Source organism: Saccoglossus kowalevskii, chromosome 18 (assembly GCF_978046115.1).
Source record: "Saccoglossus kowalevskii chromosome 18, keSacKowa6.1, whole genome shotgun sequence".
NCBI lineage: Eukaryota > Metazoa > Hemichordata > Enteropneusta > Harrimaniidae > Saccoglossus > Saccoglossus kowalevskii.
The window spans coordinates 8,124,268-8,188,847 of NC_140658.1; the positions used below are offsets into that span (position 1 = coordinate 8,124,268).

The following is a 64,580-nucleotide window of genomic DNA, read 5'->3' on the forward strand; positions in this document are numbered from 1 at the left end:
GATACCGTACAGCGTAACCTGAAAACTAGGATAATTAGAATGGCGGCTATTTTGATGACGTCATTTGATGATGTTGCCATGAAGGGACTTTTGGTATTTTTTGTTTTTAAGGTATCCTGTACCCATACTTTGTTGTGAAACCAAATTGACACGCATATCGTTTCTTGTTCATGTTACCGGGTGCGAATTATTCACAAAACCTCGCAACAAAAATTGTTTTCAGAATGCAATTATTATAACAAGCGTTTTACCTTCAACCGCGCCTCTACCTTAACGTGGTATGGACGAAGTCAATAGTTATTAAATTATAGATGAAACAATTAAACGTAAAAAAAGCTGTAATTAGTTTCAATGACTGAATAGCACTTAAACACATTTTCTCAATTTGATACGTTCATTAGAATGTGTTTTTAGTCTTAATCAAAATCTGACAGGAAGGATGTATTTTCCAGAATAACATTGATAAAGATTCATTATGTAAATTACTAATACATGTATTAGCAAAATATTCCAATGAGATTATGCAGTATATGTGCTGCGCTTACGAATTAATCGTATCTATAAGAGTCTACACCATACGTTCATAATCAGAATAGTTTTTGACTGCAACTGTTCGAATATGATACTTACAGTGTTAAATAGTTTCTATAATAATAACCGGCAAGTATTCGCATTTATTGTACCGCATAGGATTAGTCACCATATAACTATGGAGAGCTGTTCAGTATTTTGTTAAAAATAGTCTGATGTGTGTCTTCGTTGTAGAGTTTGTACTGGTTTCCTAACTAGTAGCTTTTTCAATTTAATTACTTCATATGTCAATGTGCTATAAATAAAGCATCATTACGTATCCCGCCTCATTTTCAATGTGTATAGTCAGAGTGGTATCCAGTAAATTAAATTAACCATTTTCAGCACATATTGGTTGTCATATGTTTACTTCCAAAGCAGTTACCTAAATTCCCATTATCGGTAAATATATTGATGCGATTATACAGGTATATGTGACGAGTTTACAAATGATTTGTATTCATAACTAGCCATAATATACATTTATAATCAGAATATGGTTTGACTGAAAGAACTCAGGTCTGATGCAGTATGATATTTTTTTATTATTATTATTGTTTTAATCTAATTATATTGACTATGTTTTATTAAATGTAATTTACTGTTCATCTTACTGTTGTTATTGTGGTTTCAATAGCCACAACTGTCTATCGTTCTCACATATTGTACCGCAAAAGATTAGTTATAATACAACTGGATAGAGCTGTTTTGGTGCAAAATAGCCTAAGGTGTGTCTTGGTTAGTGAGGTTGTGATATGTGCAGTCGGATTTAATACGCTTTATATGCATCAAGCATCACGATGAGGTTGATCACTTTAGTTGTGTTTTTGTGCCATCTTGATACGAACACATTTTCATTACAACCTCCTATTTATAAAAAAATTCTGAATTGCTAAGACAGTTGTTCAGTGTTTGTAGTCAGAACAGTTTTTAGTTATGTAAATGTAGAAATGGAAGTTTACGTCCAAGAACATGACTATTAACGAAAATTAACAAAACAATCTTAAAGAAGAAAACAACTATCAAGTATTCAACACCATATAGTAAGATATATGATCTACATGATACATGTGAATTGATGTTAGATATTTTGAAACAATTAAGCACATCCTGCTCAGATGTGTCACCTGGCCATAATCGAATGGTTTATGTTGGAAACCTGAAAACAGACAAAATGACATTCCCAACACATATTGTATATTTCATTCCAAAATAGTTACTACATTTTCTAAATTCCCTTTATCGGTAAACAATATATTTATCCGGTAATGCAGGTATATGTGCTGAGTTTGCAAATGTTGCCATACCATACGTTTTTAAATTAAAATTTGACTGGCGGGGTTTGACTGAAGGTTCTAATGCAGTATATTATTGTGTTGTTATTTTTTTGTTGTTGTTTTGTAATATAATTGTCTTGGCTAGTTTATTAAACATAATTTTGTGTTCATTTTAGAATAGTAATTCAATAGTCATATCTGCCAATCATTCACACATATTGTACCGTGAAGGATTAGTCATAATATAACTGTGGAGTTCTATATGGTGAAAAATAGCCTAAGGTGTGTCTTGGTCGATGTGAATAACTAAGTATGCTTCGTAGCTAATACAATTCGATGACACCTGACCTTTACTATGTTTATCCAAGCATTTGTTTCTTTAAATGTAACTAAATAACGATGCCAAATTCTTATTGATATATTATTTTAGAAACAAATGCATGGGCAAAGTTCACCCAGTGAAAGTTGTTACCTTATACCATACCATAAGCATTGAGATTCGTTTGAAAAAAAATGAATTTCAATAAATGGCGCACTCATATTTACAAATATGTTCATAGCATACTATCGGGGGCGGACATCGAGGCATTCTAACCATCTCGCAACCATCACAGTGAGATTAAAAACTGTATTTTAGGCTAGCTGTTGATAATTCCCTAAACAGTTTAACTATGTTACATGTGCAAAATATTTAAATTTGGTTGCTTAGAATTACTTGAGTTTGTGCTGTTTTCTCGGCTTTAGCTGTTTCCAACGGCTTGTCGACCGGCGTTTTACATCATTTTGCGACACAGTGACACTAATACACACACAACAATGTACTATTTAATTTTTTTTAAATCTTTATCGCAATGTTATACTAAAAACATAGAGGACATTATGCACTGATGCATAAAACAGTACAGTGCCATCTGTATTATTAATTTACCGAGTGTGAACAGTTTTCTGCATGTAATTAATAGTCTAGATCAATCTGTGGCTGGTTGTAGCAGTGTATTACACTGGTGTATCACGCGTGTAAACATACAAAACTACTCTGTACATCTGACATTGACAAGCATGTGCGTTGTTTGGCCGATACTTTGACGATATTTTGACTAGTGTGTTCAATGTTTGCACAGGTGTATTGTTTATTTCCTTATGAAATTAATTTAAAGCGCCCTCTAGTATTATACATACATATTGCATTTCAGTGTGAACACACCGGTACATAAACTAGCGCCATCAGGTGTCAAACATTAAGTCCAAGGAAGCTATTCCCGACGATGCGCTTTTTCAACATGGCCACTCTCAGAATCCTTTCAATGATAACATACCGCACGGTTTCATTGACATCTCGATTCAAATACTCTGACGAACAGGAGTTGCTTATATATCCACATCAATATCTGATCATTCAATGAACAATTCTAAACACGATCATAAATTGAACTTACGTATGGGTACAATCATGCTTATATCCAACTTTTACTGAACAAAAACACATTGGTCGTGGAGGATTTCATAACCATTTAACAAATCACTGCGGCAGCTTCATTGGTATTTATTGGTATGAATTAGTGTACGTATGTATTTCGATTTTAGAACAAAAAGACCCTCAAATAAATTGACCACTCAATTGGTCATTTCGATTCAATTATGGAACAAATTATGATGACATATTTCTTCGCACTGCTTGTTTTTCTGTAGCTTATTTTCAAAATGATGTACTATTGAAGTACATAATAACATAATAAATATAATGTTTTTTTTTAAATATTTTTGTTTCATTTCTTTAAAAAATATGTATAAATATTTAGTTGCCACATATGTTATATGTATGTGTTGTATAAACAAAAGCATACACATGTAACATTGCAAAAGTATACAGATTTGTTAATATGACAAACTATATTGATATTTCAGGTGAAAATTAATTCATATTTCCGCAGATTAAAAGGCTTTTAAGTCACTATTAGAGAGAAGTCAGTTCCAATCAATAAATTGTTGACAGCCATATTGTTTGTTTTTATTAAATGTTTGTATGTTTAAGTGTCCAGTACCGATGATTACAATGTGCTTCAAAGCTGGGACAATACATAAAAGTAGATTGTCCGCAGTTTTTCTTACTGAATCTTAATTGATCACAGATTTGTTTATTCAAAGCTCATTTCCCGAGGTAACATCTTAGGGTTTGACAGCTTGGTCTTTAATTGACTAGGTGATATATATATACACAACTCTCTGTCTACAAAACTGAAAGAAACATGTGTCTGATATTATTTACAACTGAAATAAAACGAAATAAAATATATGTTTAAGTACAATAAGTATATTCAATAATCATTTACGTGACAACGAAAAACAAATGTTTTTTGTTTTTTTTGTATGAATAATGAGACATACTGAGACTAATATAAAACTTATTATTGAACGTATATAAATAATAATAAATCGATTTCTCGTTTGGTTTGAATTCACGATGGGAGATGTGAATTCGGAGTTCATTGATAACCAAGAGGTCATTTTGGTTACACATAAGGGAAAGCTTCCGTTTAGATGTGTTGTCCATAAGTTGGAGAAGGTTGAGTAGGAATTTAGCCACGAGGAAACAAACTAAAACAAACAAACAAAATGGAAACATTGTTGAATTTTGGTAAATTCAAAATGGTACAAAAAGCCCCGAGGTACATACAAATGCATGTGGGTCATTGTGGGTCACATGCGACGTGGGTAAAATACAATGTTTCTTTACATGAAATTAAAAACGTATGCTGCACGAAACCTGTCATCGCGACCAGAGTAACTAATAAAAACGCCAGACACAAAATCAACATCCCAGTGTATATAAGTGTCAGCAAACAATTGAGTCCGGCATTGACGTCACCAAATCTGGCAAAGGGTATATTAGAGCAGAATTCAGATTAGACAGAATTAGACAGCTGAATAAAAACTTTATCGCGTCTTTGATTTGCGCCATCTACCGTTTGCTACCAATCTAACCACTGAGGGCGCAAGTTAAGCGTCTTCAGTTGGGAGATTTTTAGTCCCCGTTTCAGGCACAGCCTGAAAGGCGGACTGTTAATTCTTATTTCAATTTTCCGTCTGTGAGGTCTCTAACATTTTCTCAGAAATTTTGCAGCAGATATCGATGAAACTTGGCAGGTTGATGAACATCAGATCCTATGTGGGTCTTTTTCAAGAATTTCATCCAAATTTACCTCTCCCTACTGCACTGACAGAGCTACTGAGCATGCTCAGAATAAATAATTAGCTTAGATTGTAATGCTAGGGTTTTTAGTGATGCCATGACCTGGTCATGACCTTGATCTGAATCAATGACAGTTGGGTCGTACAATTACCAATCTCAGGGAAAAATGTGGCGGATTACATTTGGATGGGAATAGTAGTGATAATGAAACAAACATCGGTCCTGGTGATATACAATAAATTAACAAAGCTGTCAAGTTGTTACTCAGATGTATGAATGCAGTTTCTTGAGCATGTATGAGACATAGTTTGTTTGGACTTGTGTGCTCTTAGATTTTGAAACCAGTGCAATGAAACTTTTCAGTTATCAGATTAAGGGAAATCACTTTATGATGAGTTGTACCCACAGATGTATGATTGTATGATTTTAAAATGAGTATTTTATAATTAAATAAAGGGGACTGTGACATTCATGTCTTGTTCTAGCATCTGTCAGTGAAATAAATTAGGGCATTTTCGTCAATTTTCTTAAAAACCTGATCGGGCTGCCCGCTTATAAGCAGATAAATGATTACAAGTCTCTGACATATGTACATTCTAAAAATGATTTATACAAATTATGATAAAATTAGCCTCAGTTCACGTCCTGTGTCAGGATCAATATGATATTATTGAAATATACACTAACACGCCGCCAAGACTCATAAAAGACGTATTTACAATATCGCTGATACATAGAGAATTAATTGAAAGGAGGAAAAAAAAACATTTTACAGAAATAAACGAATATAAAATCTATGTAAGTATTGCATTCAAATTATTGCTATTATGCTTGTGTAACATATGTTTGTAAAAATGACAAATTCAACATATAATGAATACTAAAGTTTGTTTGTTTCTTCAGATGAAAAAAAAAATCAGTGGTTACATACACAAATAAATACGTTGAAATATTCGGAACTGTTCTTTCCATTGATGAAATTCATTTTTATATTTGTACAATGGCTCCAGATTGGGATGTGTCAAATAAACGGGTACATTTATCAAGTTGTGTAATCGACACTGAGTTATCATAAACAATGAGATGATATAGTAAATTGTGGAGAGTGTTACACTGTTTAGTAGCACAGGCACCCTAAGCGGTTACACGCTAGAATCACCGGGCTAGAAAAAACAACCGTAAGTTAGTACCCGATTCGGTAACAATGAAAGTGCCGCAAAAAATCTTATCCTTTATAATGTAATGTGGGAGAAAACATAATGTTGTTCGCACTATATAATGTACACCTAATCGGATTATGATTTAACTGAAAATGTTGCGTTTTCAAGACACACAATATTATTCGATCATACATGAAGGATCAACACCACTAATACGCATGTACAGGGATTGTTATTGGTACGTACAAAAACAACCATTGCACATGCGTATTAGAAAATGTCATTGTTTTATACAAATACTCCAATATCTGCGATAAGAACAGGGTTTTCAGGTTATGCTAAATCATAGCCATCAACATACAGTGTCCAACAACAACACATACATGTTCTCGTCCATATTGACCTTTAAATATATAAAATAAGCTTATGGACCTCGGTTATCTCCTGGATAAATACCCCACCCACCCACACACACACACACACACAGTGAGTCCGTCTTTCAGTGTCGGACGTCCCTGGAAGAAGTGTCTTTCAAATAGTTTGATGGAGGCAAAGTAAGGCAGTAGATATGATATGGACGCCTTGACCAGTAGGAATATGTTAACAATAGCGCAAAACACGTCACTCGGTGGTACAATGAATATATATAGAAATATAACAAAAACAATTTCCATAAGCCAATGTATACAGTGATTCAGGCATTAATGTACTAAATACGACCAGTCTGGGAGCATTCACGGAAATTAACGTACGAAAGAATGACGATATGTCGACTCAAAGGGCAAAACCAATAAGTGATAGCACTTTTTTACTCCGTAAATGAAACTTGATCAATGAATACATTCTGGCGATAGAAAAAAAACTGCATGTGTTTCGGAATGATCTAAATATCGGATATAAAATGGGCTGTGAAGTAAATGACAAACGTGTCGTTATTTTGCCTACAAGGAACGTTGGTTATTGACGTCACTAATGAGCGTGTTGTTTCTGCCATATCGCTATTGTATACACGTACTATTCTATATTTATGTGCACACAAACTGACCTGCACAGCACGGAGTACTTAATTCACCTCAACTTATCCGAGTGGGTGAAGATGGTATTATTTCGGTGGGTATCTTCACAGTGATTCACCAACTTTGACAATGAAGTAGCATGTCATCCTTCAACTACCAAATGACTTTACGGGGAATATCTCAATACAGCCTAGTTTTTCCAATCAATCGATGTTGGTCTATTATCCTATTTGTCCGACGGACATGAGGAGGGTGAAGGACAACTTTTGGAACACATTCATCTTATTGAGAATCTTGATGGAGATAGTGTTTATGTCTAACATATAATGTGATACTTAAGTCACATATACTCTTGTGTTGAAACAACCAGAATTCTAATGTTCAACCAAATACACCAACCAGTACAAACTGTATATATAACTCAATTTACTGCACGGCGAATGTGATAAAACGTAGTACATTCACCTGACTTCATCCTTGTGATTTAATAAGTTTAGAAAACCACATAATCCAACCCGTGAATGGGAGTTTATTTGTGAATTCGCCGGCAATGTGAATTATATAGCAAATAAGACTTCATCCAAGTACACCTCGTGTTGTAGTAAGCATAATTACGATTTAAAAATAAATATACCAACCAGTTCAAACTGTATATACAACTCAATTTACTGCACAGTGAATGTGACAAAACTTAGTACATTCACCTGACTTCATCCTTGTGGTTTAATAAGTTTAGAAAACCACATAATCCAACCCGTGAATGAGAGTTTATTTGTTAATTCGCCGGCAATGTGAATTATATAGCAATTAAGACTTCACCCAAATACACCTCGTGTCGTAGTAAGCATAATTACGATTTAAAAATAAATATACCAACCAGTTCAAACTGTATATATAACTCAATTTAATGCACGGAGAATGTGACAAAACTTAGTACATTCACCTGACTTCATCCTTGTGGTTTAATAAGTTTATAAAACCACATAATCCAACCCGTGAATGGGAGTTTATTTGTGAATTCGCCGGCAATGTGAGTTGTGTAGCAATTAAGACTTCATCCAAATCTCAGACTAGTTAATAGTCTGAAAATAAAACTTATAAATCTCCATTGTGGCCATCCTGTTCACTTGTAAATGTGCTAATTACGCTGACCACCCTACAAAGGAGCGAGTAGACCATGTTCAAATCTATAAAGTATATTTTTCAGTCCACAAATGTTACTACACTCGCACCGCCACATTAGAATGAAAACCATGACTCTTCAGCAGTATAATTTGCAAAGAGGGAATTTTCCTGCCAGTGGTCGGATGTGGTTTCAGACCCCTGTCCTTCTTCAGACAGCCAAAATGCTAAGTAGATTTTCAGACATTATTCGTTTTCGACATCATGAATTACACAAGCCCGTTTTCATTACGAATTAATAATAGTTATAGTTTGAACGCTTTATAATGTCAGTAATAAAATAGTTATTCGTAAACCCTTACCGCCCACTTTTTCTCATAAAAAATAAAGTGACCAATGGAAAAAAAATTACGTATACATCAGAATTTGGTTGACGGTATCTACTACGTGAGCAAAATGTCAGTATTTTGCATCGGTATTCGGCTAAAATGCTAAATTTTAGAAAGTGGCGTAATGAAAATTCTACCCTGAACAAAAATGCAGAACACTGCTTCTCCATTTCGTTCTCAGTTACATTATTTTTTTATTATAGCTCAACAAATTAATGTGAATAGTCGATTGGGCCAATTTAACCAAATTTGTAATTTTTATATGTCAAGTGCAAATGGATAAATACGATTATTCCTTATTATTATACATCTGTCACCGTAACGCCATAAGTTGTAGCGTGCAGTACTTTTGCGGTATTTTACGAGGTATTTTCATCATATCATATATATAAATATATGAAATATAAATTCCAAACATGGAATGATTATGCGCATAAGTGTCCTCTAATAATAAAAACAAACATGGCTGCCAAAAGAGTTTGACCGGACTCAAGATAAAAAAGTTGCTGATTTTGTTCTATTTTGAATTTTGGCATTCCCATGGAAGGAAAAGTTGTATAATAATAAGGTTAATACGAGAAAACTCCAAAGTATGCACTCAGACAGTACACTGCGCATTGGCCGATACTCCAGTTGTACTGTCTTCGTTCATACTTTGAGGTATTCCAGAGGCGGATACAGGATTTGTGTCATTTTAAATTACGTCGTGTATTGAAGGTCATATCATGGTGACATTGCAATTACACATATAAGGCATACGAATAAACCTTTGTGGACTAGATACAAGTTTTACTACCCTCGGCCGTGCGGCTTGCACATCCTTGCAAACTCGGGCGCATCTGCTGCACGACTTCGGTAGCAAAAGATGCATCCAGTCTATAAATATTATAAACGTACAGCATGGAGATAGATTCTGGCTTACAAAATGTTAAACTGTTCTGATAAGCAGCTTGACAAAAGTTTATTTAAGCTTTTTATACGAACAATAGATTGAATAACAGATTTTGTAATCAGTAATCATATTGTTCGATCAGTTTATTTTTAAAAACAAGGGGCCATCACGAAACAGAATTAACAATATTCACATAACATAACATTATGTGGTACACCCCCCCCACACACACACACAAATGAACTACATAAACATACATTATTTGTAAATTTGTATTACACTTTTTATTTAAAGTGCTGGTACAAGCTGAACAGACCAGACTTATATACAGGCTATACTAGCTTGTGAGTTGTTAAGAGGTATCAACACAATCCAGCAATTAAGTTAAAAATATATATATATAAAAAGTATGATCAATACCAAAAATTAACTAGTACATATTACAAACAAATAAATATTGAACCAATCAGGCTGGTGATTTTTCAAAAAAAACGAAAATAAAAAAAAGTTGATTGATGATTTACACTTATTTAAGTCACAGGCTGCCATAAATATTACAATAACTTGTAAGAGCTATTCAAAATTGCCCCTTATTTTTTTGGAATGTGCACTTCAACTCGTTACGCCAAAATGACAGACTTGTAGGAACTGAGGTGAATGTATTAATTCTATTAGAAGCACATTATATACATGTAATACCACTTAGTTTGCTAGATAATATGTCTATGAAGTATTAAAAGAAAATTACATTTTTTGTACACAGGGTCAATAAAATAAGACTTGTTTTAACCATATGAATCACCGGTCATTTACATAAACAAATGCAATACTAATAGAACAGATATGGTAGAAGTACTACATGTTTCCATTACTAGTAAATACTTTATTTTCACTTGGAATTAATTTTCGCAAAAAGTCTTTTCAGTGAAAATTAATTTCAGCTAAAATAAAGTATATCACAGTATATAAAATATACAGAAGAAGACATTAATTTTTAACTGAAAGCTAGTCACAGAATTACATATAAATTTTAAATGGTCTTGGCATAACGCACATCACAGTTTCTCTCCTAATTTCACCTACACCAGCAACAAATTTGCCTCTAATACGTTGAACAGGCAAGAATGATGCTGGACCAGTCAACTCAAAAAGATTTCTACACCAGACTTCAACTGATTCCCCATAGTAGTTTCTTTTTGGATGCTTTTGAAACCACCTTACTTTTGCAAAGAAAAAAGTCTGTGATTTCCCTTCAACAATGATTGACTGTGACAAATAATACTCCACAATACCAGGTCGATAAGTATTTCCAGAAGAATCAATTCTGCCTTCATCACCATGCCAACTAGCAATAATATAAGCAGATCTGCTATGTCTAGACTTTTCTGAACCAAGAATCCCATGCATCAATCCACATTCCAATGTATTGTAGCACTTTACTGCTCCAGTGATACACTCTATATTCACATTTTCCAATATTGTACAATAAGATTCTTTAAGGTAGAGATGCAGTTTATTTGGCTTGCTTTTTAATTGAGTAATTAGACAATGAAGATGGTATTATATATCCAACATGTTATATATTTTCTGAAAGCTTATTATACAAACTTTGTAAAACTTGTCTTTATTTTAAATATCCAGAATGCGTTTTTGATTTTGGGTCAAAAATATGCTTTTTTGGACAAAAGTGGTTTAAAAAAAATTAGCTTAAAGACATCTAGTCCGTTTGTGGGTAAAATTACATCACTGTATACCTTGGTATACTACTAATTCAAATGCGTCCACTCATCTCTCTAACGGCTTTCAAAGTCGCACAGCAGGACCTCAAAGTTCACTCTTTTCTATTTTTGCATAATTTATATATCCATGTTAATTGCGGACTTGTTATTTTTGTTCCACTCGCCGTAATAAACTGTCCGGACGCATTTTGAAGGGGAAACACCTTGTCAATAATGTGTGAAAATTTCGAGGCAAATGGCCAAAGCGTCTATCAGCTATTTTAATTTAAAACCCAAGAATTCACCAAAAATAGAAGACGAGAAAAAGGCTAATTTGCATATTTGCGCGTTAAACCGGGAATTACTGCTTTGTCATACTTTGTCATACTTTCTAGACTATTGAAATTGAAAGTTAACGTATAGACATAGACATTTTATGTAAAATCGTTGGACCAGAACAACTGCTCTTGAATATATAAATCAGAAACACGTCATTCATACCAGTGTTTTGGTGGGGTCGGTAAAAACACGTGTCAATGCCCAGTAAACATTACGTCATCTCATGAATTATTAAACAGGGGGCGGTCCTAGGAAGGTGACCTTTTATCACGATCAAAACATCATGGCTTCTCTTCGATGTATTTTCAATAAAAAATCTACGAGTATTTCAGAGCCTATGGTTTACCGTGAAGAGTACAAAGTGGGATATTAAATTATTTATCCTCGATGATTTTTATGTAGTATTGAGAACCAACTCCAGGAAGCGAACGCACAATAATGAATAATCGCGTCATGGTAATCCTAGAATTGAAACGCGAGGCACAGAAGTTTTGTTCAGCGTTTCCAATCCCATTTTCCCACTGCAACATATTTGTTAAAAGAAATATTTGAATTCTGTTCGTTTTTTAAGGAGGCATTTTTTTATTTTTTCCGATTTTGGTAACGCCTTATTCAGGGATTTTCTAAGACAGTCGCAGACAATCAGCGCACGGATGTACGTACAAAACATGATTTTGTACTACCGGCGACGGTCGCCTGCAAGAAGAGAGCTCCAGCTCCTAACGTAAAAGTTTTAGAATTTCGACCAGTTTTAAATAATTTGTGTTGGAAATCTGACATGTTTTAAAAGTGCAAAATTAAGGTGCATTTTCGAGCGGTCGAATTTTTCTGAATAGAAATCAGCAAATGAAAAAAAATAGGAGTGCTAAACAGTGTGTTCGTTAGTTTAAAAAATGGAATGTCCGTAAAATTGACGTAAACTTCCCCATTTTTCACGGAAAAAGCAAAGGTCGTGGCAGAGTTGCAGGCTAAAAAACTCAAAAATCAAAACAAAATCATCAATCAGTAAGTATTATGACAAGGAAAACAAAACATCAGACGCGGAGAAGCGGTCAGCGCGTCAAAAGAGTATCAAGTTACCTCTCTCTGTGATTTATTTTTTCATTGAAATTATTTGCTTGTTTTCAATTAATTTTAGCGTACCTCTGCAATTTATTTTAGCATTGTCAGTTGTTTGCTCCATTGAATTAAACGGAGTTCGTCCGGTTGCAAACAAAGCTGTCTCGCACCACCTAGCAAAACTTGCGAATGATCGGAAAGTTTGTATCTCACCGACCCAGTGCAATATATCCAGTTAGAATCAAAGCTCACGTGTCCCTTATTTTAGGGACCAGATTCTGCCGTAAATTCGGGATAGGATTTAGAAAAAAATAAATAGGACTTTTAAGGTGTATTTTGGCGTCATTTTCGGACATTTCAATCATTCCTGATGCCTAAAATAGAGTCTAAGTTTTACCGTAGTCATTGACGCCTATTCAAGAGTATGATGTTTATTGTGACTAGCGTGAATGGGTAAGCTTTGTTTCGACAATGAGCAATTATCACTGTAAACAATGTTAAATTATTCTTCACATGCTCAGTTTATTTTTTGAGAACAATTATTTAAAAATATAATCTCTCAGTCAATCAGAAACTCGGATTCACGCCTTTAGGGAAAGTCACGTTTGGACGCTCACATCGATTTTGTTTTTCGTTCGGCGGGCTGATGCCTTCAGTGTAGCTTTTGCCTCTTCCGACATAGAAATCATCTGAATCTTCTTTCTACCTCTCTTTCTTTTCACACCACGCATAATGTAATGATAAAAATTAGGAAAAAACGCTGAGGAAATATAATGTTTGGTTTGCTAGCGAGCGATAACTGATTTGAGAATAATTGCACATGCGCGTGAATTGAATGAACTATGACCCGTACAATCTCGATTTGCATATTGTCAATCAAAGGTCCTGTTATTTGATTACTCATGCAAATTAGGCAATTGGACATAAACATTGCCACGTGTGAGTGTTTTTTTATTTTTAATCAGAAAATAACCAGCAATTTTAACGGTGTTCTAATAATAATTCATTGGTAAAATTTTCACAGAATGTTCTTTAGATAAAAATCTATATAAAAAACGAAAAACAATATTTTTGATTGAAATTCACACATAAACTGCATCTCTACCTTAAGGTAGTGGGTCATAGCGTCATCATAGTACTCTATGTGTGCTGCACCATTAGGGATATAGAATGAAGTACTTTCGCACCACTGAGACTGCGACATGACCACTTCACCTTGAGAAAGCATTACACATTGAAAGGACAATTGGCAGTCACTGAATGTTTCTTCAAACGACACCATTTTGTTCTTATTTGGTAATGTTTCTTGAAACTCATTATTGAACAACACTGTAAGAGACAAGTCCATAAGCATTTGTGAACTTTCTCATAATCTGTATTTCTATTGATTTTTGATTAGCACAGTGCCCAGATAAAACTCCATTAAGTCTCTCATATGGAAATGTCCAAACGGCATAGATCGATCCATAATCCAAAATGCAATCAGCAAGGTGACTGTGTACATGCATGTTAGTGTTACTGCACTTGATCCATAAATTCTTTCAAATTCCCAACAAAATCTCATTAAGTAACTGTGAGATTTACCAACATTTGCAATGGTGAGTACAGGTGTACACATGACATGCCAATACAAATAGACGCCAGCATTCTAATTCAGGTTTAGGCAAAACACCTTTCAATGAAAACAAAGAGAAAAATATGATCCAATTCTTCCACTGCTCTGCTGTAAACCCACCAAAATTGCTAGCAATTTTGTGTGGAATTCTCCCCATATCTGAGGGGGTCTTTGTGCTGTCTACCTTGTGTTGGATTATTTCTAATTGCTCTTTTGTAATCTTTGATTTGTCAACCCAAACTTTTTTCATTAAGTGCTTTTGCCTGTTCCAAAAAATATATTATGTAATGGATCAATGACATGAAATCGCACACAATCAAAATATGGTAATTCCATTAATATGGTATAACGCACACCATATTTGCTCTCAAGTTCAGTCCTACTTGATTTATTTTTTTTAGTTATTATTTCGTCAACCTGTTCCTGGTGCCTAACTTTGTTTCTGGCCTGACAAGGCTGAAAACCACCAAAATTGGGTTTTGAACCAAACTGGCCTGATGGAAATGTCTTTTCACATTTCGAACAACCTTGTTTTGCCATAAAGCTTAAAAAACCACAATGTCTGCAATGAATCGTGAGCCATGGTGAGTTGTTGACAGTCCATCACTCCATAACACTTTTAACTCTTTCACTAGTGGTTCAAGGAAGGAGTTTACATTCAGTGAAGGCTCGCGTGGTCCAGGTATCACGCCAATAAGTTTGGTGTTTTCTAAATATCGGATATAAAATGGGCTATGAAGTAAATGACAAACGTGTCGTTATTTTGCCTACAAGGAACGTTGGTTATTGACGTCACTAATGAGCGTGTTGTTTCTGCCATATCGCTATTGTATACACGTACTCATTCTATTCTATATTTATGTGCACACAAACTGACCTGAAGGGGAAACATGGAAGTTCATGGAATTAAATAAACAGCTTAGTGCTTGAATTTAGTTGAAAAAAATATTCCTAAGCCTATATTAAAGGTAACATTACACCTCTTCGTGTATTTGTTAGTTGTGTGTAATTTGAAATAACAGTATGTTCGTAAATATCTCGTCTTTCGTTAATAATTTCGATTGTTTTGAATGTCGATTGTCCTTTAGGTTTAGGACGTTTAGAGTTCAGGACTGCGTCGGTGCAGACGTCCGTCATTCAACACAATCAGCCTTGACAGGACCGTAATTCATAGGAATCATGTTTGGTAATTTGATAACTTGAGGGCTGAATACCCAAATAATTAAACATATACTATTTATTATATATTTATTTGATTTCACATCGCCAAACTATAAAACAAAATAGAGTTGTTGCGGTGAAACAGTCAATTTCAACTATGAATATTTTCACCATAAAATGAATAAAAAACAATTCGAAGAGCATCGGTTATATATTCATAATCATTTTTACCAATCGCTAGCTTTATTTTATTCCAACGCGTTTACTGGCATTTGTTAGCAACTCAAGTGCTAAAAATGGTCGAAAATTTGGGTGTGGTTCTCTCGCCATATCCTGTATATGATACGGGCAAATATGGTTCTGTGACCAAGGTCGTGCTTCGATCAGGTTAGTTTCAGCCAATCAATGATTGTCGTTACATCCAATCACCGCTTACTATTCACGTATTTGTTTTTTGTGTTTTTTGAGTGCTGTGACCGTTTTCAAAATTATTCACTCTAGAAACATCGGTATATTTTGACAAAGAGTTAGAATTTGATCTCATTTCAAAAAGAAAATCTCGGTTTATATACATTAGGGTACATGACGAATCAAGATGGGAAAATATGGTAAACCAGACCATTGTTAGGTGATTTTTAATACCGAAGGTCTTCTCGGAATCATGAATTTTAAACCGTTCATCTACCGAACACCAAATATTTACTGGTGCAACTAAATTTAACATTTTGCTTTGTTTTATAAAGCCCAATGAATTATTCATAAATGTCAGACTTTGTTCAGTTTTTTCAGGGTATGTGACCCGTTTTCATCATCAAAGTGGAACTGGTTTGTGAGAAACCCTTTACAGTGCCTATATATCCAGCTCAATAGATCGTGACTCAATGTTGATTCCAAATTCTACCAGACCAACGTGGCTTTAGAATCGTTATTTTGAAATATTAAACACATCAACATTTTATCGCTTTTACTGCTCTTTAGTGTCCAAAGACGTCAGCCTTTTTCACGTAACTGTCTTGATAATCATTACTGAAAGAAGCGAGTGGTCCTAGATATAAACGGATCACACTCCCGTTCCATCAATATTTTGTGGAAAACAGTCAATTCACAATACATGTATGCTAAATTCACATATACTCCTTTGAAACTGATTGTTTTGTCTTACTTTGTCCACAGTAACACTTCCGTGCCAATTCCATAAAATAAAATAACAGTGTTTGGGCGAGCGATTGATGTTTTCATTGAGCGGGCGAGATAAAGAAACGATCAAAATATTGCAAAGTGAGAAGTTGGGCGAAATATAGTTCAGGTGACGTTAGCGTATTTCTAATTTAGTTTTCACTCTTACAATATTTATTTACATACTGTTTACAAATAGCTAGAATGTTGTGTGTGTCTTCATTTTCAGGTTAATTGCCGATTTCTCGCAACCGACAACGTGGCTTTCCATTTGGGATTTCGTGAAACTTGACATCAATGTTTATGAGATTTATATGCATAACACATCACCATGTTTCAACTTTTAAATTTGCAGTAAACATGGTTCTTCAGAGTAGCACTTATATGACGTACTAGGATAAATGGGTTCTAATAGCAGTGTTCACTGATGAAGTTATTGACTGACCCTCTAGAAGCGAAATTACGCCAGGCAAAAAGAACGTTTGTCGTTAACTTCGCAACCCGTTTATACTCGATATTTAGGCCATTTCACAGCATATACAAGTTGCTTTTATCGCAGGAATTCATTCCTAGATCTCCGATTTCATATGTGGAGTGACAACAGCCAAATAATTATCGGAAATAAAACAACGTTATACCCTCGCAATACGGCAGCTACTGACTCCCCGGTGTGACTCTGATTTTGAACAATGTTTGTACCGCCGACTTAACGATACGATAACACAAAAAATAGGTTCGATAGAGCAAAGCTTTGAATATGTACATGACAAATTGGGTTATTCCTGTATTAATAAATATTTTTCAAAACCATCACATAAAAATTACGTACCATTTTCACTAAAATAATGATGATGTGGTTAGTTGGAATTCGACCGTCAGCTAAGAAAATCATAATTAATGTTTGCGAACGAGAAGTCTGGTAAGCGATGTGTCTAAAAATGGAATGCGATGAGCCATGCCCCGTCTAATTTATAGTTCTTTAGCGAAATTGCGCAGTGAAAGCGCGCGCAATTCATCGGTGGCAGCACTGTTAAATATTTTTTTTACAACTCGCATGATTTACGGCTTTATCCAATACGTGTCAAATCGGTGAGTAAATTAAGTAAAGTTTGCGCGTATATTTAATACGAATATTATTTCTTAAATATTTCACAGCAGAATGTATCACTAATCCGACACTTCAAAGTCGCCCTTTATTATATATTTACGACAAACATCGTGCTTTCTTTTATATGCTTTATTCATAATCTAAGTTCTAAATTTATTCTTTACATAAGACAAACTATAGATCTCGCTGGTTATTTATAGATGCCTGGCAGTGATATCTGCGAAGAAAAAACAAAATATTCAGTGATATTTATGTTGATATGAGGATATGGATATATTTAGTAGTTACTGATTAATTAATTTGGAAACCGTTCTGACACGTGGCGAAGAGATTAAAAGTAAAATCACATGAAAATACGTTTAGTTGTGCAATGTATTTTTGTTATCTTTTTTGATAGGGTCATGTTACTTGATATAGTTTGTTTATGCATGTTTCTATTTTGATGTTATAAGTTGAAGTACAACAATTAACAACCTAAATAGAAGCAAAATCCAAATGGTGACGGTTGTGTGAAACCTTACCATGGAACACAGCATATACGACCTTTTTTATCATCACAATCTTTTACACAGCTTGGTTCATTAGACTCGTATTCATCTCTGTTGCAGTGTTTTTTACGGCACTGGCCATTACAATCATTTTTACACGCTTCCTCATCTACATTGGGAAATAAAAAAGTGAAACATGTTAGAAAAAAGTTTCTTTTGACGGGTTAAAGTGTCAGTGTATAAGAACTTGTTCATGATATATTAATGGATTCTCAAGATAAAAAAAACACATAATGGTTCTCAGATTGTTAGGTGTGAAAACTTACCTGCCACACAACATCTATAACCAGGTAGACACGTTGCAACACACTCATCCACGGGTTCCGCATCTTGTTCACCACGTTTGCAATGTTTACGGCATGTGCCACCACAGTCTCCTTCGCATTCATATTCTGGTTCTTCTGTCGGAAAAATACACATCAAAACCTTGAAAAATCTGAATTCTCAAGCACAATATGGGAAGAATTTAAAATAAAAAATGGTATTTATTTGTCTTTTACACCCCATGCAAAAGGAAGACAACTTGGTTTATTTGTATTCGATTTACAATTTTTGAACTCATTCACAAAAATGTGATACAATTAATGCAGCAGTGCATGCATTTTTTAGGTGAAACATAAACCAATGTACCCTGTCCTCAAAATGAAATCTGGATTTAATATTTCATCAATTACTATTGTAATTAATGAAAAAGAAACCCAAAATACGTGTTCATGCGATGGGCAAAACGTACCTGGAACACAGCATATCCGACCTTTTTTATCATCACAATCTTTTACACAACTTGGTTCATATGACTCATATTCATCTCTGTTGCAGTGTTTTTTACGGCACTGGCCATTACAATCATTTTTACACTCTTCCTCATCTAAATTAGAATAAAAGTTAAACATGTTAAAATAAAGTTTGATTTTACGGATTAAAGTATAACTGTGTAATACGAAATATAGCTTGTTCATGATATAACAAAGCATATACATTCTCGGATTTTTAAGTGTGAAATCTTACCTGGCACACAACACCTATAATCAGGTAGACAACTTTCAACACACTCATCTATGGGTTCCGCATCTTGTTCGCCACGTTTGCAATGTTTACGACATGTACCACCACAGTCTGATTCACAGTTATTTACTGGCTCGTCTGTGGGAAAAATAAACATATACGCTTTGTAAAATCTGAACTCACAAGCACAATGTAGGAATAATATATGGAAAAAATATTTGTTGTCGCTTTTCACTTATTATTATAATTAGTGCAACTATTATTAGTATGTAATTTTTAAATGTAAGTTAAACCAATGTACATTGTCTACTAAATGAAAGTGTATATTCATAAAAACGAAATACAAAAATCTTGTTTGTTGTATGCTTACCTTTCACACAGCATATCCGACCTTTCTTGTCATTGCAATCTTCTACGCAGCTTGGATTAGTTGACTCGTATTCATCCTTATTGCAGTGTTTTTTACGGCACTGACCATCACACATACCTGTACATGCATCTGGCCCTACATCAGTTAAGATGAGGAATGTTTACACCAGTATATTATATATGTTATTTTATATGTGGTAAAATATGAGTCACTGTCTGAATAATAAAAATAATAATAATAATAATAATAATAATAATAATAATAATAATAATAATAATAATAATAATAATAATAATAATAATAATAATAATAATAATAATGTGTTTTAGAATTCAAATAAGCGCCTTAACCAGAGATTTTCGAATGTATCACAGCTTTTAAAGAAAATGCTAACTTTCAGTCAGTTCCAAGGTGTAAATGTTTCATTTCACAAAACGATTCAGGAAAAAGACATTACTCTCATTTCACCAGTGGCTATTATATTCAGTTTTGCTATTATTTTAACTGGCTTACATTTTATTAACTACAGTGAAAGTAGGATTGAAATGTAAGGTAATTTCCGTCGTCTTCACACTGCAGTCATTCCTTTCCACATTAGTCTTTTTTCTCAAATGACGTATGTGTAACGAGACTACAACTTATTTCACGTCTATTATTTTTTGGACAGCTGTTCTCGAACCAGACATTACAAAATAACAATTCAGTTAACAATTAGTTATCACCAATATTATATTTCTAAAGGAAATTGTTCGTTTTGAGAATAACAATAACACTGTGTTAAGTTCTAGGAAGAGCACAAATGTGTCATGACAGAGCATAGCTAAATAAAATATAGTACACTTACAATGGGGTCCGCCGATAGAAAGGTTCAACAACTGAAATAAAAATAGTCACAATGAGTAAACCTACACCATGTATGTTCAAAAAGATATACAGAAAGACAGACTACCTATACACAACCTACACTACCTGACTTATACCTGTTATTGGTTTTCATGATGCAGTATATACAATGATCAACACCCACTGACTCATGCAATTATGTGTACAAACACATACATTACCTTCAATCATATTGATTTTTTGTAGTGGAAATCCCATGTTTATGTTTTGTAATAAAATTGAGGAATATTTATAATTATAGGTAGTACTTACACAGACCAACGCTACCAGCGTTAACAGAAAATGACTGGAATGCATTTTGGATATATCTTCACTCGAAGCAATTTACGCACACTGACAGCCGAGACCAGGTGTGTGAATAAGTATTCATTTTAGGTATATTTATAAGTGATATCATCGGGCACATCAAAGAGCAGAGTTGCGGTGAAACAGACTGTTTTTCCCATATGTTTATAAAATATCTGAAAAAAAATAATACGATTATACATCCGATGAACCAACACAACATCGTGCTGAGTTTACAAATTTTTCATCAGCCGGATATGCACACGCCGGATGTTGTGAAACCAAATTGACACGCATATAGTTTCTTGTTCATGTTACCGGGTGCGAATTATTCACAAAACCTCGCAACAAAAATTGTTTTCAGAATGCAATTATTATAACAAGCGTTTTACCTTCAACCGCGCCTCTACCTTAACGTGGTATGGACGAAGTCAATAGTTATTAAATTATAGATGAAACAATTAAACGTAAAAAAAAGCTGTAATTAGTTTCAATGACTGAATAGCACTTAAAAACATTTTCTCAATTTGATACGTTCATTAGAATGTGTTTTTAGTCTTAATCAAAATCTGACAGGAAGGATGTATTTTCCAGAATAACATTGATAAAGATTCATTATGTAAATTACTAATACATGTATTAGCAAAATATTCCAATGAGATTATGCAGTATATGTGCTGCGCTTACGAATTAATCGTATCTATAAGAGTCTACACCATACGTTCATAATCAGAATAGTTTTTGACTGCAACTGTTCGAATATGATACTTACAGTGTTAAATAGTTTCTATAATAATAACCGGCAAGTATTCGCATTTATTGTACCGCATAGGATTAGTCACCATATAACTATGGAGAGCTGTTTAGTATTTTGTGAAAAATAGTCTGATGTGTGTCTTCGTTGTAGAGTTTGTACTGGTTTCCTAACTAGTAGCTTTTTCAATTTAATTACTTCATGTGTCAATGTGCTATAAATAAATCATCATTACGTATTCCACCTCATTTTCAATGTGTATAGTCAGAGTGGTATACAGTAAATTAAATTAACCATTTTCAGCACATATCGGTTGTCATATGTTTACTTCCAAAGCAGTTACCTAAATTCCCATTATCGGTAAATATATTGATGCGATTATACAGGTATATGTGACGAGTTTACAAATGATTTTTATTCATGACTAGCCATAATATACATTCATAATCAGAATATGGTGTGACTGAAAGAACTCAGGTCTGATGCAGTATGATATTTTTTTATTATTATTATTGTTTTAATCTAATTATATTGACTATATTTTATTAAATGTAATTTACTGTTCATCTTACTGTCGTAATTGTGGTTTCAATAACCACAACTGTCTATCGTTCTCACATATTGTACCGCAAAAGATTAGTCATAATACAACTGGATAGAGCTGTTTTGGTGCAAAATAGCCTAAGGTGTGTCTTGGTTAGTGAGGTTGTGATATGTGCAATCGGATTTAATACGCTTTATATGCATCAAGCATCACGATGAGGTTGATCACTTTAGTTGTGTTTTCATGCCATATTGATACCAACAAATTTTTATTACAACCTCCTATTTATATAAAATTATGAATTGCGAAGAGAGTTGTTCAGTGTTTGTAGTCAGAACAGTTTTTAGTTATGTAAATGTAGAAATGGAAGTTTACGTCCAAGACCATGACTATTGACGAAAATTAACAAAACAATCTTAAAGAAGAAAACAACTATCAAGTATTCAACACCATATAGTAAGATATATGATCTACATGATACATGTGAATTGATGTTAGATATTTTGAAACAATTAAGCACATCCTGCTCAGATGTGTCACCTGGCCATAATCGAATGGTTTATGTTGGAAACCTGAAAACAGACAAAATGACATTCCCATTACATATCATTGTATATTTCATTCCAAAATAGTTACTACAGTTTCTAAATTCCCTTTATCGGTAAACAATATATTTATCCGGTAATGCAGGTATATGTGCTGAGTTTACAAATGTTGCCATACCATACGTTTTTAAATTAAAATTTGACTGGCGGGGTTTGACTGAAGGTTCTAATGCAGTATATTATTGTGTTGTTATTTTTTTTTTGTTGTTTTGTAATATAATTGTCTTGGCTAGTTTATTAAACATAATTTTGTGTTCATTTTAGAATAGTAATTCAATAGTCATATCTGCCAATCATTCACACATATTGTACCGTGAAGGATTAGTCATAATATAACTGTGGAGTTCTATATGGTGAAAAATAGCCTAAAGTGTGTCTTGGTCGATGTGAATAACTAAGTATGCTTCGTAGGTAATACAATTCGATGACACCTGACCTTTACTTTAATAATGAAACAACAATATTTTTAAAAAACATTATATTTATTATGTACTTCAATGGTACATCATTTTGAAAATAAGCTACAGAGAAACAAGCAGTGCGGAGAAACATGTCATCATAATTTATTCCATAATTGAATCGAACGGACCAATTGAGTGGTCAATTTATTTGAGGGTCTTTTTGTTCACAAAACGGAATACATACGTACACTAATTCATACCAATAAATACCAATGAAACTGCTGCAGTGATTTTTTAAATGGTTATGAATTCCTCCACGACCAATGTGTTGTTGTTCAGTAAAAGTTGGATATAAGCATGATTATACCCATACGTAAGTTCAATTTATGATCGTGTTTAGAATTGTTCATTGAATGATCAGATATTGATGTGGATATATAAGCAACTCCTGTTCGTCAGAGTATTTGAATCGAGATGTCAATGAAACCTTGCGGTATGTTATCATTTAAAGGATTCTAAGAGCGGCCATGTTGAAAAAGCGCATCGCCGGGAATAGCTTCCTTGCACTCAATTCTTGACACTTGATGGCGCTAGTCTATGTACCGGTGTGTTCACACAGAAATGCAATATGTATGTACAATACTAGAGGGCGCTTTAAATTAATTTTATAAGGAAATAAACAATATACATCTGTGCAAAAATTGAACACATTAGTCAAAATATCGTCAAAGTATCGGCCAAACAACGCACATGCTTGTCAATGTCAGATGTACAGAGTAGTTTTGTATGTTTACACGCGTGATACACCAGTGTAATACACTGCTACAACCAGCCACAGATTGATCTAGACTATTAATTACATGCAGAAAACTGTTCACACTCGGTAAATTAATAATACAGATGGCACTGTACTGTTTTGTGCATCAGTGCACAATGTCCTCTATGTTTTTGGTATAACATTGCGATAAAGATTTAAAAAAAATTAAATAGTACATTGTGGTGTGTGTATTAGTGTCACTGTGTCGCAAAATGATGTAAAACGCCGGTCGACAAGTCGTTGGAAACAGCTAAAGCCGAGAAAACAGCACAAACTCAAGTAATTCTAAGCAACCAAATTTAAATATTTTGCACATATAAACTAGTTAAACTGTTTAGGGAATTATCAACAGCTAGCCTAAAATACAGTTTTTAATCTCACTGTGATGGTTGCGAGATGGTTAGAAAGCCTCGATGTCCGCCCCCGATAGTATGCTATGAACATATTTGTAAATATGAGTGCGCCATTTATTGAAATTCATTTTTTTCAAACGAATCTCAATGCTTATGGTATGGTATAAGGTAACAACTTTCACTGGGTGAACTTTGCCCATGCATTTTTTTCTAAAATAATATATCGATAAGAATTTGGCATCGTTATTTAGTTACATTTAAAGAAACAAATGCTTGGATAAACATAGTAAAGGTCAGGTGTCATCGAATTGTATTACCTACGAAGCATACTTAGTTATTCACATCGACCAAGACACACCTTAGGCTATTTTTCATTTAAAATATGTATCATTATATATTTACCACACATGTTATATTGTTTGTGTTGTATAAACAAAAGCATACACATGTACCATTGCAAAAGTATACAGATTTGTTAATATGACAAACTATATTGATATATCAGGTTTAAATTAATTCATATTTCCACAGATTAAACAGGCTTTTAAGTCACTATTAGAGAGAAGTCAGTTCCAATCAATAAATTGTTGACAGCCATTTTGTTGGTTTTTATTAAATTTTTGTATGTTTAAGTGTCCAGTACCGATGATTACAATGTGCTTCAAAGCTGGGACAAAACATAAAAGTAGATTGTCCGCAGTTTTTTCTTACTGAATCTTAATTGATCACAGATTTGTTTATTCAAAGCTCATTTCCCGAGGTAACATCTTAGGGTTTGACAGCTTGGTCTTTAATTGACTAAGTGATATATATATACACAACTCTCTGTCTACAAAACTGAAAGAAACATGTGTCTGATATTATTTACAACTGAAATAAAACGAAATAAAATATATGTTTAAGTACAATAAGTATATTCAATAATCATTTACGTGACAACAAAAAACAAATTTTTTTTTTTTTTTTGTATGAATAATGAGACATACTGAGACTAATATAAAACTTATTATTGAACGTATATAAATAATAATAAATCGATTTCTCGTTTGGTTTGAATTCACGATGGGAGATGTGAATTCGGGGTTCATTGATAACCAAGAGTTCATTGTGATTACACATGAGGGAAAGCTTCCGTTTAGATGTGTTGTCCATAAGTTGGAGAAAGTCGAGTAGGAATTTAGCCGTGAGGAAACAAACTAAAAACAAACAAATGGAAAACTTGTTGAATTATGGGAAATTCAAGTTGGGAAAAAGAAGCCCCGAGGTACATACAAATACATGTGGGTCATTGTGGGTCACATGCGACGTGGGTAAAATACAATGTTTGTTTACATGAAATTAAAAAAGTATGCTGCACGAAACCTTGTCATCGTGACCACAGTAACTAATAAAAACGCCAAATTCAAAATCAACATCCCAGTGTCTATAAGTGTCAGCATTTTCAAATAATTGAGTCCGGCATTGAAGTCACCAAATCTGACAAAGGGTATATTAGATCAGAAGTCAGATTAGACAGAATTAGACAGCTGTATAAAAACTTTATCGCGTCTTTGATTTGCGCCCTCTACCGTTGGCTACCAACCCTAACCACTGAGGGCGCAAGTTAAGCGTCTGCAGTTGGGAGATTTTTAGTCGCAGAAAGTCAGATTATTAATTCTTATTTCAATTTTCCGTCTGTGACGTCTCTAACATTTTCTCAGAAATTCTGCAACAGATATCGACGAAACTTGGCAGGTTGATGAACAAGTCTCTGCCAAATATGCACGTATTTTTTTTTCGCGATATGAAAGTCTTATGTGGGTCTTTCTCAAGAATTTCATCCAAAATTACCTCTTCCTACTGCACTGACAGAGCAACTAAGCATGCTCAGAATGAATAATTAGTTTAGATTGTAATGCTAGAGTTTTTAGTGATGGCATGACCTGGTCATGACCTTGATCTGAGTCAGTGACAGGTGGGTTGTGCCATTACCAATCTCAGTGAAAAATGTAGAGGGGTGTCAGGGCTACATTTTGATGGGAATTATAGTGGTGATAATGAAACAAACCCAGGTCCTGGTAATATACAAAGACCTGAATTAACAAAGAAGTCAAGTTGTTATTCAGATTTATGAATGCAGTTTCTTGAGCGTGCATGAGACATAGTTTTGTTGCACTTGTGTACTCTGAGATTTTGGACCCGGGTCAATGAAAGTTTTCAGTTATCAGATTAAGGGAAATCACTTTATGATGAGTTGTACTTACAGATGTTCCATGTATTATTTTAACATGAGTATTTTATAATTAAATAAAGGGGACTGTGTTATTCATGACTTGTTTAGCATGTTATTTCCTCTGTCAGTGAATTAAATGAGGGCATTTTCGTCAAATCTCGCGAAAACCTGATCGAGTTGCCCGCTTATAAGCAGATAAATGATTACACGTCTCCGGCATATGTACATTCTAAAAATGATTTATACAAATTATAATAAAATTAGCCCCAGTTCACGTTCTGTGTCAGGAGCAACATGATATTATTGGAATATACAGTAACACGCCGCCAAGACTCATAACAGACGTATTTACAATGTCGCTGATACATAGAGAATTAAAAGGGGAAAAAATTACATTTTACTGAAATAAACGAACAAATAATCTATGCAAGTATTGAATTCAAATTATTGCTATTATGCTTGTGTAACATATGTTTGTAAAAATGACGAATTTAACGGGTGATGAATACTAAAGTTTGTTTGTTTCTTCAGATGAAAAAATCAACTAAACTCAAATAAACGGGTACATTTATCAAGTTGTGTAAACAACACTGAGTTATCCTAAACACTGAGATGATATAGTTAATTTCGAGGAGTGTTTCACTGTTTAGTAGCACAGGTACCCTAAGGGATTACACGCTATAATCCCCAGGGATAGAAAAATAAGTAAGTTAGTACCCGAGTTGGTAACAAAGAAAGTGCCGAAAAAGATCTCATCCTTTAATATGCAATGTGAGCGAAAACATGATGTTCGACACTATATACTGTAAACCAAATCGGATAATGATTTAACTGAAAATCATAGACGATCATAGACGAAGGATCAAACCCACTAATGCGCATGTACATGGATTGTTATTGGTACGTACAAAAACAACCATTGCACATGCATATTAGAGAATGTCATTGTTTTATACAAAAACTCCAATACCTGCTATAAGAACAGGGCTTTCAGGTCATGATAAATCATAGTCATCAACATACAGTGTCAAACAACAACACATACATGTTCTCGTCCATATTGCACCTTTAATTATATAAAATAAGCACATGCACCTGGGTTATTCCGTACTATTGCTCACCTAGTCTTATATTTGTGTATTGTTACTCAAGGGTCGAGGGTAGTGAGATATGTTCCGAGTGGACACTAGCCTAACAAGGTCGCGTGAGTTGCACCCTCCGCGGTACTCGGGGGTCTGATGCCGTTCGGCCGGCGAGGGCACCACTCACGCCTACATGTCAGGGTAAGTAAATACAGGTTGCCTTGTTTGTCATTGTAACAAATAGAGCTGCCATGGCAGTAGTCGCCATGACAACAGTGATAATGACCATGGATTTGAAAAACAATTTCTGTGCGTTTCCATAGATATACCTGTATACAACATTTAGAAACCTGTCGTAATGTTTGTTTGGTAAGCTTCGACTAAGGCTTGACTTGCATAAATAATACCTATGGTTCCACACACTAAACCTGTAAGTATTATTATAAAATCGAACATTTTTTGATACCATGGTATTGAGTGCCACTTGAGTTTCAAATGAAACCAGCATGGCCATATAAATGATAGCATAGTCCCCGTAAAACTACCTATAAGACCCATAAGCAGTGCGAAGTGTGGAACATAGATTGCTAATAGTAAAGTAAATACAACTAACACACAGCGGAGAAATACACCCCATACAGTAAGTCCGCCGTCCAGTGCATAGCACGTTGGGAAGAAAGTCGCCGGACGTCCCTGGAAGAAGTGTCTTTCAATGAGTTCGACGGAGGCAAAGTAGGGCAGTGGATATGAGAGCAACGCCTTGACCACTAGGAATATGTTAACAATAGCGCGAAACACGTCACTTGGTAAGTTGTCTGTGATGACTTCTTTCGTTGCCCACCCCCAGGTGAGAAAACCAACGTACCCAAAGAGGGCCTTGAAGAGGCCAGCTAGTCCGTGCGTCCAGTGCATCATTTTGTTAAAATTGTGCTTATCTTCCATGTTTCCTTCTAGGCTGGGTAAGAAAATCTGTGACGTGTAGCTAAAAACGACGATGCCAAGCACTATTGGAAAGTAATGGATGTCAACCAACAGACGGACCTCACCCCATTGCCAGTGAGGTATTTGGGTAACGCAATAGCCGATTATGATGATATTGATAAAGATGTGAGCCACTGTGCAACCAAAACTTAGGCGGGAAACAGATTTCAAATTGCGCAGAAATGCACACGGCACCAGAAACGCAGACGATATGATTGTCCACGTGCTCGCTGATATACCAGAATATTTGAAGCTGTTCGACAGCAGGTCGCCACATAGAACTAAATACAGGATACAAGTCATGATTAGCTCCACAAACTGTGCGGCATACACGACTTGTGCACCGCGACGTTTCCCCCACACCTCTTCAGCTATCTCAACGTAGGTCTTGCGCACGCGTATCTTCTCCCCTGTCTGTTTGTCCTCTTCATATAGACAGTACACCAATATCTTGCCAGTCCAACAGCAGATATACGCGATTCCGACAATGACGACTATTGCCCAGTATCCTCCATGCAGAACGGAGTACGGAAATGCCACGATGAACATGCCCTGCAAAAGGAGAACAGAGATAGTGTTATTATTTATTAAAAGTCATATAACGTATCACGCAGTGCCTGGCGAGCAAGCGCAGCCGAGCAGTTTATTGATTTACTAAAAATAGAACTGACGTAACCATGATAGATTGTCGAAGCGAGATTCAGGATGACACCACGCACGACTCGAAACACCATTCGAAGTTAAACTATTTTCAGTCTGTTGCCAGAGAAAGACTGTCTTGTAATTAAACAACAATCTAAAGATGTTTATCATGGATGAGTCGTCCGTCCTTGTGTAATTCCGTCCGCACCTGTATCTGGGACATGCATGGGCCGATTTTATTCACACACATCAAACATCATATCATACATATACAGATATATTTGTTTCATGGTCTAATTTCAAAGAAATTTACCAAAATCATGTCTTCAATTTCGGACCTGGTTGTCAGCCAGACATGGACATATATCAATAAAACATGGTAAGTCAATTGGACGTTATGGTTGATGCCGTAATTTTTTTTCAGATTGAAGTCAAAATGGCCGACTGGCAGCCATTTTGCCTTAACAATGCTGTGCCAGAACAATATCACTGACATGCCATGGCCGACCAAACTTTATTGTTACATTACACATCGTATGTCTTATGTTGAGCAATTTAAGTAAAAATTGACGGAAACTTTGTCATTTTGAATGGCTTGTTTTTAAGTTATACAGTAGTTATTATGTTGCATGGTGTAAAGATACTCGTTGGGGTGGACTAACTAACGTCCAGACTAACAAATATGGACCGTTTTCTGATTAGGTCTAGCTATTGGACGAAACAACGCAAACAGAAAAATAAGGCATAACGTAAACAAGCGGTTTACATTGCTATTCATATTAACCAATATGTATTATTAAAATGTGATCAGAACTGTGTAGTAAAGCAACCCCTGTACCAAAATTAACGGTACCCAGACTTTCCAATGTAACCTGATAAATTGAGAGGGTGTAGTTTAACTCATTCAACATCTTTTATTGTTATTCAACATTATATCTAACATAAGCCTTCATCTTCTGCAGGCATTGTCATGCGTGATTCCTAAAAGATTTCACAATCTGACAACGTATGGGATACAAGTTCACAATTACTCGTAAATTGGTTATTTTATTTATTGAGATATGGCATAATTTCTTCACCATGGAAACCAATGTTAAAACCGTTACAATACTGACAAAGTGACCGCCATAAAGTAGAGCATAATTTTCTCGAAAATAGACTAACAGTGTCCCTTTATATTGACCAGAATTGCAATTTATTGCAACATGAATACATTCTAGATTTTTTAGATTTGTGAGTAGGCTTCTACCTTAACGAGAATTTCTCAGTTATTTCCGTTTGATGCAGTTTAAAATGGAAACAATGCGGGCATGAAAATGCCAAAAAAAAAATCTCATCCTTCAAGATGCAACATGGGTAAAATCATAATGTAGTTCTACACAACATACCCTATATTAAAATGTTGTGTTTGCATGACACACGACAGTATTCGATCATAAATGAAAAATCAAAACCATTAAGACCATAACAACCAGTGTACATGTATATCAGAGAATGGCGTTGTTTCATCGAACAAATACTCAGATGACAACAAAGTACCCGGATGTGGGACCTTTAGCGGTTATTCTCGACAGGCATGCAACGAAACTACGGATATTTTGGAGGCGAAATGAATGACAAGTCTAAACTTTAATCATCGGATAAATCGTGTGAGCAAAATGACATGTTTTGTCAGGTTAGCTCTCCTCGGTACACTCATCTCACCAACACGATTCCTACGACTGGATGGATGTCTACATTCCCAAGATAGCCGTATCGTGACAACAATCTTTCTATTAATAAATTCCATGCGTACATACATAATTAATAAGGTGTCAATAATGGCTCAGTTAATAGCATATTCAATGGAAGACGGAGATCATAGCTATGCATGGGAATTCAAAAACCACCCATGCGTTGACATTTTCCATACACTGTGAATGCACGACAAGTTTTGGTAATGAACTAACGACTCGCGTGCTTATCGCGTGACGTATACTCGATAAGCAGACTCTTGACGCCAGAGTGGATATCTCATACATTGCTGCCGATATTGTCCATCGTGTTCAGGCACATATATCAGTATAAACAGAGTATATGTATTGTACACCTGGGATGCCCTGGTTAGTGGATGGTACATTTATTTATTTATTTATTTATTTATTTATTTATTTATTTATTTATTTATTTATTTATTTATTTATTTATTTATTTATTTATTTATTTATTTATTTATTTATTTATTTATTTATTTATTTATTTATTTATTTATTTATTTATTTATTTATTTATTTATTTATTTATTTACTTTTTGTTTGTATAAACAGAGTATATGTATTGTACACCTGGGATGCCCTGGTTAGTGGATGGTACATGTGTACATGTATTTATTTATTTATTTATTTATTTATTTATTTATTTATTTATTTATTTATTTATTTATTTATTTATTTATTTATTTATTTATTTATTTATTTTTTGTTTGTTTGTTTGTTTGTTTGTTTATTTATTTATTTATTTATTTATTTATTTATTTATTTATTTATTTATTTATTTATTTATTTATTTATTTATGTCATTTCCTAGCAAGAGTTTCCAAGCGTATGTTCTTTAAAAGTTGTATTTCAAGAGCCACAGCGCTCATTCAAATTTTAGTGTGTTTTACACGGTGCGTTGTTATACATCGCAAGATACCATATCGAGTATTACGCGTTCCGACGATTGCGACGTTTTAAGAGTAATTTCTGTTTTTCAATACATATACGAAAGTTGCGTGTTTGGTCTAGTGTAAGAGTGTATTTTCTGATTATGTATCATATATTAATTAATGAATAATATATTGATTACACTTATTATTTTGAGATACTGAATTGTTCGAGTTGCGGACATCGAGTTACGAAAACATCGAGTTACAAAAATGAGCAAGCCCATATTTCAGAAATCACGCCCACTTTTGCAAAACCACGCCTAAATTGTAACTCGATGTTCAATTAACCTATTATTTTGTTTTTATTGAACATTAACATTTAGTAACTCGAACTTTAATTAGCAGAGTTAACCGAACTACGGGCAATAAAGAATCATTTTGGAAATGCCACGTAATCGTTCCATATTTGGAATTCACTTATCCAAATAAGGAAGGATTCAGATACCCCGTGCAATAACGCAACATTACGTGTAGCTTAGCAAGGAAATAACATCGAATACGCGCCGTGACGTCCCGGCGATGATCGGCGATTTGGTGCCGTGCGCGAGCGTAGATTCGAGTCACACACGCAGTACATTTTGGTGTTATTTCCTTGTTTTTCGTTCTTTGTTAGCAGTACTATGATTTTACAATTATTTGTCATGATGTAGTTTACGCGTACGGTGACACGACTACAGATGTATAATAATTTTGTTATCATGAAAGGTATTGGTATTGTATTCTCCTAATGCTAAAAAAGTAACAAACATTTGCACCAAACTCTAAAGCGCCCCAGTTAATACTGTCCTACCATCACATTGGTCCCATGCTACGTATCACAACGTCTGTAAAATATCCGGTTTGTTTGCTTAGATTCGAATACACGCTGTGCAACAATCACGACGTTTCACAGCACTGTTAAACGTCCACGCTACTTCAAATATAATACATGTATTCGGGATTATCATAGTAAGATTACATTGTGCAATAATCGTGGTTATTCGAAGCTGGTCGCCGTGCACGTTATTAATCAACTTCGGAACACATCTACGAGTTACTGGCGTGACTAGAATACGACGCGTAAGTTGAGGCGAAGCATATATACAAGGCAGTATTTCATACGTCAAAAAAGTTGCTCTCTGATTGGTCTAACAGATGTTATGTTTAAGTTACCAATCTAGTAGAATTTTGTAAGTAACTGCATATTGACTCTTAAATAACCATGTACTATATTGGTAGACGCACGTGGTGAGATATGATAATGAGATATCGTGAAGTTCTCGTTGTCAATTACACCCCCACCTACACAACGTACCTTAGGAATGAAATATGCGGTATAATTGGTCATTATTTCCGAAGAGAAGTATTGACAGATAGAGTGCGAATTGTCAGCCACTTATGTATTTAGTTTGAACGTCATTGTGAACACGATGCTTTCCTCCACATATATATAGTTGAGTCAAAGCACAAAAGCAGGTTTTGATACGTCGAGAAAAAAGCTGCTCTCTGATTGGTCTGACTGTTAGGTTTCAGGGTCTGGTAGCCAATCACAATCATTGTAAAAAGTAACTTCGCATTGACTCTACATACGGTGTATTATGATATTGAACATATGGTTTCATGACTTTAATTTGCTTATGACCAAAATTTGACGACCTTTATACAATAAGTATACGTATTAAATAAATATTACGTTTAATTATCAATATTGCTCGAAGTTGCATTATATTAAATTCTAAAATTCACATATGTAACAGCAGTTTGTTTTATGCGGTACTGTCGCGTTCCACTATAATTAACAATCGTCTGAAAGTAAAATAATGTTTGAAACTTAGATAATTTTGACCTAGTACTCAAAATGTAGGCATTGATAACATTTATCATATGGTTTGAGGAATCACTTTCTAGGCATATATAGTTAGTCGTTATTTGTTTTCGATACATACACTCCCCTTACCCTAGAGTTTTTAACTGTCAACCGCTTACATGGACATCCGAGTATACCAGATGCATTTATTCTAAGCAAACATTTGAGGAGTAAAGATACACTGATGGTAGATGATAGGCTTCGTGGTGATCGTGCTCAATACAAGTCAGCGAATGTCTTACATGATTACGCTAACTGTTCACAACCGCAAACGTTGCTTGATAAAATCTGCCAGTCCCCAGGTTTCTGATCCAATTAGTGCAATCACCGAACCCATTTTCTGACAATCGATAACATCGACCAATGATTATTTTAATAGAGAGACAACGTGCTCGGAAAACAATCTCTTCTTGTTCCCACAATACCAGGTTCCGCACGTTTGGTTCCGATATTGACACTATTGCAGTGTATTTCTTCAAGTTACAATTTGCTCACAGCTGATCAAAAGGAACGCCCCGTTGCTGTATAAGGATTAGCCCCGTGAAGCAAATGCGAGAAACACACGAACGCTGTATAATAGGCATCGGCACGAGTGAGATGTTAGCTCATTGGCCACGTTCAACCAAGCATCATTACAGTGACACCGTTTCTAATTAAGCAGTAGGTTACTGTGATTTCTGTACAGTAAATGCGACAGTACAACGTATATTGTGAGCAATGATTGGCATTTGACTTTCTTTTGTCAGCCGAGCACGTGCGTTGGTAATAATTTACAGATAATATCGACTGATTAGATATTGTTAAATTTATATATCATATGATTCTTGTTTGTCACGATGGCAGTGTTAAAAGAATATAGGCTGCAATGATATACGTGAACCCACGTAACCCAGTGCACCTTATTTGGGGTATTAGTATCATAGCAACAGTTCAACTTGACTAGTATACTTGTTTCTGAACTATAATAATAATAATCAAAAAAAGGAAAGTAACAAAGTAAGAAAGGGTAACACATATCGTTGCGGATATGGCAAGGTTTGGATGATTTGGACTGCAAGGACTATGAGATACACGCATTTTGTTAAACGTGTATGGTACGTTTATTGCATTAATTTGAATATGACGTCAGTATACGTGAATGCGTACAGCAGCGTCTTCCGTTTTCGGTGGGAGCTGCTGTGTTTTTTTTTATTGCAGATACTAATGTTATAGAATGCGTACGTGTGCGATCTAGTACTAGGCATCCATTCATTTAGTTAGTCATTGAAACCATGACACAATAACAGTATACTCCAGTATATGTTTTGATATAGTGTTTCGCGAAAGAAAAAAAACATTCACATCGCTCGAACATTTTCATAACGTTGCCGACTGTATTATTCAGCCCGCACGTCACGTGAACATACTGCTTCCGGTATGATACACATTTCTTTGATTCAAAACAAATCACTTCACTTCCAAATTCATGAAAGGATATAAGCACATACAATAATTGCAATGTACATTTTTTTACGTTTTGTTCGCCTTTCTTCTTTTTTTAAAAAGCGTTCAGCTGGCACTGTTATCTGTCACCTGCGTTGACACTTACCCGTCACTCACCCTCTTCTATTTCATGTCACATAAGTGCTATCATTGGGAGTAGGAATACAATAAAACAATACATGCTTTTGACAGAGAACCTTTCTATTTCAAACGTCAATCACAACGCCGGACGCATTCGCCGTAGCATTATCCGTAGCTACACAATAGTACCGGAGTGTATTGACTTGTGTGAACAAGCTGCGCAAACAAATTAGTGAAGGGGCCAGTTTGCCCTAATTAAATCATATCCACACGCGCTAACGAATCTAATTTACGCATCCCAACGACGTATAGCTTGTTTTATTCAAACGCAACGAAAGGGGAAAGAAGAAGTGTGTTTTATTAGAAGTGAATGAGATATATTAGACGCAATACACTCGCCGGCTTCTATATTTAACGAGAATAGTGACATATGTATTTAAAAAACTTAGACAATCTACTCATCATTAAATGTAGTTGATTCAGGTTGTTGACAACTCGTAACGAGCAATGCCTCGTTTTGATCGACAGACAATGTGATGGTCGTTTATGCACACCTAAAATGATTTGGTACATATAATCAACACACGACTCGTCAATACCAGCCACGAGAACCACAGAAATTCAGCTGTAACATTGAGAAATACTTGTCCTCCCATTTTTGGCTAACACTACAAAACGCCTCAGGTCACAGCTTGCTGAATCCTGTCGAGTTTGGAGTTTTCGGGCATAACTCACGTGACGTTGTTAGACGAATGGAAAAGATAGTATTATATGTTTCCGGCGCAATGTGCCCGGAACAATCATTGGTCGAGAAATTAACATAATTAAGTATGTCCAATTTGCCGGTGGGTGGCCCAGTCAGGGTAATATCGCGATAACATTTTGGTTTCAGATTGACAAAAAGGTACGAAGATGTAGCAATCTCTTTCCCCATAAATATTTGAAATTGTGGCGTCCTCACCTAGAATACAAGAGACTAGTAGTACGTCTCAAACATGACGTGTTTTATGATTATGATCGGAGACAAGCCGCAGGGAATACTGATGTACTCTGAATAGCAATATAAACTACAGATACATATGAATGTATTGATGTAGATTTAACCCACATGGTCAACGATTTTCAATACCGTACACTGATACAGGGGAGGTAGCGCGCGTTGGGAAATAATCCCCAACACGACTCATGTGCGCATGTCCATCTCCCAGCATTAGTTGAACGCGGAAATTAAAGAGCGGTGGTCGTCACGCCGCGTCATGTTCGATATGGGACTCATACGACGTATACAACGCTTGTAAAATACATTGTTTATTTACATGAAATCCGAACACGCGCTGCGCGACGACCACCACGCTTCAACGCTCTCATTTGTTTGGTGTGAGTGATACTTCGAAAACTGTGGCTCATTTGAAAACCGCTGGTGTCATGGCGCCGGGAGATACTGACTATAGATCACTGAATGAATGAATAGTGAACTCAAATAGTGTGATAAGATGGCGTCGTAGTGCACATTTCTCCCAAGGGTCACGATACGAAAGACGGCACCCTGTCGTCTGAATGTCAATCAAAACAAGTTCCACGGTTTTTGTTTTCACGTAGATAGCGCCCGGCATGCCCAAGTTCAAGCCTTTCCAACAAACTTGAAACATCTAATTAGTGCTGTATTTACAGACACGTATTCAATAATCAAGTCAGCCGCGCTGTGTCTAGTCACGTGATTTCTTTTTATACCTCCGAGTAAGTAGAAATGAGACCTTTAACCTTATACATTTTAATAAAACCTTCCAATTCAAATATGCATTATTTTTTTTTTTCGCTTATTTTGGAATTGTCAGTGGATTAATCAAACAAATTCGCTAATAGTAGCACGACGCAAAGAGCGCCAAACCAGAACAGAAAACTAACAGTAGATCGTAGTGGGGAGTAAAAGTTTACCCTCATGTCATATAGAATAATATCGCAAAGTGAATCGTATTGATTTGTTAGCAGTAACGATGGCAGGTGGTGATGTAGTCGCTCGATGACAAACGCATTTTCTGATTAAAAAATATTGCCATACGATATTCAGAACGTTTTTTAGTGATTAAGCTGAGCCGACTAAGTGTGGTTTGATGCGTTTTCCCGCTTAATAACCAGCTGTGTAACGAAATGTATCTGCTCTGTCCTATACAGATGTTGACTCAGCCGCTCTTCGTTCAGCTCGCCTCTTCGAATGAGTTCTAATTTCCATACCCGTTCTCGCTTTTGTGTGTGCTATTCGTTTCTGTATATGTAATTTGAAAGTGTTCGTGCATTTTTCAACATTTTCGTTACACTGAAACCATAGAATATTAGCACGCTGTGTTTGTTTCATGCACGGTAAAAAATGATCGACAGGGCCAATGTGAGTTTGGATTCTACATGGGCGGGGGATTCCTAGACGAATGTATACGGATGTTTGAATCAATCGTTTGCCAAGACAATATTAAGAAGAGAATTTCTGAAGAATTTTCGCTAGAATTGACAGACATTCAAAATGCTAACGCCTAATACACTATAGATCGCGATCTCCTGGGGATAAGGCTTCTGTGACGTACAAAGTGACATATTTGGGTGAAGGCAATATTGTTAAATCGACAACTGTGTTTAATTGTGTAGTTGTGTCTAGTTGTGTTTAGTTGTGTTTAGTTGTGTAGTGAAATGTCTCAAAGTCTTCATTGATGGACGACTGCAGATCAAAACGTTGAGCGGCCATCTTGTCATTTACTTACGTCACATGAGCGTGTCGTCACTGGAGGGCGCAGTTAATAGGAAGGGTGTATTGAAAATATACGGGAGATTAATTTTAAGCAGCACCACATAGTGAAATGCCGTGGATGAAAAAAAAAAGAGTTTAATACCAGTCAAGCCGAAAATAAATCACTATACTGAGCGAATAAATTTGCGCGAAAACAACAACACACAATTCACAGCAGTTTAACTCAAACCTAAGTGACGTAAAACAAATAATTTGCAGTTTTTTTTTTTACAAACTTCCTTCCCAGAATTTCCAATGGACAACCCCTATAGAGAAAAAAAACAGTTAATCGTGTGTATAATCATATGTGACAAGTGCAACCATTTCGTTTTAACAGTTAACTCAGAACATATGTTTTAATTACCCTTTACATTTGATTCAATTTATAATATCACAGCTTTAGAGAAATACAAACGTGCGAAGGCTACTTTTATAACGCTTCATGACACAGCAGTAAATATGTCGATTAGTTCCTCGATAAATCTTATGACCGAGAACGTTCACAGCACGAGTTACAAACTTCGAGCTAAGGAAAGTGTGCCTACTTTACATGGCGTCTGAGTTTGGGAAGATGGGCGAGCTCAGTGTAGATAAGTAAGTATATTTTGGAGTTATTGGGAGTAAGGGAAAGTGGCGAGTTGTCATGCTGGTATAAACATAGTGTTTATTTTCAGACCAACACCTCGAACGCAATTTGACATTACTCTATACTAATAACAAGTATGGAGCTGATCACTCGCGATCGACACATCAAATTCAGAACTATGGGGAAACATGTCACAGTTTTAGGATCTCGTTTGTGTTCTTTCTAGTTATGTGGAATATTTAAGTATAGCAATCACAAAATTCATCAATATTAGTACCAGATTAAATAATCGAAATGTTCTACGAAATTACAATACTCCGTCTAATGATATATTATTCCATCAAGAAAGTTGACGGATTTTTCCATTCAGCAATTGGCAATCTGGATTCTATAGTACTTAATCAGCAATTGTATCGCCTCGTACAGAATCAAATTCTCGTCGTTTGTCTCACCCAATTTGAGAATCCCGATAGCGGGAAAACTAGATAAACCCCCGCAATCGATAGAAACGATTGTAGCGGCATACAATTGATTCAGCACAAACTCGAATTTACGACTTTCGAATCGAAATGAATTGACCGGTCGATGTACACTCATTCAGACTTAACCATCGTAGCTGTAGATTTTATTTAACGCGGCAGCTGTGGGGGATTTTGTTATACTGTTAATGAGTGAAAATACGAGTTTCACTAAATTCAAGTTGATCTAGTGACGTTTCGCAAAGTTTTTCTTATTTATAATGAAAAGAAAACTTCTTGCGACTTAAGCTTCTGAGTAGAATTCAAAGTTGCCCTTGCCGACGATGAAGTGAATATACACAACCGTGTACAGAGTTTGGTTTACCATGCCATAAACGTAATGTGGCAGTCCCATGCTGATAACGGGAAGTACGTCAGGTTAACTAAGCGTCAGGAGTCAAACACAATATTATATATATTATTATACATCTGTCACCGTAACGCCATAAGTTACAGCGTGCCGTAATTTTGCGGTATTTTACGGGTATTTTCATCCTACCATATTACGAAATGCGAATTCCAAATATGGAATGATTACGCGCCTAAACGTCCTCTAATAATAAAAACAGACATGGCTGCCACCAGGATTTCACAGGACTCCATACAAAGAAGTTCGCTGATTCTGATCTAAACTTTTTGGATTTCGGCATTCCCATGATGTATAATAATAAGAAGGAAGGAAGGAATTGAAACAAAAAGATGTATAATAATAAGGTTATTACTCCGACAGTACGCTGTCGCATCGACCTCCGCTGAGCGTCGATCGATACTGCCGCTGTACTGTCTTCGTGCATACTTTGAGGTATTTTCGTACTAACCTTATATTATAAAAAGAAGTACATGTTATTTTTGTCCTCAACATAGAAAATGTAAAACACAAGTTTTTTTTGGTAAATTCGTAGTAAGACAGGAAGTGGTGACTTTTGTTTTCAACATGTACAGCTAACTTTTCATATCTGTTTCTATTTAAAACCCTATTTAACGAGAGTAAGTGAGTAAGGTATTAGTTAACTGCTTTCTCCACTTCCGCTACGACCACATGGCTTGACCCATAAATGCCCTGGTGGTAATTGTTGCGCCTTAACGTTTGTGATGAATTGGAACGTTGTCGAGAAATTCTCATTTGTAGTGGACGTGACCATCTTTCCAGGAGGTGACACACTTAATAGTCATGCTTACGGCATATTATTATACGTTGTAAACACATAACTACCAGGGTTTATGTGTGGGGACCAACATTCAATCTCAGAAGGGCTTTTTCATGTTTTTCTAGATTCTTTTTTATATTAAGTTGTCTCACACTTTGTACAAATGCATTAAACTCTCTAATCTATCCTCTGACAAAACCACCATTTATCTACCTTCTATCACTTACTGCATTTAGTATTGAGAACATGTTCAACATCGAAAATATATCTTTGGGCAGTAAAATGTAGGACATGGACGTCGATGAAAGCGTTATTCTGATTTACAAAATCCGAGAATCGTCACACCGGTTTCCAAGGCCCTCGTACGTATATAACGCGTTGAGGATATACCTCTCTGAATATAGTTCTACCCATACTGTAACAGACAGGTGTAAATGCTTGAAGTAATTATTTGTTTTTATTTTATTCCATCGTTTCCGATCTTAGCAAGAAATATGTGATTGCATAAGACGACACTCTTGGATATTTTCCACATTTCACTTTATGCATGTCGTATATTTTATGCACATCCGTATGTGATGTCGTTTTGAATGTAGCCCATTTTTCCAGCTGGCAAAGCAGAGGGGAAATAGTACATTTCGACGCATTTAACTGCTTAATACATCCGGCGGCGAGTTGGGCAATTTTTCCATTTTATTTTCTCGCTCTAACAAAACCCTAAAACGTGTTCGTCCATTGAGTCCAATCATCACTGAAACCGGAACAATATACGTCGACGGTTTGTATATAACAGTCAGTTTTAAGCGGAGCATGCAAAGATAAACCAACAAGAAAAGTAGACACTATCTACCATGCATCCGGGAGCAGAAGCACTTTATGCACTTAATCATTAATGCATCATTACCAGCTGCAGATCGGCTCTTCGTGTTCGCTCGCAACCCGGGGTGTCTCTCTTCGTGACACTCTTTCAAGCTCAACGTTCTCTCCTACGAGTTCATATAAGCGTGGTTAAGCGATACGCGTTAGGAATTTAAAAAAATCACATCAAATCAAATAAATGATACTGTTTTTCTCTCCACGGTAACTGTTTTTAAACTTTCACTCCTGGTGTACAGTACATCGAGTTGAATTACAATTTACATCGGGCAACGGAATTCCAATGCCTGACTGGAAAAGTTCGAGTGAGGGTGAATCGACCCCGCCCACTTTGTGAGTCAGCCGATTTTGCCGGAATTATTTTAAGTTACGATCCAACTGTTACTCGCAGTTAAACGAGTTTACAAGGTCCGAAATGCGTGTGAATGTCGTCTTGCGCAGTAAAGGGATTACGGTGTGGAAATAAATGAATGTTTATTTCCGAAGAACGGCATCCGCCATGCAGCACGGGTTCGAACTTTGTGTGAACCGTGAAATAATGCATTTTACCCACGTTGTACATTTCACACGAGACTCATATCGAACACACTACGGCGCGCCGTCTGTTTTGTATCATAATCAGTCGGAAGGTATTCATATTGTGTACAATGATAGACAGTTATTATGTTAGGCACATCTTCAAACTTCTGTCAAACTTCAAACACGATTGCACACTGTTCGGATGCATACCAGGCAGTGAGAAATATTTAATACGAAATGATCTCTTCATTGGTGACAGCAACGTGTGCTGTGTGCGAAACCTGTCTTATGTCACTCTGTTTGTTTTAAAGTTAACGTCCTTTAATACAGCATACATTTGAACAGGCGACGACTCTCAGTGTACAATTTTCGTCTGCCATGCATACATCCGATAAAACTTTTTCCTATTTGATAATGTATGATGTTTTATTCAATTGTAAAACAATTTTAGACCAATCATCTTGGCAAAAGGGACACTTTCCAGCGATGACGTCACATAAAACGAATCCTCGTCTACGAAGTCAGTGACCCAAGAAAATGGAGTATTGGAAATGTTGTGCACGATGACAAGCGAGGCAGATAATGCACTAATAACATTTTACCACTTCAGGTCGACGTGAATTCAAGGAAAGATTTCAAACTCCGCTTTAATTAGCCTGTATTGTCATAGCATTTTGCTAATAGCGTTCGACCTTTAATTTCGGAACGCACGGCCTTTCAACAGGGTTCGATTAAGGTAGTGTGCGTCTATTTACAACACCAGCCCCGGCACCAGCCCCTAGACTGCATCGATTGCAGTCAGCTAGACAGAGTCGCCAAGGAACTGTGATTTTCCCTATAGCAAAGTACGCGTGCAACGATAATAAGTGGATGTAATGGAATCAGAAACACAGACTGAAAACATCGTCGCTAAATATTATAGTACCTTGCGTGGCAACGGCGCGTTCTCATTGGTCAATCGGTGCCACATACTGTCCATGCATGGACGCATGGAGAAAATAGCGCGTAAATCAGCAATATCCAATGTTTGTCGATTATATTTTGGAAGGATCGTTGGAACAATCGTGGTTTCGCATACCATTGTTTGTGAGCGCCAAGGAATTCCGATGTCCTAGTACATACTGTAAAACACATTGAAATAGCTACATCATGTCATTTCAGCGAATTTTACTCAATACATGAATTAACAAAATCTTAATTTAGCCAAAATGCCAATAATCTCATTGCGAGAATATACTTTATTTTAAATTAGCGAAATTACAAGTTAGCTAAATTAGTCGATTTCTTTCTTCTCAGGCGTAAGATGAAATTTCCCATTTTTTAGATATGTCACACTCCGCATATCCTATTATATTTACGGACGGAGATGTTGCCTTAAACCCAGACTAATCAGGTTATTATTAGTTTAAGGCCGCTGCGTCTCGCCTATTTTCGCGCTCATCCCCGTCCTTGCCCCGTTAACACGCAATAAACCGGCAGCACATCTCCCTTCATCCCCTGAACATGACACCTACGTCATAATGTACATGCGTAATAAGACTGTAACACGAGATCACACGCTATCCAGTGAGCCACTAATTACTATATCACGATTTTTTCCTCGCTCTAAAAATGCATAATATCAAATCCCACGCACAAATATTGAACATTCAACGCAGCTATAGCAATCTTAAACAATGAAATCAATTGAAGTGCTAGATAGAGAAACCGAAATTGAACATGTAGTTTTCTTTCACGTAGCTTTACAAACGTATCGTTGAAAATAAAATAAAAACAAATTACACTCTCAAAAATTCCATATTTTGTGTTAGGTAGCTAGCGGGGATATAAGTATACCTTGTTGACGTTGATGGTGTTTTAATTTGTGGAAATTTTATTTAAATTCCGCAGATAATTGCGAACAGAACGTCCGTGGCACGTGTTGACTATAGTAAAACCCCAAGTCAGATTGATTACGGCCTTTGAAAACATCAGCTCGCCCAAAGTGTATTCATTTGTTTGCGATAATTGGTTTGTTTAACAGAAACAAAAAAGGACGGAAGAATCGTGATATACAAAATGTACCTGGTTTGACTCTTCACAGGGTTCGTTTATTAGTACATTACATACACTCCATTATTGACGTTTATAGATTTAAATTGTTTAATTTCAAATTGATTTAGTTCCAAGAACTCAATGTTGCAGTTGCTGATGAAACGTGCAAGCGTAATATTTGTTCTCAATTTTTTGAGAAATCAATATTTACTATCAAACAACAATATTTTTAAATGTATATATTATTAGGGTAAAAGTGATTGACATGTTATCAGTATCCATTATAGATTCGTTAGATGTTATTGGTGTCCTGAACACTAAACATAACATTGTTTGTCGATAACTAGTGCTTGCATTAAAGTTAATCCATGTCCCATTGTTCACAGGCGAGTGTACATATGTTTGTGAAAAATAAAAAATAAATCAATCTTACGTTTCGTTCTCACAGTTTGTTTTTAATACACATACACACACGCAAAGAAGAATTGTTGAAAAGTAAACTAACACATTAGTCTAAAAATGTATTGACCATCTTGTAAAAATAAATATATGATCTATGTAACAATACTGATATCATTTTTCAAGATTATTTATTTGCAATATTTGTCGACGTAATTCATTATTTTGCGCGTAACTTCGTATTCTAGTCACCGCCCCGCAACAAAGGCTGTCGGAAAAGTCCAAATTTTATGAAAATCACAATTATTTTTCGGGTGAATCTATAGCATGAACAGTAATTGTAAGACAATTATGAAAAGAATAAGAGGAACCTTTGTATGGGCAACGTAACCAATCATGTATTTAGCAATTTATGCGACTAAAAGTAATACACATGTTTTTTGTGTGTGTGTTTTATTGTTAGAAGGATAGGAAAAAGTCATGTGGCCGTGCGAGATTGTGCTTAAAGAGCGGTAGTCGTCGCGCCACGCATGCTCGAGGTATATGGGTGTCATATCAACAAAGATGGCGACTTTGACTGTTGCGCAGATCAACGAGTACACACTGAGACGTTACCAAGTATTTAATAGGTATATTTTTAGGTGATTAGAAGGTATCGAAGGAATCACCAGCGGTAATTAACTTCGAATGCAAGCCACGCTCAGGTCAAACCTCATACTTGTCTAGAGCGCGTTGGATTGTGGGAAAATCAATGTTTATCATCACAAATGTCACACATGCGCAGCGCGACGACTGCCACTCTTTTAAGCACAAAGCGTCTGATAACTAAACCTAGTGAGGCGTAACAAAATTGTTTATGAAAACAAATTTCGATACAAATTAATCTCAACCATAAATGGTTATCGATTACACCCCCATCGATGTGTCGCGGCTGTGATACTTGTGATACAGATATTTCCTCAATGAGAATGATATGTGGGGAGCCTCTTCATTTAATTTAATGTTTAGGTTTACCCTAGGATTACAACGTTTATTTTTGAAGTGGCATGTATAGGCAGCGAAACCTTGCCGTCTTGTAGCGCGCGTCCGAAAAACGTATATTCACGCGTTAATTACGTTGCGTGGGCTCATTACGAACACGTCGCCGTGCGACTACTGTGGCGCTTCAACGATTCACGAGGTTTGCAAAGAAAATTAATACGTTTTAGCATTTTAAAAGAATCTTTTGAATATTTTCACATGTGTTCAGACGATGGTGGGGCACACGCGAAGTTCGTGGTGTCATGATGCGTCAGATCATACTCGAGGGTGACACATTTTAACGGTGGCATGTTTCCGGTGTAGAAAGTAATGAAAGGGCGAACTCGTAAGCAGGGGAGGGGTGACATTTTCCTTAACATCTTTGAACAATACCAGCCACAATGGCCTTTTCCTCAAAACTCAATTTGTTTCACGTTGTGTCCGCCTAGTGGCTTTAAGGAACAGAAAGCGGACATCTTCTCGGCGCAGATGTACACATTGATGCATTCAACCACACCATTACAACTTCGAATAATTTGATAAAAAAGGGCATAATGAAGGAAATCGATGATGCAGCTGTGCGCACTTATTTGTTTGCTTAACAACCTGACGATGGTTCGTAATTAAGACGTATTCACTGATGGGCCAAAGCGAATATTTTTTTTTTCAAAGGATGGCTGTATTCGTCGTCGGTGACGGAATGTAGGAGGGATGAGTCACAAATTGGCGTCGACGCTTTAAAAAATCCGTTGATCGACCCTCGGGCAAATTGAAATTACTCAGTGTTTTTACTCATCGTCACAGTCGTTTATATTGTTTTGATAAACGAGACAAAAATGCATTTTTTTAGTAGTATGCTTCTGAGTGAAGTTGTAATAATGTGATGTATTTCTATGCATCTGAATAATATACGATGTAATATTATTTAACATGAACATATATATGTTGCACGTGAGCCGACTTGTCCGATTTCCGGTGTCTATTGTCGACGCCGTATATTGGCGCACACCAGGGGAATTCAGCGGGAGCAACTAGGGGCAGATGCGTTTTTGTTGGGGACTATTTGTACAGTAACGTCAGAGGCGATGGCACGAAGTTTTGGAAATTTGAAATCTAGACCCCTTGAAACGCCATTTCCTGCATTTTGAGGGGCATATTTTGCTGACACAAAAGGTTTCAGCAAAATTTGTTTTCGAGGGGGCTGTGCCGCCGCCACTAAACGTCACTGCATTGTGGGTCAGTATAAGAGTAACGCCAGTTTTTGCGCGTCCCTCTAAATCTGCTAATGGTAGCGGCGTGTTACTGCATCAAAACGATAACGCCCTGTCCGCTGCAATTCTTAATAATTGGCATATGTTTTGATTAATATTCTCGATGGTGGGATGCTCCGTGACCCTAGATCATAGCACCTCACACTAAAAAACGTGACTGTGAACCGTTTTTCGGCACCAAGATCTCGCGTCTATCAGATGGTGAAAAGACAATGGACTGTATATGGACCCGCGATATCTCGCACCTATCACATGGTTACGAGACAGTGGACTTCTCCTTTACCCGAGACCTCGTACCTATCGCATATCAACGAGATGCGATATGCTGTTCGGCACCGAGATCTCGCATCTATCACATGGCTAGGAAATAATGAAATGTCTCTCGGCCTGAGATATCGCAACTATTACATAGCAATGAGATATCGCGACTATAACATTGCGATGAGATATCGCAACTATTACATTGCAATGAGATATCGCAACTATTACATTGCAATGAGACAGTGATCTGTTTCTTGGCACCGAGATTTCGCTCCACCTATTACGTAGCAACGAAATAATATTATGCTGCTCGTCAGTGGTTCGCCTCTCGACCCGAGATATCACCTCTATCAGCGTGGTCTGTTTCTTGGAACCGAGATGTCATACCTATCAAATGGTAAAAATATTGTGGCAGGTATCATTGGTTAACACATCTTGTTTCACAGTAAGATGTCAACTAAACGCAATGTATTATGGGTGTGGCATATCCTCGAAACGGCATACCCTGCATGAACGTGTGATGGTGTGCCACGCCCCCCTGGTGACATTCTGTGTCAATTATGTAGCACTGGGAGATTGCAAGTACGTATTGAAGTTATACTGACAACTGGTACTATCCATTCCCCAACACTCGACGTGAAGCAAGGCTGGATTGATTCTTACTATGATTATAAGTATTGGAACATATATATAGATAATATAAAGAAAATAAAAGATGGTTTTCCTATATCCCATACCTATGAACAACTAAAGTATATTTATTTATAGCCCTATTTGATCTTATCCGACATATGTCTTACGTCATGAGGTTTTTAAGAGTAATCGTTCTAACCTATATAGATACTGTATATCGGGAGAAAACGAGTAAAAACAAAGCAAATGGCCGTCATAAATTCCCAATCAGACACGAAAGATTCTGTATATTTTATTATCCGACAAATACGGTTTCTGATCATTTCAATGTAACGAAGGCATCCCCAGATTGAAAGCATTCATGTATGTTTGGTTTACATATTCAATTGTATTATTGTTTTCTTGGTGGACGGAAACAGCACGATAGTCTTGTTTTCAATTGGGAATGCGCATCTCGTGAAACCACAATACGCTATGGTGTGATGTAGCATTATTGAGTTGTAGGGCAATGAGTTGTTTTGAACGCGTATCACCCTCCATGTATTATGTCTTCTTTTTTTTCTTCCCATAATCACGTGACTTTCACGGAAAACACTCACATAATTTTGTCCTAATTTTTCAATAAAAATGATCAGATCCTGTAGCCAATGATAAATAACGTCTACTTGGTCTACAATAAACAAGGAAATTATAGAAAAATACGTAAAAATGTTTAAAAAAATGCCTCACCAAAAATGATGTACTAGTAATTCTGGAATCTGTGTTAAAAAGAAAATATCAGGATGATGACGTCATGAGGGCCACTGTTTTTTTAGAAACCAAACTTAATTATGAATTCACTAATGTCAGACATTCTACCAGTCCCAGCACGATTTGTTAATGCTAAATCAGTCTTCTTCTATCTTACAGTTAAGTATTTGAGGGTGAAAAATACCGTGACTGGTTCGTCGAGTACAATTAGATGTATTAAATTATATATATATATATATATATATATATATATATATATATATATTTATTTATTTATTTATTTTCAGTATTATAAGTAGATAACAAATAAAATACTGTTCTATCACTCTATTATATGACCACTAAAACATCAAATTGTAAATAATATTCGTCAAATTATCTTTGTGGAACATACAAGAATGTTTACTGATACGACATTGCACAATATTTAGACATCTACTAGACTGTCACGTGATTTTAGTGTTACTTGGTTTATAAAATAATTTTGCGTTTTCTGACGTCAGAGAAAAGATATACATACGAGTTCCGATCATTATTTCGCTTACGCAGGATACGCTGGAAATTGGTTACAAGTTGTCGCATTAATAGTGAAGTACATTAGTCTAGTCCTCGTTAGGCTTTGTGTTAAACACGCAGGGTGGTTTTTTTCAACCGCATTACGTAATTTAGATTCATTTGTAAAGATTATGTCACACTCTCGCCCACTGGTGTGAGCAATATTGGGAAAAAATGTGCACTGAAGTGCGTGAAACAAGCAATGCAAATAAAATATAGCACAATAACTCCGGGAATTGAAAGACGAAAGAAAACAATGGGTACATACAAACGCAATGGAGCGTATTTTAGAAATGTAATTCTGAAGAAAAAAATATTTCATTTCTCGCTATTCAAGACCGAGCAATTGTCATCCGGGTATTATCACCCACTTGTTATTGGCCGAGAGAATACATCCCCGGAAATCAAAAGTTCTTTGTGCCCTCCGAAAAATCAATGTCGAAATAAGGTCATATAAATCAGGATACACACAAAAAAATATCGAGAATAAATCTAATTTATATGCTATATTTTATGTCGATGTAAGGACGATAACGTAAATAAAAAAATAAATAAAAAAACATGCAATATTGAACTAAAGATATTCAAATGCATATGCTATATTTTGTGTCGATGTAAGGATGATAACGTAAATAAAAAATAAATAAAAACTCGTGCTATATTTGACTAAAAACATATAAATATTCAGCCCTATTTATATTTTAACATTGATAGAATGCAGTATGTAGTAATGTCTTTAACACGACTTGTATACGCCGCACGGGCCCAAACCCAACATGACGCGGCGCGACGACTGTGTTTTTTTTATGCCGGAGAGAAAACCTGTTGCTTTAAACTATTTTTAAACAATAATGAAAAGAATATTCTAATATATCGTCCGAATTTATATAATATATATATTAAATACATATTGTTTATTTTTAACTATACATTAAAGGGCGACAGTCGTCGTGCCGCGTCCTGTTCGATTTGGGACTCATAGCGATGTAAACAACGCGTGTAAAATACATAGTTTACATGAAATTCGAGCAAGCGCTGCGTGGAAACCACCGCCCTTTAAGGTTACACGTTTGACGTCGAGCGATTTTTTTATGAGAAGACCCCTTTAAGTGACATTGACCATGAAACTGGGGTTATCGAACATCTCGACGTTAATTATGCCCTGAATGAAACACACATACACACTACGCTCAATATACGTCTTACGAATATCGTCCTTTGTATCGTGGGAATCATTAGTAGTACACAGATACAAGGTTATCCTTTTTCTGTCAGGAAACGCTTCGATTTGTCGCGCCCGTTGAGATCTAAACAGAATAGAAACAATCTACTATTGGGTTTATTCTTCAAATCTGTTGAATTATACTTCTGCTGGGGATGAGATTCATTTCCAGTGTACACTTTTATCCATGAAGTGCAGGACAGATGTGATGCGGTTCTCTTTTAAATCCGGCTTCTTTGATCATGAAGCGCGATTAGTTTGCAACAAACAGCTGGTGTATGGTGATACCATGAAAACAGATACAGTTCATTTGAAAACTGACGTTACCTGATCTGCAATTTATTGACTAAATAATTCCAAAAGGGAACCAACGATAAGCAAACCCGCGATATGACCCGCAATCATAATAATAAAACGAAGGCATAAACAACATGTAGTTGCCATGGGAACTAGTCTATCAGAAGCCGATTTTTTAATTTTTTTAAGTTTCTATAATTACTCTCGACTTTGGCATAGTTCTTTTATTTTCGGCGATATGTTCCCGCATAAATTATGATATCACACTTGCAACATTGTAATTTCAAGTCAGCGTGCAATCATTATTACAACCATTTTGAAATAGACAACTCACGCACACTGGCAGCTGAATAGGTTGATACAGTTCACCCAGTCACGTGGTCATATCACGCTGAATATAATTTATTCAAACAATTATGAGAATAGTTTGGAGGAAGATACATGGACACTTTGCACCTGGTGAGAATATATATTAGTATTAACAGTCACGTGTTTCCTGTATGCAAATTCCAGTTTCACCGGAGTCTGAAATCAGGTGAGTAAAATAATACAAGTAAAATCACAGACAGCTAGATACTTGGGAATACAAAAACATAAATAATTGTCATCGCAGGATGCATATACTCTACAATTTGACAACATGCGCATCATGGTACATTTAACATACGAAAATGCTCGAAATGGGCGCCCTCTTGGAAATCGAAATATCAGGTTTTTTTTATTACTGCCCAACAATTATTTTCACAAAGTATTCTCACGAATAAAAAAAAGACTAGATTTTTTTAATGTTTGTCGATAATCTCACCTAATCCTCTCGAGAGTACAGTTAGCATGGTAGAGATCGCGAACCCTTGTCGTAATCTGATTTAGGGGCATGCATACAATCTCGCTGTCATCAGTGAAGAGGTACTCTCATTACTTAGATGAGTTGAGATAGGGAAAAACAAACGCGTCATTAAGAATCGACTCCAAAAATAACACACTGAATTAAGACCGCTATTGACAGGTCTCTGTGGATGTAAAAAAACATTCACATCGGCTACTACTAATTCCTCTTATGTATATCGACTAAACTAAGGGTCTCTCATGTTTCTGTGGCTGAATGCAAAAACTTTCACTGACAGACGCTGTTAGATTTCAGTCTTTATTCCGATAAGCTATCCCCAGCTGTCATAGTAGGAGACATTACAGTCAACATCTTTCCATGAATAATATATATATACTGCATTTACTCTCTGCTGCGATTTACATGTGCTATGAATAGCATCACCGCTGATCAAGAAGTAATGACAGGCGTGCTTCTCACGGTGGTAAGCGTAAGGAGATGAGAATATGAAATCTAGTGAAGAATTCTATTATTATTATGTTGGGTGTGACACCGATGTACTCCGCTCAGCTGAATCGACAGATTAGCCATATGGTTGCTAGACCAAAGTGACCGCACTTTGTCCTGGTTAGTCGACCTATGTGACTTGATTTTATTTACTGACCGACCCCAAGCAGTCAAATTTACCAGACTACGATATGCGACAACAGCAGACAACAGAAAACCAAGTTGACTGAATTTAGCGAGATGTAAACTTGCCGCTTCAAGACAATATACAATGGCAGAAAATAAAGGGTATACTAAAGTGATGTGCATGATCCCAATTCTTAAACTGAATGCTTCTATTCATAGTATTATTTATGTCTGCATTTTTAAAATCTGTCGTGGTAGACACTTCTTAATTATGGTTTTTCAAGGTGGAATATGGCGTTTGGTTCGTGATCACACATAAAAGTGTGATCTACTTGAAAATAAACAAAGCTAATAAATGCCGTATGTGCCAATACAACTTTCTAAAACTCAAGGGCTTCTCGGCATGCGTGACATTTAAACACAAACGAAGTAAACTCGAAGAGCCGGATTTTCTGCATAATCATTCACCACCCAACAACCTTAAGTGACTCGAACCAACATCACCATATACAATATTATTATACTAACAGTCGTTAACCAAATTAAAATGAAAACTATCATAAATACATCTAGCAGCGTTTGAAAAAATTAAATAACAGGAAGATCAAATATTCTGTCTGGTGGTTTATGGAGATATAAACATCGTTTGGAAACAAGTAATTGTAATATAATAAAATATAATATAATTTCACCAATATAATATGTTTAATATGCTAGAGATATTTATTAAAGATGTTAAATCTAGCTGGCGGATATTGGATAATTAATAAAATGACTGACTTTGTTCTGCAGTTAGGATAGGCCTTCCCCAAAACGACGGGATGACACTTATTCCTAAATCTTGAACTGTTATCTTTAATGACACGGTAGATGCCAAACTCTATGATGTCAAAGCCAAAAGATCTTTTTCACGAAAAGTATTATAGAATTACTGTGTGTAATTGATCCGTTAATCCATGATAACTAGTGAATTTAACCTAATTAATGACAAAGTCCGAGGCGCCTGCTATTCATATTATTTGTTATTTAGCTTGTTAACCGTTTGATTTTTTTTATGTTGTGTATTTTTGCATAGTTTCTTTGTCGCCGCTTTGGATCAGATAGACTTAATTTTCCATCCCTCTTGATCAAAATTGAAAAAAGTTTGAAAAATTGTGCAAATTTATTCTGTGAAAGGTGACAATTTTGACTTTGGTTATACCGAATGTACGCATAGAGTGAATAGCCGACTGCAATACTAGAATTACAGTTATTTGTAAAATCCTCGCCATGAATCTGTATTACGACTGTATGTAAATGTTTTGGCATCCCAAGATCAGAAACTGTTAATGAATTTAGTTAGCTAGATACCAGTTTTACAAATGCAAAAATGCGTTTCTCTAACTAGGGCATTAGGAGAATTGTTTTACTCTTCATTGCCGCGTTACCTCTGTATTTTTGGCACTCGCGGTTTCAACATAACACACGTACAATTAATTACCTCTATATGTGTTGTGATACACAAAATTTGCCAAGTCTACACGTGGTTTGGCATCCTCATCGAATCCGCTGTTACAAATGTCATGTACTTCAATTTGATCGAGGTGCACTCTGGGAAGATGGAACTACAATGCAAATGCATTGTATGTTAAATGTATGTTAATGCAAATACAATATTCACACCGTGGGAGTACTGCTGCAATTTCGAAGAACATTTGAGTAGAGCCATTATACAAACACGCACTATACTAAATCATACCGTGACCTACTGTGGAAATATTTGATTACTCCCTAATTGAAAACGACAATTTGCATATGTTTACATTGTAATTTTTGTTATATTAATTTAATTTGTTCCACTCTTAATAATATACTTCTAATAATTGCGGGCGTATATGGAACTCATACATTTATGAAGCGTCGTAATGTTCCGTACGTTCACCTGACTATACTGCTATTAAATGCAGATGAACAAAATCCATAACAGACATATATAATATATATAGTTAAGGTTCCGTCGAATCCACAGCGGTTCTGACAATACCAGTATGTTGTAAATTTTCAAAAAGGTCCATTCCAGTAATATTTACATTTCGCGATATCTTTGTTTAGTTCCGACAATGGTGAATCGAAATTTTGAGCAACACCGAATGAGTGTTTTAAATGCATATGCATATCATTACCACAAATGCACACACACCGTGAAGTTACATTTCTATGAATTTGCCAGGCAAATGTGATTGTAAATCGATACTTTTAAGGATGTAGTGGAGAATTTCAAGAAGTAAAATTCATAATAATTAATTTCATAGAAGAATTGTTCTAAACTATATCAAACTGAAAGCTCATAGTCTACACCAATTGAAAATCGATGTTACCTTAGATATAACCTTGTAGTCATGTGACTGCTAAGTAAATGAATCATTTATTGATGATTTTAATGAGTACTGTGAAGAAAGTGGAATGGAATACCATTTATTTATTTTTTTTTGAAAAATGTAGAATGAAACATGAGAAACATAACAATCACGATTTTAAATAATTAAATTTTTCTTTTAAATTTATCTTTTTACAATTTCTACGGAAAGTTTTGTTCGTTTGTAATTCAGATAATGACGTTTTTAGAATGTATGATTTAACAAAAATTGACATTACTGTTGTGTCATACATAATACATCTATAATCTCTAAAAAAAGATTTGATGAGAACCTGCGTAGTAGTCATTTAATTGATCATTTTGATGCCAGAATTAAAACAAATATATGCACTAATTTGCATATCAATAGATGAATAGTCGAGTAGCTGCATATATTTTTAAATTGTCATCAAATTTTCTGTGATTAATGTTATGACGTACAATAAAGTGTAGATGATAAGAAAGAATCTGAAGATAATTTGTGGATTATTACTTATTTCAAATACATAGAAATGTGAAATTAAGTCATCATAATAATGTGAGATGTTAATTTTGACCACTGTTTTAAGCTCTGAAATATTCATAAAATATTTAGATATTCTATAAATTATAACAAGTTCATATTGATTATTACGTGCCAAAAACTCCTTGAGGTTCGTAATCAGATTAGTATACTTCTATATTGGCTATTGTGGTTGATTCAAACGTAGTCACGTATCCAATAATATACAATATTTGCGAATGCAGATCATATACACTCGTATAGCTGCAATGCAATCAAATATACTCGTATAGCTACAGTGCAGATCATATACACTCGTATAGCTGCAATGCAATCAAATATACTCGTATAGCTGCAATGCAATCAAATATACTCGTATAGCTTCAATGCACATCAAATACACTCGTATAGCTGCAATGCAATCAAATATACTCGTATAGCTTCAATGCACATCAAATATACTCGTATAGCTGCAATGCAATCATATACACTCGTATAGCTGCAATGCAATCAAATATACTCGTAAAGCTGCAATGCAATCAAATACACTCGTATAGCTGCAATGCAATCATATACACTCGTATAGCTGCAATGCACATCAAATATACTCATATAGCTGCAATGCAATCAAATACACTCGTATAGCTGCAATGCAATCATATACACTCGTATAGCTGCAATGCAATCAAATATACTCGTATAGCTGCAATGCAATCAAATAAACTCGTATAGCTGCAATGCAATCATATACACTCGTATAGCTGCAATGCAATCAAATATACTCGTATAGCTGCAATGCAATCATATACACTCGTAAAGCTGCAATGCAATCAAATATACTCGTATAGCTGCAATGCAATCAAATAAACTCGTATAGCTGTAATGCAATCATATACACTCGTATAGCTGCAATGCAATCAAATATACTCGTATAGATGCAATGCAACCAAATAAACTCGTATAGCTGCAATGCAATCAAATATACTCGTATAGCTGCAATGCAATCAAATACACTCGTATAGCTGCAATGCAATCATATACACTCGTATAGCTGCAATGCAATCAAATATACTCGTATAGCTGCAATGCACATCAAATAAACTCGTATAGCTGCAATGCAATCATATACACTCGTATAGCTGCAATGCAATCAAATACACTCGTATAGCTGCAATGCAATCAAATATACTCGTAAAGCTGCAATGCAATCAAATATACTCGTAAAGCTGCAATGCAATCAAATATACTCGTATAGCTTCAATGCAATCAAATATACTCGTAAAGCTGCAATGCAATCAAATATACTCGTATAGCTGCAATGCAATCATATACACTCGTGTAGCTGCAATGCAATCAAATATACTCGTATAGCTGCAATGCAATCATATACACTCGTAAAGCTGCAATGCAATCAAATATACTCGTATAGCTGCAATGCAATCAAATAAACTCGTATAGCTGCAATGCAATCATATACACTCGTATAGCTGCAATGCAATCAAATATACTCGTATAGATGCAATGCAATCAAATAAACTCGTATAGCTGCAATGCAATCAAATATACTCGTATAGCTGCAATGCAATCAAATACACTCGTATAGCTGCAATGCAATCATATACACTCGTATAGCTGCAATGCAATCAAATATACTCGTATAGCTGCAATGCACATCAAATAAACTCGTATAGCTGCAATGCAATCATATACACTCGTATAGCTGCAATGCAATCAAATACACTCGTATAGCTGCAATGCAATCAAATATACTCGTAAAGCTGCAATGCAATCAAATATACTAGTATAGCTGCAATGCAATCAAATATACTCGTATAGCTGCAATGCAATCAAATATACTCGTATAGCTGCAATGCACATCAAATATACTCGCATAGCTTCAATGCACATAAAATATACTCGTATAGCTGCAATGCAATCAAATATACTCGTATAGCTGCAACGCACATCAAATATACTCGCATAGCTTCAATGCACATAAAATATACTCGTATAGCTGCAATGCAATCATATACACTCGTATAGCTGCAATGCAATCATATATACTCGTATAGCTGCAATGCAATCAAATATACTCGTAAAGCTGCAATGCAATCAAATATACTCGTATAGCTGCAATGCAATCAAATATACTCGTATAGCTGCAATGCAATCATATACACTCGTATAGCTGCAATGCAATCAAATATACTCGTATAGCTGCAATGCAATCAAATATACTCGTATAGCTGCAATGCAATCATATACACTCGTATAGCTGCAATGCAATCAAATACACTCGTATAGCTGCAATGCAATCATATACACTCGTATAGCTGCAATGCAATCAATATACTCGTAAAGCTGCAATGCAATCAAATATACTCGTATAGCTGCAATGCAATCAAATATACTCGTATAGATGCAATGCAATCAATATACTTGTAAAGCTGCAATGCAATCAAATATACTCGTATAGATGCAATGCAATCAAATATACTCGTATAGCTTCAATGCAATCAATATACTCGTAAAGCTGCAATGCAATCATATACACTCGTATAGCTGCAATGCAATCATATATACTCGTATAGCTGCAATGCAATCAAATATACTCGTAAAGCTGCAATGCAATCAAATATACTCGTATAGCTGCAATGCAATCATATATACTCGTAAAGCTGCAATGCAATCAAATATACTCGTATAGATGCAATGCAATCAAATATACTCGTATAGCTTCAATGCAATCAATATACTCGTAAAGCTGCAATGCAATCATATACACTCGTATAGCTGCAATGCAATCATATATACTCGTATAGCTGCAATGCAATCAAATATACTCGTAAAGCTGCAATGCAATCAAATATACTCGTATAGCTGCAATGCAATCATATATACTCGTATAGCTCCAATGCAATCAAATATACTCGTATATCTGCAATGCAATCAAATAAACTCGTATAGCTGCAATGCAATCATATACACTAGTATAGCTGCAGTGCAATCAAATATACTCGTATAGCTGCAATGCAATCATATACACTAGTATAGCTGCAGTGCAATCAAATATACTCGTATAGCTGCAATGCAATCAAATATACTCGTAAAGCTGCAATGCAATCAAATATACTTGTAAAGCTGCAATGTAATCAAATATACTCGTATAGCTGCAATGTAATCAAATATACTCGTATAGCTGCAATGTAATCAAATATACTCGTATAGCTGCAATGCACATAAAATATACTCGAATAGCTGCAATGTAATCATATATATTCGAAAAGCTGCAATGCAATCATATATACTCGTGTAGCTGCAATGCACATAAAATATACTCGTAAAGCTGCAATGTAATCATATATATTCGAAAAGCTGCAATGCAATCATATATACTCGTGTAGCTGCAATGCAATCAAATATACTCGTAAAGCTGCAATGCAATCATATATACTCGAAAAGCTGCAATGCACATAAAATATACTCGAATAGCTGCAATGCACATCATATATACTTGTGGCGCTGCAATGTAGTCAAACATACTCAAGCAAAAGGACATATTTTTCAATCCTGTTTTAATAGGCAAATTAGCAAGCAGATACATCTTACATAGTAAAGGCGATTTGCAACAGACATCGCGTAATTACTGTCGGAAATGTCGATTTACCACATCTTGCATGTTGGACGAGACTCTAAATAGATGATTTGTAGAATCTTGCGCTATTACTTTTCAGCAAATTTGTGTAACATCAGTGTTTCCGTTACTCATTACATATATGGCGCCACAATCGTGCACAGAAAGTTTGCGTGCATTTCTACAAACCCTTACAAATCCCCAATTCCCCACCCCAAAACATAAACGTATTATGCAAATGCTGTCTTTAAACGCTGTCGCTTTGCATGCAGGTGGTCAAACAGGTTTTTCGGTCATCGGTTTCCTCACTCGCAACATTGGTTAATAATCACTTGTTTGTGTTGAAAGACTCGTTCTTGAGATTTTCCTCCGTAAATAAATGTACAACCACAGGAATAAGTACACGGGGAAATTAGTATGAAGCCCTAAGGTTGGTACATGTTTTATAACTTTTTTTTGCACTTCCCGAATTTAAGTTGAAACGAATAGGGAACAGAAACATCGTCGATTCATGGTCGATTCTGTTTGTAAGGCCACTTTACAAACGATGAGAGCGAAATACCTTCAGATGTAGTATCGTGTTTCGAATCGATACCTTGCCGAATCGAATTCTTCATACTATATACACGGCTGTTTTGTACGCGCATGTCGAAACACATATTTAGAAATGGAGAGACTCCAAATCGAAACGTGTGTTTCTTTTTATTCACGTAACACTTTTATAGCAGTGATAAATTCAATTGCAAGTGCGCACAATTGCAGAGAAACGATTTTGCTAAGTACGAATATTGGTATGACATTTCTAGCCATCGATCTCGATTTTCTTGTTTCGTCGATTTTTTCTCAGTGAAAGGTCATTGGGTTATTCGATATATACTGAAGGTAGCGATTATTGGAGTGAAACCATGACAACCATGCAAGATTGCAAGTTTTAACAGTCGCGGCCAAACAGCGGAAATGAGACATTATAAACTAAGAAAAGGCGGGAAATGTTTATTTTTACGGTGCGGTCAAAATTGCACCAGGATACTTTTATTGCCTGCGATTGAAGCGATTTCATTTGCGCGCGAAAATAATGATATCACGGAAAAGTAATCAACGCACGTTTGTCTGTCGGGGGGGGGGGGCTACGCAACCTTGTGTTAAATCGCTTCAGTGCTATTACAAGATTCAGACGATCAGATAGTGATATGAGAACGATTTTTCAGGCTTATAATAACCTGGACTTAAATTTCCCGGCAAAAGATGAGCTTCTCACGCCTGATTAGGCACAAGTAATCATATCAATGTAAAAAAAAAAGATCATTATAGTCGGAGATTTGCATTTGATAGTTGAAGGTGTCGACGGAATCCACTACTATGTCTATTTCGCGCCAAATCAAATAACTACATCGTCGTTCTCGATAATCTGAAAAAGGCAATTCGTGCGAACGACGCCACATTCCGTTAAACAAATGTGCTTAGTTGTGGCCTTCATTTGATAATAATTGATTCAAGGAATTGACTCAAGTCAACGAAGATATTTGTCTAAATCAATTGAGTTGGCTGATCAATGTCGATGTATACAGTTTTACTACTTCGTTGTTTCAATTTTTATTTCATTAATTTACGAATGTGGATTCGCTGATTTTGAATTAAAAATGTCCTTCTATTAATGTATGTGGGAAAAAAATGAGTACTGATTACCTGTATAGCATTTGTAACATTCCAGCCAGCGTCCCAGCTGGTTATGTTTCTGTGCGCGATAGGTTCGTTGCTTCCTTCCGTTTTCGTCACCCATCCCTTGTGTGGCAAGGCGCCGTTCATTTCCAACCCCTTCTCGGCGCTGTTTTCATCTTTCGTTGTTGCGCCGTCCGTGCCGTTTTCAAACACCGTCATTTCGGTTCTCTCCTCATGATGGGCAAAATGCAGTGTTTCGTCTTCGTCTTCTTTCCGGAAAGGAAGATATCGCCTGGCCGCTGTGGTCATCGCAGTGAGCCGGTTTGAAGCTGTGGCGGCTGCGCTCGTCACAGCATGCATGATTGTACTTTCGGTACTACAAGTTTCTTATGATTTGAGTCAAAAAGAAAATCCGTCTTTTCCCGTAACTTGAAGTCACAACATCACTGGTGGCGAGACGAATACTTCTGTGACCCTGTGTAGGGATAGCGAGCCTTGAAGAGAAGAAAGACGTGTCATGCAACTGTTAAGCAACGGTGCATCAAAGTGTATGTAACGTGAATCTGTGCATGTACTCGATGTACTCCACCAGCGCCGTGAAAACTAAATGCGACCCCACTGATTGATCTAAATCTACATATAGCCACGCGCGTTTCGATACACTATTGTACTTTGCGGCGACTGCGCACCACCCAACACCGACGTAGTAACCGTTGCCATGGGGAAGATTACCGATGTATAATATCATCATCGTCTACAGATCCAGAAATGTCAATTAATTTTCATCGATTCTGTGCCTTACTTTCACTTTGTTTTAGGTATGTTTTATGCGTGTACGTGAGGAATTTATACGAATTATGTTGTTGTTTTTTTGTCACGTGGACACATTTATTACGTATTTATAAAAATCAATCCACTAAACAACGTTTATGAGTGAAAAAAAATCACTTAATACTTTAGAGGTCGATAAATTCCTCGGCTAAATCTTGAAAATTATTTAACTCAAAATATCCGATTTCCCACGGGGTTTCGAGTCATTTTTATTATTTCGCGGATTCAGCATTATAACACACATGCAGATCATTGTATGTATACGTGTATTCCGTAATGGGCTGAGAACGTCGCTTTGAATCTTCGAGTAGTATTGCTTTTTTTTTCCTATTCACACCCGCATGAACAATATGATCGGCATATACACAATTGAAAAACTATTTGGAGAGAATGTCAGAGTCGTTAGCCTTTCTCTTTCGGAGACCGCCTCGTTGACAATTTGAATTATTCGTATTCGAATAAATGCCAGAATAGGAGCCCCTCCCAAGAATAATTGCTGCAGATGAATAAAAAACTAATTATTTTAATTTGTTCTTGGAAAGAAACACCCACAGCCGTTTTCCATAATTGGCGATTCTGATTCTTTAATTGCATCTTCCTTTAAGGGAGTTGTGACATGAACAATAGGCGCATGATGTAGCTAAGGGCTTTTCTACGCGACAGATCCATTTCACGTTCGAAGGAAGGGTCGATCGAACTTGTATATCTGGCTGGAGAGCTATAAAGCGTTATCCATGCCAGATATCGAGTTTTGATGATTGATGTTGTAAAATGCGTTTACGTCACGTGAACCCCGTTTGTTCGTAATTAGAAAAATCTCGGATGACGTCACATAAATGCGTAATAACGACGTTCCTTGGTGAGTTCTTCAACTATATTTAATTCAGTTTTGCACAAAATCGCTCGCATATTCGAACCGTATAAGGCGGTGATGGAGTGTATGCACTGTTCTCACTGGGTGACAATAATTGTTACTACGCATGTCTATGCGTGAGCGTTCAATAAATTGGTTCATACTTGTTAAAACGATTCTGGAAACCACGTGATACAACTAAGGACATATGCCTTATATGCAAAGTACAAATGTTGTTGTCGCTCAAATACTGTTACATTCTCTTATGCTTCTTACGTCATTCTCACTGTCTGTAGCCACACGAATCATCGCCTAGTAACTGTGCGTGGAATGGGTAGCTATGCTAATTGGGGCTTTGAAGTGCGTCATTTCACTTTTTGTTCGGACAAATTATAATATTTAAGGCGTATTATGTTTATTAATTTAGAACGTGTATGTACTATGCAATTCTAGTAATTAACACACGCTCGTTGAGGAGAATCATTTCTACAATGCGTGTTCATAAGAAAATTAGTCACTTTGTTTTGTTTTTTTCATTAATATATGGAAGACAGCGATTAACGACTGTATATGAAATCAATTCGAACGTCAATAGACGCAAGCTACCAAGATACAACGATTATCAGTGAAATTACAATGCTCAATTTTCATACAGGCCTCGCCTGGAACATTTTTTGTTATCTGTTAACCGAATTTCTTATTCAATTCGGGGTCGCGCGTTTTACCAGGGGATTGCAAGTATGCTAGCGCGTGTAAACCGTTCATGATCTGCCAGCGTTATCGGGCAGTCGTATCAGTAAACGGAGATACATAAATAAAGATTTGTTAACTCGGTTTGCCCACACGTCAAATGTATTACACTTAATATGACGTACGGCAGCTGTCAATACTAAAAATAACCAGAGGCAATATTGTGTGGAGTCCGGTGGTTTAAATTTAATCAACGGATGTTCAACTCATTATAAAACCGATCATCGTGAAGCTCATGCTAACAGTGATACGAGTTTAAACAAGTTTGTGAAAGCGCACCACGGTAAACCAGTAATCGTAATTAAACCTACCATGACGCATTGTAACTGTTACCAGCATGTCCCGAATCATAAGCATCAGCAAAGCAAATAAGATTTTCCAAGTGACTAATAATAATTGAGATGCTAATTGTGTTTTCGTTTTTATTAGTGGTCCTGGGAAAATATTATTATTAGGTTTCGCCAGAAGGCGTTATAGAGATTTAAGCCATGCACTACACTACACTACACTACACTACACTACACTACACTACACTACACTACACTACACTACACTACACTACACTACACTACACTGCACTACACTGCACTGCACTGCACTGCACTGCGCTACGCTACGCTACGCTACGCTACGCTACGCTACACTACGCCACGCTACGCTACGTTGCATTGCACTGCACTGCACTACACTACACTGCACTGCACTGCACTAAACTACACTACATTACACTACACTACACTACACTACGCCACGCTACGCTACGCTACGTTACATTACATTGCACTGCACTACACTGTTTAATTCATGAAAAGCATGAAGAACAAAGTACAAACATGGCACGACACATTAGTTATATGGATACACATTTTTGATTGTCATCAATATCAATGCAAACAATTTCCAGCTGTCGCGATAATTGATTGGCCTTCCCAAATACACAGACTCCGACTGCCAGATCCGGGTTTGATATCCACATTACGATATCCATTAGGATGGGATGAGGGCAAAGGTGAGCCATAATTGTTAAATGAATTGTCCTTTGATGAAATACATACTGTATCTATGTGTATGACGTATCTGAGATACATCACAGTTAGCGTACAGTAAATTGTAACGTAGTTTCTAATCTAGTGGAAGGGTATTGGTGTATTTTATAGCCTAATATTATTATACTATTGCGAGACAAGGACGAACGCATTAGTTTTCAAATTGAAACTCAAATGCTCCCAGATTTAGAATAGGAATGTTTCACTGACCTGGAAACACCACTACCCGAACTCAAGGGTTGAAAGATCGCTGGGAGTGCAGTGTATATTTAGCTTACTGTGAAATGGTAAGTTAGAAAGTACAGTGAGGTTGTTCTGGGAATCATCTTGGCATTGTATAAAAAGATCTACATAAATATTCCTCTAATTTTATTGTATGCAGTTCCTTGGCTGGTTACTATCGCAAAACATGAAATGGAATTAACGATTGCGTCTTTCAATGCATGAATAGGGATCGTCAGACTGAACACACGTATGATTCAAAGTTAGAACCTTGCCGCACGCGATAGATCGTGGGGGAATATTATTAGATATGTTTATTGTTACCCCCAATAGCTCCTATTTTTACTGGACGATTTCAGGTGTGCGTTGCAATGGTTACAGTAATGTTATGTAATGTGATGTAATGCCTTTTTTCATCAGTGTGTATGTATTTATTCAATACAGTATATATATATGTGTGTGTTCGATTGGGGATTGGATTTGTCAAAACTGGTTTGCAATAGAACGAATAAAAACGGGAGATTCGTCGAGATATTTATACGTAGAGATTTAATAATACATGTTTGTATAATGTTGCAGTGCCAGTTTAGACGTTGTTACCCAATAACACCAACTTTAATAGAACAATTTACGTGGGCGGGACGTGGGGGGAGGTGTTTCAACCCACGTCGATAATAGTACATTATGTCGAATGGATGTTATCTAAATGAGAGTGACTTCAAATATTGAAGCAAAATCAGGCGATATGATGCCAAATCAAATCCATACATAACAGTTACTGTCCTAATAGATGTTTATGAATGGCTTGTGTTTTGTGTGTGTTCAATGTAATATTTTTCAAAACAACTAAATGAAACATCGCAAATAAGATACATCTGAAGCATGAATAATGACTCCTCACGACCTACTGTGTGTATGAAATTTATTTCTCACCAGATTCGGTTTCCATGGTTACACATATTAGTCTACTTTAAC

The 64,580-nt window shown here is 35.9% G+C and overlaps 2 protein-coding genes across 3 annotated transcripts; both read right to left on the bottom strand.

The window, feature by feature from the left end:
* Positions 1–17,906: 17,906 nt before the first annotated feature.
* On the bottom strand, positions 17,907–20,971 carry LOC102809331 (uncharacterized). 2 transcript variants are annotated; one of them, XM_085492798.1, is made up of 8 exons: positions 20,871–20,971; positions 20,560–20,590; positions 19,716–19,850; positions 19,349–19,483; positions 19,074–19,208; positions 18,607–18,738; positions 18,314–18,449; positions 17,907–18,009 (listed from the first exon to the last, which is right to left on the bottom strand). In XM_085492798.1, coding segments are annotated over exons 1-8 (750 nt in total). In that variant the 5' UTR covers positions 20,916–20,971; the 3' UTR covers positions 17,907–18,008. The 2 variants fall into 2 exon arrangements, with proteins under 2 accessions (XP_085348924.1, XP_085348923.1); XM_085492797.1 differs by having other exon boundaries at positions 18,607–18,741.
* A 6,666-nt stretch (positions 20,972–27,637) lies between these two features.
* On the bottom strand, positions 27,638–60,357 carry LOC100368932 (vesicular inhibitory amino acid transporter-like). The gene is made up of 2 exons (XM_006814945.3): positions 59,931–60,357; positions 27,638–29,204 (listed from the first exon to the last, which is right to left on the bottom strand). The coding sequence occupies exons 1-2, from the start codon at positions 60,261–60,263 to the stop codon at positions 28,014–28,016; spliced, it is 1,524 nt and encodes a 507-aa protein (XP_006815008.1). The 5' UTR covers positions 60,264–60,357; the 3' UTR covers positions 27,638–28,013.
* Positions 60,358–64,580: the final 4,223 nt, after the last annotated feature.

Excerpts from the sequence above, each read along its gene's own strand:
- LOC102809331 (XM_085492797.1), bottom strand. The coding sequence starts at position 20,915 with ATGCATTCCAGTCATTTTCTGTTAACGCTGGTAGCGTTGGTCTGT. Across the intron at positions 19,484-19,715 it reads TCGGATATGCTGTGTGAAAG|ACGAGCCAGTAAATAACTGT; the intron begins GTAAGCATACAA and ends TTTTTCCCACAG. Across the intron at positions 18,742-19,073 it reads TCGGATATGCTGTGTTCCAG|AAGAACCAGAATATGAATGC; the intron begins GTACGTTTTGCC and ends TTTTTCCGACAG.
- LOC100368932 (XM_006814945.3), bottom strand. The coding sequence starts at position 60,263 with ATGCATGCTGTGACGAGCGCAGCCGCCACAGCTTCAAACCGGCTCACT. Across the intron at positions 29,205-59,930 it reads ATGTTACAAATGCTATACAG|GGCATGTTCATCGTGGCATT; the intron begins GTAATCAGTACT and ends CTCCTTTTGCAG.